This window comes from Heptranchias perlo, unplaced genomic scaffold (genome assembly GCF_035084215.1).
Source record: "Heptranchias perlo isolate sHepPer1 unplaced genomic scaffold, sHepPer1.hap1 HAP1_SCAFFOLD_50, whole genome shotgun sequence".
In the NCBI taxonomy this organism is placed as follows: Eukaryota; Metazoa; Chordata; class Chondrichthyes; order Hexanchiformes; family Hexanchidae; genus Heptranchias; species Heptranchias perlo.
This window is the reverse complement of record NW_027139516.1, coordinates 2,818,286-2,890,216: the sequence shown is the minus strand read 5'-3', so window position 1 is coordinate 2,890,216 and position 71,931 is coordinate 2,818,286. Positions and strand designations below refer to the sequence as shown.

General features: G+C 45.0%; 9 non-coding genes across 9 annotated transcripts; 5 read left to right on the top strand and 4 right to left on the bottom strand.

Moving 5' to 3' along the window:
- Positions 1-24,965: 24,965 nt before the first annotated feature.
- On the top strand, positions 24,966-25,037 carry trnag-ucc (transfer RNA glycine (anticodon UCC)). Its single transcript has one exon. It is a non-coding gene; the product is annotated as a tRNA-Gly (tRNA).
- An 11,072-nt stretch (positions 25,038-36,109) lies between these two features.
- Positions 36,110-36,182, top strand: trnaa-agc (transfer RNA alanine (anticodon AGC)). Its single transcript has one exon. It is a non-coding gene; the product is annotated as a tRNA-Ala (tRNA).
- A 4,440-nt stretch (positions 36,183-40,622) lies between these two features.
- On the top strand, positions 40,623-40,695 carry trnak-cuu (transfer RNA lysine (anticodon CUU)). The gene has a single exon. It is a non-coding gene; the product is annotated as a tRNA-Lys (tRNA).
- A 78-nt stretch (positions 40,696-40,773) lies between these two features.
- trnal-cag (transfer RNA leucine (anticodon CAG)) lies at positions 40,774-40,856 on the top strand. The gene has a single exon. It is a non-coding gene; the product is annotated as a tRNA-Leu (tRNA).
- A 10,575-nt stretch (positions 40,857-51,431) lies between these two features.
- Positions 51,432-51,514, bottom strand: trnal-cag (transfer RNA leucine (anticodon CAG)). Its single transcript has one exon. It is a non-coding gene; the product is annotated as a tRNA-Leu (tRNA).
- A 78-nt stretch (positions 51,515-51,592) lies between these two features.
- trnan-auu (transfer RNA asparagine (anticodon AUU)) lies at positions 51,593-51,665 on the bottom strand. Its single transcript has one exon. It is a non-coding gene; the product is annotated as a tRNA-Asn (tRNA).
- Positions 51,666-52,799: 1,134 nt separating this feature from the next.
- trnav-uac (transfer RNA valine (anticodon UAC)) lies at positions 52,800-52,872 on the top strand. Its single transcript has one exon. It is a non-coding gene; the product is annotated as a tRNA-Val (tRNA).
- An 8,831-nt stretch (positions 52,873-61,703) lies between these two features.
- On the bottom strand, positions 61,704-61,786 carry trnal-cag (transfer RNA leucine (anticodon CAG)). Its single transcript has one exon. It is a non-coding gene; the product is annotated as a tRNA-Leu (tRNA).
- A 7,698-nt stretch (positions 61,787-69,484) lies between these two features.
- trnag-ucc (transfer RNA glycine (anticodon UCC)) lies at positions 69,485-69,556 on the bottom strand. Its single transcript has one exon. It is a non-coding gene; the product is annotated as a tRNA-Gly (tRNA).
- Between the last annotated feature and the right edge of the window lie 2,375 nt (positions 69,557-71,931).

Genomic DNA, 71,931 nt, shown 5'->3' with positions numbered 1-71,931 from the left:
AACCTTTTATATTCATAGGAATACAAGTCTAGTCCATGCAACCTGTCCTCATAATTTAACTCATCTTGCCCAAATATAATTCTGCTGAATCTGAGCTGCAACCCCGACAAGGCCAATCTATCCTTCCTGAGGTGCAGTGCCCAGAACTGAATGCAGTCCTCCAGATGGGCTCTAACCAGAGCTCTGTACAGCTGGAACATAACTTCCACCCCTTTATATTCCAGCCCTCTTGAAATAAAGGCCGAATTCTTCGCTTTTTAAATTATTTTTGTAACTGTCCACTAGCTTTTAATGATTCCTTTACTTGGACCCCTAAATCTCTCTGCTCCTCCACAGTTCCGAGCTCCTCACCATTTAGAAAACTCTCTGATCTATCTTTCTTAGATCCGAAGTGGATGACCTCACATTTCCCCACATTGAACTCCATTTGCCACAGTTTTGCCCACTCACATAATCTCTCAATGTCCTGGGAATGCTTGGTGCTTTTGTTTGGTTGGAAAATGCTTTATGTCAGATCGTTATTTTAAAAAGATTACAATTGATTTTTATTTTGTACAGTTTGAACAAGATCATTATTCCCCGATCAGTAAAATGTCTGTGTTTTTCAGATAGTGGCGACAGTTCAGAGATAGTTGTCTTTATGCCGACTTCAATGAAGTGAAATTTTGCTGATTTAAAATCAGATATATTTCTAAGCTTGATTAAGCAGCTCCTCTGTCAGGTGAGGCTTCACTCCCAATGTCTCAGTGTTTCCGCTTGTCCTGATATCAATGTAACATTTGAAGGGCTCCAGATAATGAACAGTGAAACCCCTTCAGATTATCTCAGCCCACTCGTTCTATCCAGTGCCTAATAGTGCCTGCTCTTCAGAGGGTGACAGATTCACACTACACTAGGCCTTGTTTTAGACTTTAACTGCCAAACAAATTGATGAAACAGTAAGAGAGCAAACACATAGTAGCAGTAAGACAATAGTTTTACTGTAAAGCTCAACCAGATCCTTACTGGAAAAGAAAATAATAAATAATTTACAAATACTATACGAAAATGTGACTGAACTTTCGAAAATCCTCGTTCTTTGTTGTCTTTTTCTCACAAACAATGGAAGCTGTCGACTTGATTAACATTCTCAGAGATTCCAAACAGACTCACCAGTTTGAAAAAGACAGGCTGATAAATGGCTTCAAAACAGTGACTGGGAGCCAGTCATTTTAAGCAATGGTCTGTTTAATTCAAAAGAAACTTCCAATCAGAACTGTACGAGAAGAAATTACCCCGGAGGTTTGTATCTGAATCAAATGTTTGACTTTAAGAGGTGCAGCCTGCCTTTCAGAGGTGCGAAGCACTGACGCAATATCTGGGCCACCCTGCTGGTGAGAAGCGGTTCAACAGCGCAGCCAGGCCTGACTGCTCGCAGGAATCAGGCAAATCACCAGGCAGCACCAATCTCACGGACTGTCTGCATCTCAATGACCGGGTGCAGCTTCATGATGTGGGGGGTTAATCGACCCCCGCGCACGGATTCGGGGGTTATCGAATTTAACCCCGTACATATCTTTATATATATATTACATACAATACAGCACGGGACAGAAACAGGCCATTCAGCCCCTCTGGGTAAAGAAGTTCCCCTGAATTTCTTATTTGACAACAACTTCTGCAGTAGAAAATATAATACAATGTATAATCAAATATTATATGTATATGTATTTAACATCGAATGTACAGTACAGCACAGTACAGAGGCCATTCGGCCCGACAACTATTTCTGTTTTACAACAGCTACTTCCTAATATAAAATACAATACAATATATCTTTATATAAATATTACATAGAATTCAGCACGTCACCGAAACAGGCCATTCGGCCCATCTGGGTATCTAAATATCCCACAGTGTTCCCACAGTGACCAAGTGATCCACAGTGCACCCAGTGATAGTGCCCCATTGATCCACAGTTTCCCAGTGATCTAAAGTGCACCCAGTGATCCCACAGTGATTGCAAAGTGACCCATTGATACCACAGTGCATTCGTGATATTGACTCAGTCATGCACAGTGTCCCAATGATCCACAGTGCAACCAGTGATCCCACAATGAACGCAGCGTGACCCAGTGATCCTACATTGCACCCAGTGATATTGCCGCAGTGATCCAAAGTGTCTCAGTGATCCCAAAGTGCCCCAGTTCTCTCAAAGTGATCCCAGTGATCCCACAGTGCCCCCAGTGATTGCACGGTGCACCCAGAGGTACCAGTATCAAATTGCATTTGTGTAAACGTTTGAGAGACTTTCTTTATTTACAACAACTTGTGCATATAAAATAACGTGTTTTATATATGTATTACATATTACATAGAATGGGTAATGAAATTCCTCCTGAATTGCAATGAAGCTGAAACGAAATGGCGGCCATTAAGGCGGGCATCTTAAACAAGGTGGTCGCCAGTGTCCCAGTGCTCCCACATTAACCCAATGATTCCACAGTGTCCCACTGATCTCACAGTGTCCCAGTGATCCCATAATAACCCAGTTAACCTGCAGTGTCCCAGTGATCCAACAGCAACCTGTGACCCCACAGCGCACCCATTGATCCTCCGGTTACCCAGACAAAACTCATGTAACTCTCATTGGGTGCAGCCTGTGTTAAAGGCCTCGGTCAGTGCCCTGTGGAGAGAAACCCTGCAGTTTGTGGTCAACTTAGGGTTTGTGGCTTTTTCCAATCAGCCAAAGAGTTCAAACAAATTCATGACATTCAAAAGAGTCAAAGCAAAAAGTTTTTAAAAAACCGAACGCACGGCAAGATCCCTCATCCGTTACAGGAACAATCTCTCAGCAACATTCAATTACACAGAAACAAAGCCCAGTTTATAAAGGAGAAGAATCTAAATGGTAAATGATTGAGAGACAATCTTAATCGACAACAACTTGTATTTATATCTCACAGCAACTACTACAACATCAATATGCATTGTTACATATATATGTATTTGCATAATACAACTACTATTGCAAAGCCTCCATAAAGGATGTGGGGAAAGAGCAAAGGGGGAAATGGGACGAATTCGACAGCCCTTTCAAAGAGCTGGCACAGGCACAGTGGGGCGAAAGGCCTCCTCTTGTGCCATAGTTACCATGAAATCTTAAATCTATGAACAACTTCAATGGCACCGTGGCTGGCTCTGCTGCACAGGAGGGCAGGAAAAAGAGTGGCAGAACTCTAGTGATAGGGGACTCGATTGTAAGGGGAATAGACAGGCGTTTCTGCGGACGCAACCGAGACTCCAGGATGGTATGTTGCCTTCCTGGTGCAAGGGTCAGGGATGTCTCGGAGCGGCTGCAGAACATTCTGGAGGGGGAGGGTGAACAGCCAGTTGTCGTGGTGCATATAGGTACCAACGATACAGGTAAAAAACGGGATGAGGTCCTACAAGCTGAATTTAGGGAGTTAGGAGTTAAACTAAAAAGTAGGACGTCAAAGGTAGTAATCTCAGGATTGCTACCAGTGCCACGGGCTAGTCAGAGTAGGAATGACAGGATAGCTAGGATGAATATGTGGTTGAGAGATGGTGCAAGAGGGAGGGATTCAAATTGAAACAAAAGGCAGTAAGGGAGAGTGACAGAAACATAAGGCAGTAAGGGAAAGTGTACAGAACATGACCGGACAAATGGCCTGAGAAAGCACGGCAAAGACCAAGGGAAGTCTAGATTAAACTGCATTTATTTCAATGCAAGAAGTCTGATGGGCAAGGCAGATGAACTCAGGGCATGGATGGGTACATGGGACTGGGATGTTATAGCTATTACTGAAACATGGCTAAGGGAGGGGCAGGACTGGCCGCTAAATATTCCAGGGTACAGATGCTATAGGAAAGATAGAGCAGGAGGGAAGAGAGGAGGGGGAGTTGCGTTCTTGATTAGGGAGAACATCACGGCAGTAGTGAGAGAGGATATATCCGAGGGTTCGCCCACTGAGTCGATATGGCTAGAACTGAAAAATAAGAAGGGAGAGATCACGTTGATAGGATTGTACTACAGACCCCCAAATAGTCAACGGGAAATTGAGGAGCAAATATGTAAGGAGATTACAGACAGCTGCAAGAAAAATAGGGTGGTAATAGTAGGGGACTTTAACTTTCCCAACATTGACTGGGACAGCCATAGCATTAGGGGCTTGGATGGAGAGAAATTTGTTGAGTGTATTCAGGAGGAATTTCTCATTCAGTATGTGGATGGCCCGACTAGAGAGGGGGCAAAACTTGACCTCCTTTTGGGAAATAAGGAAGGGCAGGTGACCGAAGTGTTAGTGAGGGATCACTTTGGGACCATTGATTATAATTCCATTAGTTTTAAGATAGCTATGGAGAAGGATAGGTCTGGCCCAAGAGTTAAAATTCTAAATTATGGAAAGGCCAATTTTGATGGTATCAGACAGGAACTTTCAGAAGTTGATTGGGAGAGTCTGTTGGCAGGCAAAGGGACGTCTGGTAAGTGAAAGTCCTTCAAAAATGTGTTAACCAGGGTTCAGGGTAAGCACATTCCTTACAAAGTAAAGGGCAAGGCTGGTAGAAGTACGGAACCTTGGATGACTCGGGAGATTGAGGCCCTAGTCAGAAAGAAGAAGGAGGCAGATGACATGCATAGGCAGCTGGGATCAAGTGGATCCCTTGAAGAGTATAGAGATTGCCGGAGTAGAGTTAAGAGAGAAATCAGGAGGGCAAAAAGGGGACATGAGATTGCTTTGGGTGATAAGGCAAAGGTGAATCCAAAGAGCTTCTACAAATACAAAAAGGGCAAAAGAGTAACTAGGGAGAAAGTAGGGCCTCTGAAGGATCAACAAGGTCATCTATGTGCGGAACCACAAGAGATGGGTGAGATCCTAAATGAATATTTCGCATCGGTATTTACGGTTGAGAAAGGCATTGATGTTAGGGAACTTGGGGAAATAAATAGTGACGTCTTGAGGAGTGTACATATTACAGAGCGGGAGGTGCTGGAAGTCTTAACGCGCATCAAGGTAGATAAATCTCCGGGACCTGATGAAATTTATCCCAGGATGTTATGGGAGGTTAGGGAGGAAATTGCGGGTCCCCTAGCAGAGATATTTGAATCATCCACCGCAACAGGTGAGGTGCCTGAAGATTGGAGGGGAGCAAATGTTGTGCCTTTGTTTAAGAAGGGCGGCAGGGAAAAGCCTGGGAACTACAGACCGGTGAGCCTGACATCTGTAGTGGGTAAGTTCTTCGAGGGTATTCTGATCTACGGGCATTTGGAGAGGCAGGGACTGATTTGGAACAGTCAGCATGGTTTTGTGAGAGGAAAATCATGTCTCACGAATTTGATTGAGTTTTTTCAAGGGGTAACCAAGAAGATAGATGAGGGCCGTGAAGTCGACGTGGTCTACATGGACTTTAGCAAAGCCTTTGACAAGGTACCGCATGGTAGGTTGTTACATAAGGTTAAATCTCAAGGGATCCAAGGTGAGGTACCCAATTGGATACAACATTGGCTTGACGACAGAAGACAGAGGGTGGGTGTCGAGGGTTGTTTTTCAAATTGTAGGCCTGTGAACAGCGGTGTGCCTCAGGGATCGGTGCTGGGTCCGCTGTTATTTGTTATTTATATTAATGATTTGGATGAGAATTTAGGAGGCATGGTTAGTAAGTTTGCAGATGACACCAAGATTGGTGGCATCGTGGACAGTGAAGAAGGTTATCTGGGATTGCAACGGGACCTTGATAAATTGGGCCAGTGGGCCGATGAATGGCAGATGGAGTTTAATTTAGATAAATGTGAGGTGATGCATTTTGGGAGATCGAATCGGGCCAGGACCTACTCCGTTAATGGTAGGGCGTTGGGGAGAGTTATAGAACAAAGAGATCTAGGAGTACAGGTTCATAGCTCCTTGAAAGTGGAGTCACAGGTGGATAGGGTGGTGAACAAGGCATTCAGCTTGCTTGGTTTCATTGGTCAGAACATTGAATACAGGAGTTGGGATGTCTTCTTGAAGTTGTACAAGACATTAGTTCGGCCACACTTGGAATACTGTGTACAGTTCTGGTCACCCTATTATAGAAAGGATATTATTAAACTAGAAAGAGTGCAGAAAAGATTTACTAGGATGCTGCCGGGACTTGATGGTTTGACTTACAGGGAGAGGTTAGATAGACTGGGACTTTTTTCCCTGGAGAGTAGGAGGTTAAGGGGTGATCTTATACAAGTCTATAAAATAATGAGGGGCATAGATAAGGTAGTCAAAATATTTTCCCAAAGGTAGGGGAGTCTATAACGAGGGGACGTAGATTTAAGGTGAGAGGGGAGAGATACAAAAGGGTCCAGAGGGGCAATTTTTCACTCAAAGGGTGGTGAATGTCTGGAACGAGCTGCCAGAGGCAGTAGTAGAGGCGGGTACAATTTTGTCTTTTAAAAAGCATTTGGACAGTTACATGGGTAAGATGGGTATAGAGGGATATGGGCTAAGTGCAGGCAATTGGGACTAGCTTAGTGGTATAAACTGGGCGACTTGGACATGTTGGGCCGAAGGGCCTGTTTCCATGTTGTAAACTTCTATAATGTCATGAACCTGAAACAAAATGGACACCAGTAAGGCAGTCATCTTACTGAGGGGCAAGCTGGACATCTTACTGAGGGGCAAGGCTGCCATTTAACTGAGGGGCAAGGCGGCCATTTAACTGAGGGGCAAGGCTGCCATTTAACTGAGGGGCAAGGCGGCCAAATTACTGGGGGACAAGATGGTCATATTGAACAAATTGGCCGCCATGAAGCTTAAACAAATTGGACGCTTTGATCCTGAAACCTAATGGCCGCCAATAAGGCAGCCATCTTACTGAGGGGCAAGATGAAGCTAGCTGTGTTATGAGACCCTGAGAGGGTTCATTTGCTGTTCATTTTAAATCACTGTTGAACGATAGTTAAAAATACAAACGGAGTGAGACTGGCACCAGCTGGTGTTTAACACAAAGACAGCGGAGCGGTGAGGAAATCAAGGACCAAAATGTGAACCTCTGCAAAAAAATGGATCTACATTTGATTATTTGGACGTAATGCTTATGGAGAAGGAGAGACCGGACATTCGGAGGAAAAGTCAAATGAGCCATTTTATGTTGAGTTTGCAATTCTAGCTTCTATCAAATAAATCTAGGATTTGGTTCATTTCTCTATCATTCATGTTTCTTTAATCTGAAACAATAACAGTATTTGTAACAGTAACAGATCAGGAGAGTGCTGTGGGACCCTGTCCAGTTTAGTAAGACAGCAGAAGGGTTAAGAGTACATTGTGATTTATTACAGAATCCAGCAGCTCACTGGGAAAGTTACACATGGTACAGATGGAGGAATAAAAAGGTGCAAAGTTATTTTACACTGTAATTTGGGGCAGTGCCTTTTTATTTCCAAAAGGTTATAATTTATGTTTAAATAATGGGCTCTTTATCCTAAAGAAACTTCAGGCACAAACCATGGCTTTATGAACAAAACAATCATTTATTATTCTGAATACACTAGAAAAATTTACATTAGAATTCAATCAACATCTGGGGATTATACCCGATTTAGAATTGGTTTAACACCAATAAAACAACATAGTCTGAATTCCAAAAATGCATAACCGTTTGGAAATCCAATGTCTGTCTTCGACTAAGCTGATAACGAAATTTATATCCTTATGGTTGACTCAAGCTTGCCTGGAAGATTCCAGGCGTTTTGATGGATACCGTTGTCGTGTTGCCTGTCTTACTCTGGCATCCAGGTCATCTGCTTCACAGGCAATCTGTAAACCAGCATCGAGACATCAAGCTGGCAGATAGCGAGCAGTCAGGAAGATTCCAGGTGAGGTGGTGCTGCGAGGAAGCGAAAGGTGAGTTTGGAGCGGCAGTGGTGGATCTGCGTCTCTCCCCACTCAACTTCTGCCAAGCTTCTTTGTAACATAGAACCACACCTCTGAGACGTTAGCTTATTAAAAATAGGTTCCTACAAATACAACCCATGATTGATTGACACTTCACTTGTTTTCTCTCAGTGTCCACAACGTAACCAAGTCAAGCCGGCAGGAGTTCAAACCATCTCCAGCCCTCCTGGAATCGTTATTATTGCTATGGTGATCTATCCTCTGCTGTGTGGTCTTTCACAACGTGTCATTAACAGTCCTTCTAACAGCCCTTCCTCCTTTTAATCGTCCTTTTCCTTCAGACATGCTGAAGCGGATTTAGTCTCAGGCTTTCGTTTATCAGATGATTTTTTACTGCACAGAGCAGCTGGGAAACTCCTGCTGTCAGTAATGGTCAGGGTCAGGCACACAAGGCTGAGTGACTTTATTGTGCAGCCTCCAGGCATCACCTCTAACTTTGTTTCTCTCTGTGGATCTACTTTTCCCTTTTCCTTCTTTCTATCTGTCTCTTCCTCCTTCCCTTTCCATCTGTCTTCATTTCATTTTGTTTGCTTCTCACTCTCTCCAGCTCTACTTCTGTTTACTTCTTTCTCTCTGTTTCTATTTGACTTCTCGAACACTTCTTTGCATCTGTTTCAGTATTTCATTCCATCTCTCTGAGTCTCTGTTTAAATATTTGTATTTCTCCTCCTCTCTCCACTTTTCTATTTTCTCCCTGCTTTCTGTATCTCTTTTTCTCTTTCTCTTTGTCGTTTTATATCTGACACTCTCCTGCTCTGACTCTCTCTCAGTCTCTAGTGACTTTGAATTGATTTAATCTGTCTATTTACGTCTCCGCTCCTATCACTTTGTAATTATTTGGCAGTGTCTCTCTCAATATAAATAGATAGATATGCTTTCTTTCTCTCTTTATTTATCTCTCTTGACTTAATAATTTACTCTTTTTTTCTCTCCGTCTCTGAGTCACTCTCTCTGCCCTTCTTTATTTCTGCACTTTTCTAATTGTTACATATATTTTGTCCTTATGTTCTCTCTCTGTCTGTCCCTCTCTCTGGCTCTCGTCTCACTCGCACTCCCTCTCTATCTATCTCTTTCTCTCCCTCTCTCTGCCCTCTCTGTCTCTCACTCTCTCTGTGTCTCTCTCTCCCTGCCTCTCTCTTTGTCTTTCTCCTGGTCTCTCTCTCTGTCTCTCTCTCGGTCTCTCTCTGTGCCACTCTCTCTGTCTCTCTCTCTCTGTATCTCTCTTTCCCTCGCTTCTCTCTCTCTATATCTCCCTCTCTGTCTCTCCTTCTTCCTCTCCCACTCTCTCTCCCTCTCTCTTCCCCTTTGTGTCTCTTTCTCTGTCTCTCTCTCCCTGTTTCTCTCCAACTCTCTCTTTGTCTCTGACTCTACCTCTCTCATTCTCTCTGTCTCCATCTCTCTGTCTCTGTCTCTCTCTAATTGACTCTCCCTTTCTCTCGATCTTTCTCGCTCCCTCACTCCCTCTTTCTCAATCTCTCTCTGTCTCCCGTTCTCCCCCTCCCTCTCTCTCTCTGTCCCCCTCTCTCTCTCCCTCTCTCTCTCTCCCTCTCTCTCTCTCCCTCTCTCTCTCTCTCTCCCTCTCTCTCTCTCCCACTCTCCCTCTCGCTCGCCATTTATGTGACGTACATACATCCTGATCAGGTCCACAGAAGTTACTTTAATTTCCAGCTTTGCCCATTTTGTCTTGCAGTCAGTTAATTAAAGTCCAGCTGAGCTCTTTAGTGCCGCCATTTTGACAACAATTCATGTGTTGTCTGAAAAGCAAATGCTGCCTCAATCGGTGAGATTATCAATAAAATATAATCTCAGAATTAGATGTAAGATCATTTCATGGGTCTGTGCTGCTAATATAAAATGTACTTTCCATCCCCTGGGAAGTGTAGGGGATGGAGAATGAAATGGGATTTAGTTCTACTGCTTGAAACCCTTCAGCTCTTTCTGTGATTTCACAAATTTAACAATTGGATTGAGTGCGTATTTCACCGCGTTCTTCAGCTCCTCTCTGAATTTAGTCTGGGTCAGGACATAAATACACGTGTTTGTGCAGGAACTGAGAAGCTGCAGCATCTTTGATGTGTGATCTGTGAGAAAAACAGGGTCAGAGGAGGAGTAATAATACTGAATGTCTGCAATTCGCACATAAATGTAAAATAAAACATATGTCAGCCACAACAGTATAAAACTGCCCGATATACTGAAGAGTAAAATGATGGATTTCTTTCGGTTCTCCATCTCTGGATCACTCTGATTCTCTCCATTGCTGCGGCCCCGGAGTCCCCTGCGGACTCGACTGGATATTAAAATACGCCTGACAGTCAGAACATTGAGCAGCAAAATCAGACAGAACGGGACACAAGGGGTTAAAATGATGTCAAACATCTCAAATGCGGCCCATGCGGGGGAAGAACGAAAGCTCAGTATAATCTCACAAAACCAGGGCACATTATCAATTATATATCCAGGTTCAAATGCAAAGTACCAGGGGACATTCACCAAACAGCCCAACACACTCACTGTTCCCAGGACCACAGCCGCCGTTCTCTCGGTGCAATATTTAGTTTTCAGCTTCTCACAACAAATGGCCACAAATCGATCAAAGGTGAAAGCGACTGTGAACCAGACAGAAACATCCGTGGCTGCATTACTCAAGGTGGCAATAAAACTACACACGGGAGTAATGAGCAGGAATGAATCTCTGAAATAAATCATACCAATCCAATTCAGTATCACACGAATGATAACGACCATGAGATCGCCCACTGCCATTCCCACCAGGTAGCGACTGATACATTTAGAGAGACCGCACTTTCCTCGGGACAGGATCACAATCGCCACCAAGTTGACTGTAAGAGAGAGAAAAGGAAGCAGATAAATTGCTGCTCAAAGCTGGCGCCAATGCAACAGATTGAGAGGATCTGAGGTGAATTTTCAAGCTTTGTTGCTGCATGGAAGGGTGGAAAGTGATTCATTGATCTGGGCAGCGCTTTCGGATAGAGAGGTATTTTTAAACACATTGATCAATAATAAATTGGGAGATGGATACAGAAAGTGAATAAAGTGAGCACTGGATCCACTGGAAGGGCTGAGTGAGGGTGCAGTGCCGGTGGGGAAGGGAGAAGGGGTTTTACACACCGCGAATCTAGCGGATTAAAGCCGGATTTGGGCTCCAGACCGACGTGAAAGAGAGGGAAGGGTCAGGAATGTGAGGGGACAAAGAGAGGTAAATCTAGTTTGTTGCTCTGGTTTAAGAGAGCTGACAGGGGGTGGCACTAAACGGGAAAGGCGGCTGAGGACCGTCCCAGTGAGTGAGATTGGGAGGTAGACAAGGAAAAGGACATGTAGGAGCTGCAGGGGAGTCAGGAGCAGATAATTTGGGAACTTGCACGAACTGAAGTAAGGGATGAGGAGACAGAGGATTCACTGCAGTGAGAGGAGAGGCTGGGATTCACAGGGAGAGACTGCAGCAGAGTGTTAGAGGAAATCTAATCTATAGGTCCCAATAATACAATCCAACTAATGCATTCAACAGCTAATTTCTGTGGTTATTGGTGTCAGGTAAACTTTGTTGGGTTATTGAATTCAGCCGAGCTTTGAAAAGACAGCATCTTCATAATTCATCACGATAAATAAATTACTGATTCTACTCTTGAAGTAAATTTCAATTATATTTAGTGCTAATTTGGAAAACAAGGAACATTCACAAAAAGAGACTGCGGACCTGACAGGGATATAAACATGAGGAGCGAGTCCAACAATAAAAACTCACCCAATCTCACCACATCATAATAACACTTTCAAATCACATTTTCTATGTTTAATTGTATTGGAAGTTTCAGCAGTTCATTCTGATGAATTATTCACACCACAGCCTCTCGCTTTCCCTCTCAGTCGCCCTCTCTATCACTCACTCTACTCTCTTTCTCAAGTAGATTTTCATATCCAATTAAATCCTATCATCCTGTGCCTGCATTCTGTTCACCAGCCCCGTGTTCCACCGATCCTATTCTCAGTGTTAGTTTGTTAAATAGTGAAGCCTCTGTGGAATAGTTTAATATTTCTACAGATCATTCAATTCTCCACTTGTTCACCTACACTGTTCACTTCATCTACAAATCATGGAATAAACAGAATCGAATGCCTATCCCAGGGAGACCTCACAATAATTGAGATTCCTTTTCCTATAATTGTGAAGTAAAGGGATAGATGGCGGGATTGTTCCATTAACAAAACGCCAAAATCACACTTATATTCTACAGATACATAGAAGGGCTCCTAATTCCAACAAATTGAGACAACATAAGAACCAAACATTTCATTTTACAATGAAGTCCAGTGACAGTCAATGAATTCATCCACAGTGAAGCAGAGAAGGAGCTGTGAAAGAGTCAGCAGCAAACTCAGTTCAGTAACCAGACATCTGAAGCGGCGTCAGATACACACATAATGAAATAATATTTCATAACAGTGATCACCAATAAATACATTGAAGTCCCAGTTAAACTGAAGCATATTATTGGGGAGGGAGGACACTGCACTGCCTCCTTGTAACACTGAGACCGTGACCTGTCTCAGTATCAATTACTGAAAACACATTGATGAAAACACATTCCAGGACAGGTTAGTTCCACAACATGAAACTGTTCAGAGCGCCTGATGGTCTGATACCAGCTCTTAGCCCAGACACGTGATTCCAATACATTCAGTACAGAGAATAATCCAGTTACAATGTCAGCTTTGTATATATAAAGTCATTACAGATATAGTGTAACTCCTACAATATCGAACATTTGGAAGCTAAGGACATACCATTATTGAACACAACATTCAGGACAGAGTATAATCCAGTAACAATGCCAGGGTTGGATATAAAAGGGTAATAATGGATATAATGCAGCTCCTACAAGACCGAAAGAGCAGAGGCTTAACATATTCCATCATTCAACCGATAGAACAGAACAGGTGACTGTGTTAAACATGGTAGGAGAAAAAAAATCATATGCCAAGTACAGCAGCAGAGTCAACACTGATTTACGTCATTAACAGCTGGCATAACGGCTTACCTGGAACTCCAACCGCTGCAAGAACAGGAAAATAAAGGTCTTGTACCAGAAATATTCGTGGATATCCCATTTCTGTGAGAAGCACTGACTTCAGTTGACCAGGAAAACAAAGCTTCGGCAGATACTCTGAGCTGATCCATTCCAACAAGCCCTGATTTATACAGGGGATAAGTCTCCACTGACACGGTTATACTCCTGATCATTGCTATCAGTTACAGTCAGTTTAACAAACACATTATATCAGCAGCTTTGACTCCGCTGTAAATAATGTGATGAATAAAACACAAACATCTCAAAGTCCACGATATTACTTAATCAGACCTCTCTCAGGAATAAAGTTTAAATCTGTTCTCATACAGGACTGATCCGACAATAATAAACGGCTTCATTTACAGCTTTTATATAACTATATTGACCATGTTCACTCCTGGTGATTCATTTATAATTTAGACAGATTTCTCCGCACTGTAATCTGAACCCAGGGACACAAGCAGACCCGTTTCACTCTGTTCCTGCAGTTTCCCAGTTAAAATATGAATTGTGAGTCTCTGACACGAGAACAGTTAAAGGGCAGGTTGAGGATTGCAGCCGAGAAATGACTGTGGGTGATATTAGGGGACGGACACTGAACGTGTCCCATTGACATTCCTCTCTCCGCTATATTACTGCAGATGTTTACCCGTTCATTCTGCATTGGTTAACGGCTCCAGTAAAATTGGTCCCGTGTAAAACCGAGCTGAGCTCATGACCCTTTTTGACCTCCATCACAAAGGCCCCGTAATTCCCTCACCCGCCTCCATTCCTTCCTCAGCCCATTGCCATTGAAACCCTCATCAATGCCTCTGTCCCCTCCAGACTCCATTCCTCCAATGCACTCCTGACCGGCCACCCAACCTCCACCTTCCATAAACGTGAGCTCGTCCAAAAGTCTTGTCCGTGTCCAACCAGCACCAGGCACTGCTCGGACTCACTGACCCTCACTAGCTCCCAGTTACATATTCAATAAATTTAAAATTCTCATCCTTGGGTTTAAAACCCTCCCCATTTCCATACCTACAGACAACCCACCCGTCACCTCCTCATTCATCGGACACTGGCCTCTTTTGCTGGGACTCCCCTCACTTGGTTCCACTCACCTATCTGATCAGAGCCAGGAGAAGCTTCTCTTCCCACCCTATCACCGTTATCTCTGATGTTTCTAAAGGTTCAATCCTTGGCTCCCTCCTCTTCCTCATCTATAAGCTGCCCTTTGTTGAAATAGTCCACAGACACGGACCAGCTTTCAGATGGACGCTGACAAAACCACCGCCTCTCTTGACCCTTCCAATATCTTTGTGTTGTCAGGTCCACATTCTGTTTTAGATGAGCCACCAGTTCCTCCAGTTAAAAATTGGGAAGTCATGATCTTTGGCCCCAAAATCTCCACATCCTCGCCAGGGATTCCATCCTCAGCCCTGGTTTTTTGATTGGTGAGTCACTCACCAATCACTCAAGCCCTTACTGACTTGCTTTGGATTCCAATCTCCTCAGCCTTTAGTTTATTTTTATTCTTTCTCACACTTGAATCCATCAGTGTCTCACCCCTCACTATCTCTATAAACTACCAGTTCCGACAGCCCCTCCCAAACATTTTGCTCCTCCCCCTCTGGCCGCTTGTGCATCTGGAGTCCATTTGTCCCACTTCTGACAGCCGTGCCTTCAGCCATATCCACGCTCCTGATTGCCCTCCCTAAGCCCCTCCATCTCCATTCCTCCTTTCACGTGTCAGACGTGGCTCAGTGGTTGCAGTCTCACGTGTGAGATAGAAGTCTGTGCATTGAAGTCTAATTCCAGAGACTTGAACATATAATCCCGGCTGACACTGCAGTGCAGTCCTGAGGGAGCACTCGACTATCGGAGGGTCACTACTGAGGGAGCACATTACTCTCTGAGTGTCAGTACTGAGGGACTGGCGCACTGCTGGATGGTCAGTGCTAAAAGAGCGCAGTACTGTCGGACGGGCAGTACTCTGGGAGCGCTGTACTGTTGAAGGTGCCGACGGTAGGATACTTTAAGCCGAGGGCCCATCTGCCCTCTCAGGTCGATGTAAAAGATCCCACAGCAATATTCGAAAAAGAGCAGGGGAGTTCCTTCCAGTGTCCTGGCCAATATTTACCCTTCAACCAATGTTTACAAAACCGACTTTCTGGCCATTGATCTCATTGCAGTGTGTGGGAGCTTGATGTGCGCAAATTGGCTGCCACGTTTCCTACATTAACACAGCGACTACACTTAACAATGCACTTCATTGACTGTTTCGGGACGTCCCGATGTCAAGAACGGCACTATTTCAAAGCAAGTTCTTTCCTTCTTTCAGACCTTCCAAGAAACCCATCTCTCGCTCCAAGCTTTTGCCGTCCTTCCTACTATTTCCTTCCTTGGTCAGGGGTCGTCGAAATTCTACTCTTGAAAACCAATCATATCCCCTCCAACTCTCCATTTACTTCTCCTCCTTTTACATCCTCCCTAAACCCACTCTTTGACCAAGGTTTTCGCCAGTCCTCCTGATATCTTCTTATTCCTTTTACTTCTCCGTGAATCCGCTTGGGAATGTTTATTCCATTAAAGGCAGTCTGGGAATGCAAGTTGTTGTTAACTTTCATTGGAATGTGTTCATTAGTTGTCCACTGTCTGAGCAAAAGTAGTTTCTGGGATCATATTCTTGTACCAGAAAGAGATTTATATCAGACACAGACTTGCTCACATAAATAAACATTGGAAACTGCTCGTGGACACCGTTTTGTTCGAACAACATAACTTGGTTTATGTTCAGGCATCGCATTGAAATCGGTTTGTACAACCGTGAGGGATCCTTTAGGGGATCCTTGATCTAATAGGAGACAAGCAACACTGACTAGGATGAAGATTTATTAGTTATTTGTCTTTTTACTCTTTGATTATAACCCGTTTTACTGCTCCCTGGGACTGATGATTATGATGAAGATTTATTAGTTATTCTATTCGGTTAAACCACATAGTTCCAGAGCAGTTTCGGTGTCCCATTATAGAAACAACATTAAAGCCATAGGGAGAGCACAATGTGGATTCACTCGAATGTGGCCATGGAAGGGAAACTTTTTTGGAAAGACTTGAAAAAAAAGGATTATTTCCATGGGAATAGAAAAGACGAGACTTAAATCTTAAACAAAAACAGGCCATTCGGCCCAACTGTTCCATTCCTGTGTGTATGCTCCACACGAGCCTCCTCCTAACTTCAGAATATCCTTCTGTTCCTCTCTCCCTCGTGTACTTACCCAGCTTACCCTTAAATACATCTCTACTATTCGCCTCAACTACTCCAGGTAGGAGCAAGTTTCAAAATTCCATCCACTCTCATGGTTAAAAAAGTTTCTCCTGAATTCCTTATTGGGTTTATTCGTGACTATTTTATCTTAATGACTGCAAGTTTTGGACTCCCCACAAGTGGAAACATCTTCCCGACCTCGAACATATCAAACCACTTCCTAATTGTAAAGACCTCTATTAGGGCCCTCCTCAGCCTTCTCTTCTCTCGAATAAAAATACACAGCCTGTTCAGTCTTTCCTGATATTTATAACCTCTCAGTTCTGGTATCATTCTAGTGATTCATTTTTTGCACCTTCTCCAGTGACCGTGTATCGTTTTTATAATATGGAGAACAGAACTGTTCACAGACCTGAAATCTTAACACTGTTTCTCTCTCCACAGATGCTGCCTGACCTGTTGTGTGTGTCCAGCATTATCTGATTAATTACATTTCACATAGACTGGTCTAACCAAGCTCCTGTACAAGTTCAACATAATATCTCTGCTTTTCAATTCTATTCCTCGAGAAATGTTTGCATTTTTATGGCCTTCGCACCTCAGCAGGATAGCCAGCTTGCCCCACAGTAAGATGGCCGCCATGCCCCACATTATGATGGCCGCCTTGCCCCTCAGTAAGCTTTGCCGCACAGTAAGATAGCCAGCTTGCCCCACAGTAAGATGGCCGCCTTGCCCCACAGTAAGATGGCCGCCTTGCCCCACAGTATGATGGCCGCCATGCCCCTCAGTAATCCTTGCCCCACAGTAAGATAGCCAGCTTGCCCCACAGTAAGATGGCCGCCTTGCCCCTCAGTAAGCCTTGCCCCACAGTAAGATAGCCAGCTTGCCCCACAGTAAGATGGCCGCCTTGCCCCTCAGTAAGCCTTGCCCCTCAGGAAGATCGCCAGCTTGCCCCACAGTAAGATGGCCGCCTTGCCCCTCAGTAAGCCTTGCCCCTCAGTAAAATCGCCAGCTGGTCCCACAGTATGATGGCCGCCTTGCCCCTCAGTAAGATGGCCGCCTTGCCCCTCAGTAAGCCTTGCCCCTCAGTAAAATAGCCAGCTCGTCCCACAGTATGATGGCCGCCTTGCCCCTCAGTAAGATGGCCGCCTTGCCCCTCAGTAAGCCTTGCTGGCAGACATTATGTTTTCAGTTCAGGGCGGGAGTGAATGGTTCCCTGTTACCCACTGTGTACTGTACATGTCCAGGAGCTGTCACTGTTCCATACAAGGGCCGTAAAGTACAGAGAAGGAGAGACACACTGAGAGAGGTATGTTGTTTAAATGTAAAGGCACTGATTTTTTTTACAGGTATATGTCTCAATTTTGTGTTTATTCAGGGCCACCATTTTCTGTCAACACACTGGGACATTTATTACAGAGTACCACTCCTCACTGGGAAAGAAACACACTGTACAGAGGGCAGGAAATATAAAGTGAAACATAGATACAGGTCTGAATGGAGATCAGAAATTGCACAGATAAAACTAGGTGCAGATCTCGTTGTTATGTTTAATAACTGTTTTTTTATTCCTTCATAGGATGTGGGTATCGCTGGCAAGGCCAGCATTTATTGCCCATCCCTAATTGCCCTTTAGAAGTTGGTGCTGACCTGGCTTCTTGAACCGCTGCAGTCCGTGTGGTGACAGTTCTCCCACAGTGCTGTTAGGAATGGAGTTCCAGGATTTTGACCCAGCGACGATGAAGTAACGGCGATATATTTCCAAGTCTCGGTGGTGTGTGACTTGGAGGGGAACGTGCAGGTGGTGTTGTTCCCATGTGCCTGCTGCTCTTGTCCTTCTAGGTGGTAGAGGTCGTGGGTTTGGGAGGTGCTGTCGAAGAAGCCTTAGCGGGTTACTTCAGTGCATCCTGTGGATGGTGCACACTGCAGCCACTGTGCGCCAATGGTGAAGGGATTCAATGTTTAGGGTGGTGGATGGGGTGCCAATCAAGCGGGCTGCTTTATCTTGGATGGTGTCGAGCTTCTTGAGTGTTTTGGAGCTGTACTCATCCAAGCAAGTTCAGAGTATTCCATCACACTCCTGACTTGTGCCTTGGAGATGGTGGAAAGGCTTTGGGGAGTCAGGAGGTGAGTCACTCGCCGCAGAATACCCAGCCTCTGACTTGCTCTCGTAGCCACAGTATTTATATGGCTGGTCCAGTTAAGATTCTGTTCAATGGTGACCCCCAGGATGTTGATGGTGGGGGATTCGGCGATGGTAATGCCGTTGAATGTCAAGGGGTTAGATTCACTCTTGTTGGAGATGGTCATTGCCTGGCACTTATCTGGCGCGAATGTTACTTGCCACTTATGAGCCCAAGCCTGGATGTTGTCCAGGTCTTGCTGCATGCGGGATCGGACTGCTACATTATTTGAGGGGTTGCGAATGGAACTGAACACTGTGCAATCATCAGCGAATATCCCCTTTTCTGACCTTATGATGGAGGGAAGGTCATTGATGAAGCAGCTGAAGATGGTTGGGCCTTGGACACTGCCCTGAGGAACTCCTGTCGCAATACCTTGGGGCTGAGATGATTGGCCTCCAACAACCACTACAATCTTCCTTTGTGCCAGGTAAGACTCCAGCCACTGGAGAGCTTTCCCCCTGACTCCTATTGACTTCAATTTTACTGGGGCTCCTTGGTGCCACACTCGGTCAAATGCTGCCTTGATGTCAAGGGCAGTCACTCTCACCTCACCTCTGGAATTTAGCTCTTTTGTCCATGTTTGGACCAAGGCTGTAATGAGGTCTGGAGCCGAGTGGTCCTGGCGGAACCCAAACTGAGCATCGGTGAGCAGGTTATTGGTGAGTAAGTGCCACTTGTTAGCACTGTCGACGACACCTTCCATCACTTTGCTGATGATTGAGAGTCGACTGATGGGGCGGTAATTGGCCGGATTGGATTTGTCCTGCTCTATGTGTATGAGATTTTTGGACTGGTATGTAATGTGTATCTCAGTCTGCACTAATGGAATTGATACTCTATCTTTAAATCTCATTCTCCGAGTACATTCTGAACAGGTATCTAATTTGTTTCTCAGGTTTACTATCTTTCAATATTTCTCAATCTGATACTCTACCTGAGTTTTGGACTTGTATGCAATTTGTATCATATGATACACTTTTCGAATGGATATTCCATGTATTAAAGTCATGTGTGTGAGAGTTCTGGGCTAGTATTCAATTTGAATCTCGGGGAACATTATTGGGATTCATTCTGTACCTTTGAATCGGGTACCATGTGTGATTTCTATCTGGTATTTAATTTGTAGCTAATGATGCTCTCCTGTGAGATTATAACAGTGCCTTTCACTCTGAGAGTGTGATTTTGGACTGGGATTTTGGTATCTACCTGTCAGCGGGACTGAGTTAGGGGGAAATGGAACATTGTCAGCCTCACCTACTCTGCTTGACTGTTGGATTGAAAATGTGTCTCTGGAAATTGTGATCAGTGTGGGACTGACTACTTCTGCTGTCTGAGACTGTGGAACTGATGACATGTCTGTGTCTCTGTGCTCTGTGAGTGATAATATACTTACTGTGTGTAAGAAGGAGCTGGCTGCATTGTTCCTTCTGCCTCGGGTGGAGGAAGCATCACATTTATTCTGGATCGTTCAAGGGTTTGCCTGTGGAAAGAAAATTATCTCTTGTTACTCAGGAACATGTGAGGGAGAAAATTCAGAAGTGATCAGTTTAATATCTCTGTTAATGATCATTTTGAATATCCACAAAATGAAATCCAGTGATACAAACAGTGTCAGTGTCTGACTCCACTGCAGTACTGCAGCACTCAGCTTCTGCATACCAGGTGTGTTGGGCTGTTTTACAACAATTCAATGACATCCAGACACGGCCCAACCCCTGCACTGATCCATGAATGGGACTACCCGATGGGGCAGGGACCTTTGTACAGGTCAGGTTTCTAATCCCCTCTCCCATGGGACTAACCGTTCAAACGAAACCAAACAGCCGCTGTTTAAAATGTGTCCTTCACACTTCTCACCTGATGCCTGCAATAGATGCTCTTTGTATAACTCCCCACATCTTCACTGTCCGGCTCTGTTTCCACTCTTCACTGTCCAATAACAATAAACAGGGTGAGGCTGGAACTAAACCAGGACCATTCACTCCTGGTTTGGGGAGAGAAAGCAGCAATGATTTTAATAGCAGGTTCCTCCCATTCTCTCTCCCTTCCCCTGGACACACCCTGTACACACACAGCCCGAGAATGACCTCTCCTTTCCCCCCTCTCACTCCATGTTCCGTGACCAGTTCCTAATCCACTCCGCCTCTTACAAACAGCCCCCGGACTCCCCCAGAACTTCCCCCGGACTCAATGCCGATGTCTGAGCCCATCTGCGGACACGGTCCCGAAGCGATGATCTGCTGTAACGAGGCTGCTCTTTGCTCCCTTCCCCCGGGGGCCGTGATCTCTCCATTCCCGGCTGTTTTAAACCATCTTCTTCCGCTCACTGAGGGAATGGCGCCCACAATTCCCAATCCAAAAATCGATGGAAACTTTCCCCAATTGGAATTTTTCCGAGTCTGAGCAAAGTAAGTGGGTCTGGGGGAGAGGTCAGAGGGAATGGGGTCCACAGGCAGTGCAGGAACAGGAACCAGAATGGGAAACAGATGGGATTCCACCAGTGCCTAACGCTGGAATCCAGACTGACTTTACAATCTCCAACTATTAAACTAGATGTTTCCATCCCTGCTGTTTCTCTAGGGGTCTTTTGATGGTAAAGAGCCTTTCAGAGATAAAGTGAGCGGCTGTGAAATCAGCCAATGGATTCTCTTCATTAATGGCCCCTATAATGTGTGACTGGGAGAGGATTTCCCAAACCAATCCTGGAGAAACATGGGAGGAAAGTGGGAGTCGGTGTATTTGCTGGGACCGTGTATGGTTAATATCAGGCAGCAACAGTCGCAGATTAATTTAACCGGAGTGAAACTGTAGGTCACTGAGAGTAATATCGAACAGCCCTGAGCTGTAAAACTGCAGATAGTACAACAGGCATTAGAGGGTTAAATGTGACCCATTGTTTCTGTCCCTCTCTGTACTGTCCCCGAGTGTGGGATTAATAGTGTTTCTGACCCTTGTACAATATCAGTGAGAGATGAGATTGCATCTTCTGTCTCTCCAACGCGATCTTTCTGGATAAAACCGCACTTTACCGGTCAGTCTGGAACTAATACTGTTAACGTCTGTCTGTCATTGTGTCTCACCGCTCTCTCTGTCTCTCTCACCGTGTCTGCCTCCCTCTCTCTCTCTGCTGCTGTATATGAAGGCGGATACTGCTATTGAGCGTGATTTGGACACAGATCGGAAGTGTAAGACTGATACTGTCTCTCTCTCTCTCTATTGCTGGACATGAAAGTGGGATACTGTCTGATATAAAATAGAGAGAATGAGATGTCCGGGCCGGGCCTCACTGTAACTGGGGATGTGTTCGGCTCCAGTCCCAGTTCATGGTCATAATCTTTTCACAGATTCAGGTCGAGAGTCTCTGTGAGACGGTAACACTGGCGGAGAAACTCCGCGTCATAACTCAAACCCCAACACATGAGATTCTCCAAATAAGCTGGAATAAGGTGTTTGTAAAAAGCTGAACCCGTCTGGGAGGGGATGTGTGGGGAGATCGAACAGGGAAACAGACTGAAATGGAGGAGCCGAGTTGACTTGTTATTGAATGGACTGTATTGAGGCAGGAATATTAACGATTTCTCATTGTAACGGGGCTTATTTGAAAGCTTCGGGTTTTGGGAATCCTTGAATATGAAGCCCGGGTCTGTCAGGGTTTGTGCGGAGCGCTGAGGTTCGGTTCTATTATCGATAAACGGTTTGAAACTGTCGGATGGAGAGAACTGGAGGTGGAGCTGGAAGATCAGAGGCCGCTCTCCACTCTGTCACTCTGACTGTCTCCTCCCCTCCCGATTTCTCTGTTTAATCCCCCATATGGAACCAAAGCGGGTCGTTGGACTCTAAACACGGTTTACTCGTTAACAGGACGAAAGGCGAGTAATGTTCCTGATCTCCTGGGCACCAGGCAATTCACTGTTATTTGTTTCTGTACAGAGTTACATTTCAGTGATTCCCCAGTGAGTTTGTAAATAATCCAACAAAATAGAACAGAAACGGAGCGAAGCGCTGAATTCCACAGATGCAGAAAGGTTAGTCGAGCAGTTCTGGTGATTCTTTACGAGCCCAGCATGGCAAGTAGTTTAAATAAATACAAGAAATCTGGTGATGTGTGGGCTGGGTTCTATAAGTCACCGTTTAAAGTACCGGACTGTGGTCACTGCCGCGACTCCAGTCCCATTAATACCTCATCTCGTCCACAACGAGACAAAAGCAGCTCAAAGCCACACTGGGAGCATGATATCAGGGTCTCCTTTCAGACAGCAACCAGCCCTTTCACAGATACAGAGGGTGGCTCTGAAAAGAGCCTTTACATCGAGTTACATTGAAACGACAGCACAGAAACAGGCCATTCGGCCCAACTAGTCTATGCCGGCGTTTATGCTGCTCATGAGCCTCCTCCTTCCTTACTTCATCTAACCCTATCGGCATATCCTTCTATTCCTTTCTCCCTCATGTGCTGATCTATCTTCCCCTTAAATGTCCCTCTGTTATTTGCCTCAGTCACTCCTCGTATTTGCAAGTTCCACATTCTAACCACTCTCTGGGTAAAGCAATTTCTCCTGAATTCCCTATTTGGTTTATGAGCGACTATTTTATATTTATTACCTGAAGTTTTGGACTCCCCACAAGTGGAAAAATTTTCTCTACATCTGTCCTAACAAACCCTATCATTATCTTAAAAACCTCGATCAGATCAACCCTCAGTCTTCTCTTTTCCAGTGAAACGAGACCCAGTCTGTTCAGTCTTTCCTGATAAGAATATCCTCTCATTTCTGGTATCATCCTTGTGAATCTTGTCTGCACCTTCTCCAGTGTCCCTATGTCTATAATATGGAGACAAGACCTGTTCGCAGTATTCCAAGTCTGGTCTAAACAAGGTTCTATACAAGTTTAACATAACTTCTTTGCTTTTCAACTGTATCGCTCCAGAAATTAATCCCAGTGTTTGATTTGTCTTTTTGTGACCTGACTAACCTGGGTCGCTGCTTTTAGTAATTTGTGTATCTGTACCACTAGATCCCTTTGCTCCTCTATCCCGTTTAGACTCTTATTATCCAAGCAGTGTGTGACCTCCTGATTCTTCATTCTGCAAGTTTATTAATGCCCTCTTGCATTTTGATGCATTCTTCCTTTGTATTAATTAAATCCCCCAATTTGGTGTCGTCCACAAATTTTGGAATTGTCCTTCCGATTCCCGAATCCAAATCGTTAATGTAAATTGTGAAGAGCAGTGGTCCCAGCAACTGGAACTCCACTTCCCACCTTTTGCCAGTCTGAGTAGCGACCCTTAACCTCTATTCTCGGCTTTCAGTTTTGAAGCCAACTTACTATCCATTCTGCCACCTGACCCGACTCCACGTGCTCTGAACTTAGCCATGAGTCTACAATGTGGTACATTATAGAAGGCCTTCGGAAAATCCAAATATATCACATCTACTGCATTAAACTTGTCTACACTTTCTGTTCCTTCTTCAAAGATTTCAATAAGGTTGGTCCTGTCCTTTGGGTTATCAGATTAAGCCTTGGCCGGTTTATTTGCTCTTGGAGCTCACAATGCTGGATTTCTTCGGCAGCAGCACGGCCTGGATATCAGACAACACCCTGAGTGATGGTCACCCGTCCCAGCAGCTTGTTGAGCTCCTCGTCGTTGCGGATGGCCAGCTGCAGGTGTCTGGGGATGATGCGGGTCTTCTTGTTTGTCCAGGGCCGCGTTGCCGGTCACCTCGAGGATTTCAGCCGTCAGATACTCGATGCACAGCAGCCAGATAGACGGGGGCTCCGGCACCCACACGTTCAGCATGGTTCCCCTTTCGCAGGAGCCTGTGAACACGGCTCATGGGCAACTGCAGTCCGCCCCGGGATGAGCGAGACTTGGCCTTGGACCGAGCTTTACCGCCGGTTTTTCCTCTTCCAGACATTTCCACAATCTCACAAACACTTTCACAAAGAATGAAGAAATCCTCCCGCACTCGCCCTTCTTCGACCTTCTGGAGGAGTATAGTGGGGGCACTTGTGATGGGTCTCTCTCAGAGTGTTTACACTGCCCGCTCACCCTCACTGATATTCTATCTTTGAACTGCTGTAATATTGTCCTTTAGTAATATTGCTGCTCCTCCTCCTTTCCCTATTTCCCTGTCCTTTCTAAAGATCTTATAGACTTGAATATTAGCTGCCATTCCTGCCCAGTTGGTAGTCAGGTCTCTGTAATGATTTAATGTAATTATTTAACTTTACTCAATGACTGATGTGAGCTGTGGTAAAATGTATTTCCAGCTGGTCAAGTATTGCAGGTATCGACTGTCTCTTCAGTCCGATATCAGGTGAAGAATTACTGGCTGGTGTGGAATTTCCATTGATTGGGGGTTGGCGACATCTACTGGGCGGAAACAGGAACTGCAACAGAGCGAGAAAGGATCCGTCAGAAACCAGTGAAAATGAAGAACAAAATCCAACAGCCTGCAGTGTCTGTTCAGGATCTGATGTTTGGGAACTATTTTATTGTGGATTATTTTCAGCGATGGTGGTATAGTGGTGAGCATAGCTGCCTTCCAAGCAGTTGACCCGGGTTCGATTCCCGGCCATCGCAATTAAGTGTTCTTATTAGTTTATTTCCATCAGAACCTCTTAAGTTTGCAATCGAATTTGATGCAGTTCGGTTGGATTATGTTTCCAAAACATTATCGGGTGTAATTATAGTAAAATGTTTGCAACCTTCATTTATTTTCCCAAAGAAGGAAAAGAGGAAAAACATGCTGGAAATACTGAGTTGTCAAGGGTCCAATGAGAGTGAGGAAGGGAAATGATATGTTCGCCTTTATTGTCAGGGTGTTGGAATATAAGAGTGAGGAGGTCTTGCTGCAATTGTAGTATGAGGAGATATTGTGTAAAATTGGACAATATTCGGTGGAGTTTAGAAGAATGAGAGGTGATCGCATTGAAATGTATAAAATTCTTAGACGGCTTGAAAGGGTAGATGCTGAGAGTCTGATTCCCCTGGCTGGAGAGTCACGAACTGGAGCTCATAGTCTCAAGATAAGGGGTCGGCCATTTAGGACCGACATGAGGAAACATTTCTTCACTCAAATGATTGTGAATCTTTGGAATTCTCTACACCCCAGAGGGCTGTGGATGCTCAGTCGTTGAGTTATATTGAAAGCTGAGATCGATAGATTTTTGGACTCTTGGGGAATCAAGGGAAATGGGGATCGGGCGGGAAAGTGGCGTTGAGATCGAAGATCAGCCATGATCTTATTGAATGGCGGAGCAGGCTCGATGGGACATATGGCCTATTCTGCTGCTTTTCTTATGTTCTTATGTAAAGAGCTTTATTTCCAAGTGTGCTGACGACAATAATTTCGGTAGCACAGTAAACATTGTAGATGGGAGCAGACATTTGCAAAGGGACATTGATAGATTAAGTGAGTGGGTGAAACTGTGGCAGATGGAGTTCAACGTGGGGAAGTGTGAGGTTATCCCTTTGGACCATAAAACGATAGATCAGTGTATTTTCTAAATGGCAAGAAGCTAGGAACTGTGGGGGAGGATAGAGATTTAGGGGGTCCAATACAGAAATCACTAAAAGTGATCACGAATTCACGAAAACAATGTTAAAATGGAGATTAAATTTTGATCTTTATCTCAAGGGAATTGGAAAAAAAGCAGTGGAAGTTATGTCACCGTTATACAGAGCTCTGGTTAGGCATCATTTAGAGTTCCGTGCTCAGTTCTGGGCACCGCACTCTCTCTAATGGCTTGGAATGAGAAGGGGTTTTTCATTAAAGGAAGCTCACTGAAGTACAGGGTTTTTGAAGAGTTATGATCAGAAATGGGAGCGGAGCTCATTTCCTGCTTCACACTGTTACAACGCATTGAGGAGAACAGCATCAATGAAGATAAAGGGAATGAAATGAAATGTGTCACACAGTTACATCTCGCTGCTCTGTCTGACCATTTTAGTCGCTACTTCCCTGCAGAGGGATTTGAAAATTTTAAGGAAAAGCGTTGGGTGAAAGATCCTTTTGCTTTGGGAAATCCTGAATCAATAATGAGGCTAAACTTGATGCCTGAGCAAGAAAACGAGCCGGTGCGACTCACCTGTGAACACATTGAAAACACGCCACAAGTCATTCAGATTGTCATCTTTTTGGATCAGTGCTTTCAAAGAATATCCTCTGTTATGATTCGTGTTCTGTTGTTTCTGCCGTTCACAACAACCTACCTGTGCGAAATGGGATTTTCGACTTTGACAAGGTTAAAAACAAGAGAAAGAAACTCAACAGCGCACCTGATATGCGTGAAGCACTTTCATCCTGTGATCCAGATTGGAACGAGATCATGACCAACTGACAGACCCACCCCTCACATTAAGGAAGTGAAACTCAACCTGATCTTCTTTTACTGTATTTATACTGTATTTAAAATGTTTTTCAAGCAACGGCGATGTCTAATTTTAATTATTACTTGAAGTGAATTGAAGAGCGAGCATGGACTGACCTTTATTGGGATTTGACGAAAACTCCAGTCTGAAGTTATTATTGTTTGGGGTCTTGGGGGAAGTGTTTTTCTTCCACTGGGTCACGAGAAAAATAGTTTGATAAACTCTGTTCTACATTGTACGGTCAGTGTCTGTTCAGCAAACCCGCTCTGAATTCCTCAGTCTGTATTTCCAGAAACGGTCTGTGGGTGACGCGGGCAATAGAACATTGACCCACAACCTGCGACTAATGGCGTCCGGAGAGCCCACAATCCAACGCGCCGCAGAAACACCTCTATCTCTCCAAGGCGCTGATTTATCCGGCCGGCTGCCCTTGCCGCGCCTGCGCGCTGCGCCCCTTCGAATGGAGATAGACCGTATTCTACCGCGCGCGACATTCTGGGTAAGGTCATCCGCCATTGTAAACCCATCTCGCTGATAATTCTGTGATGGGGTTTAGAAGGACGAGGTTCATCCAATCAAAAGCAAAATAATGCGGATGCTGGAAATGTGAAATATAAAGAGAAAATGCTGGAAATCCTCAGCAAGTGGAGAAAATCATCCTCAGGTTTCTGGTTGGAACTAGCAAACGTGCTTTTGGACGAAGCAGAAATTAGCTCAAGGCCGTTCTCCTAACTTTACAGACAGCCTACAGCTTAACATGTTGGTGCTGAGGCACAGGAAACCTCTTTTCCTTTCTCAAACCTAAAAGCTTTCTGTGTCTGCCCGAACACGGCTGTTTTGCTCGAGCACTTGCCTCTGCTCACCAGCAGGGAGTGCCTTTGAGTAACAACACGACAAACCGCTTTCAGGACAAAAAGTCTTCCATCAGTCAACCAGACAGACAGGGCTCTCGCTGCTCCCTCAAGCTGGAGGCGGCTGTTCCTTCCCGGTGACCTCGTCTGCCTTCCGCAGGCTCGGGCTCTTCTCAGCATCATTCACGATTACTGGGGCTTCCCGTTCACCGATTGGAGCAAAGTATTGATTGTATTCAGGGAGGGGCTAACCCAAGGCAAGATTTCTCTGCTGGTCATGGAGCTGCTTGGAGGCGAGTTCAAAGCAGCTACTGTGAAGGGCAGGTACCGAGTAAATCTCCGTCAGGCCCACGTGACTGCACGAGTCGGGGTGTTTAAAACGGTGAACAATCAAGAAACATAAGGATCTTTGCTGCTTCCCTTCGATCGCTCAGCTGGTAGAACAGAGGACTATAGTGGAAAACAATGGAGAATCACCCTTAGGTTGCAGGTTGAATTCCGTCTCCAAGTAGCGAATGTGATTTTGGAATAAGCAGCATTTTGATCAAGGCCGCTTCCTGTGGCTTCCCGTTCTGCTGTTGCTCAATACCGTGGATTGGAGCAAAGTATTGAATATATTCAGGGAGGGGGCAATTCGTGGCGCTGCCTGGAGGCGAGTGTGAAGTGATTATTGTGAAGCGTAATTTAGCGCCCGGAGTTAGCTGAAATGGAAGAACGCTCACTTAGCATGTGAGAAGCAATGGAATCGATCCTCGTATTCTCCACTCAATTATTTACCTCAGGTAATTGTCCCGAAACAAAAATGGTGCCAGTTTTCAGCAAATCCAGAACCCACATGAATCCTCAGCTTCGATAAAGAGAGGTCAATAGGCAGGAAACCTTTCGGTGTGCTGCAGTGAGCAAAAGTTTTTGATTTTGTTGTTTCGCAAAGATGGAAAGATGAAGTGAGACATGGAAAAAAGCTTCACAGGTCCTGATATCTTTTCTGTGGATTGAACTCAGGATTTACAAAGTTAATAAAACTAATGCACTCCCTGCTGTGTGAAGTGCGCACGAATGGTGGAGACTGCCAGGCAGCACTGCCAATTAGTTCAGTTTGCAAGCTATCTTAAGTCATAAAGTAATGGACAGTTTGCAAAAACAATCCAGTCAGGGAGGAGTTGACCAGACAATCTTCTGGTTTGTCAATAGACACGATATCCACTGCTCCACTGGTCGAGGGTGTGCAGAGAAAGTAAGAGCTCACACTCCCACAGCGCTGCGGTATGAGCAGGAAACGAGTCAGTCTCGGTCATGCACATGTGACTCCACGAGTCCGGGAGTGTCAAAAGGCGCACAGTGAACATTTACCAAAGAGAGCAATCTTGGCTGCTTCCCTTCGATCGTTCAGCTCGTACAGCGGAGGACTGCAATACAATTAACAGAGAAAAGTCATCCTTAGGTTTCTGGTTGGAACTAGCGAACGTGCTTTTGGAGTAAGCAGAAATTAGCTCAAGGCCGTTTTCTTTACTTTACAGACAGCCTACAGCTTAACATGTTGGCGCTGAGGCACAGGAGACCTCCTTTCCTTTCTTCAACCTGAAAGCTTTTTGTGTCTGCCCGAAAACGGCTGTTTTGCTCTAGCATTTGCCTCTGCTCACCAGCAGGGAGTGCCTTTGAGTAACAACACGTCAAACCGCACTCACTTTCAGGCAAATCAGCCTTCGATCGGTCAGTCAGACAGACAGACAGACAGAGGTCTCGCTGTTTCCTCAAGCTCGGGCTGCTGTTCTTTTCCGATGACCTCGTCTGCCTTCCGCAGCCTCGGGCTCTTCTCGGCATCATTCACGATTACTGTGCTTTCCCGTTCTGCGGTTGCTCACTTGCGATTACTCGATACCGCGGATTGGAACAAAGTATTGAAAAAATTCAGGGAGGTGGCAATTCGTGGCGCTGTTTGGAGGCGAGTGTGAAGCGACTATCGTGAAGGGCAATTGGTCTCTCTAAGCAGCGGAATTAGCTCTAATGGTAAAGCGTTCGATTAGCATGCGAGAAGTAGCGGGATCGAGGCCCGCATTCTCCTTTCACTTTTTTACCTTGGGGAATTGTCCCGAAACAAAAATGGTGTCAGTTTTCAGCAAATCCAGAACCCACGTCAATCCTCAGCTTCGATGAATAGAGGTCAAGTAGCAGTAAATCTTTTGGTGTGCTGCAGCAAGCAAAAGTTTTTGATTTTAGTGTTTAGCAAAGATGGAAAGATGAAGTGAGACATGGAAAAAAGCTTCATAGGCCCTGATATCTTTTCTGTGGATTGAACTCAGGATTTACAAAGTTAATAAAACTAATATATTCCCTGCTGTGTGAAAAGCGCAGCAACGGTGGAGAATGCCAGGCAGCACTGCCAATTAGGTTAGTTTGCAAGCTATCTAAAGTCATAAAGTGATGGACAGTTGGCAAAAAACAATCCAGTCAGCTCGGAGTTGTCCAGACAATCTTCTGATTTGTCATTAGACACGATATCCACTGCTCCACGGTGTGCAGAGAAAGTAGCAGCTCCCACTGCCACAGCGCTGCGGTCTGAGCATGAAATGAGTCAGTCTCGGTCATGCACACGTGACTCCACGAGTCCGGGAGTGTCAAAAGGCGCACAGTGAATATTTACCAAAGAGAGCAATCCTGGCTGCTTCCCTTCGTAAAGCGGAGGACTGGAATACAATTATCAGATAAAAGTCATCCTTAGGTTTTTGGTTGGAACTAGCGAACGTGCTTTTGGAGTAAGCAGAAATTAGCTCAAGGCCGTTTTCTTTACTTACAGACAGCCTACAGTTTAACATGTTGGCGCTGAGGCACAGGAGACCTCCTTTCCTTTCGAAAACCTGAAAGCTTTTTGTGTCTGCCCGAAAACGGCTGTTTTGCTCGAGCACTTGCCTCTGCTCACCAGCAGGGAGTGCCTTTGAGTAACAACACGTCAAACCGCACTCACTTTCAGGCAAATCAGCCTTCGATCGGTCAGTCAGACAGACAGACAGACAGAGCTCTCGCTGTTTCCTCAAGCTCGGGCTGCTGTTCTTTTCCGATGACCTCGTCTGCCTTCCGCAGGCTCGGACTCTTCTCGGCATCATTCACGATTACTGTGCCTTCCCGTTCTGCGGTTGCTCACTTGCTAATACTCGACACCGCGGATTGGAACAAAGAATTGAAAAAATTCAGGGAGGTGGCAATTCGTGGCGCTGTTTGGAGGCGAGTGTTAAGCGACTATTGTGAAGGGCAAGTGGACTCGCTAAGTAGGGGAATTAGCTGAAATGGTAGAGCGCTCGCTTTGCATGCGAGAAGTAGCGGGATCGATGCCCGCATTCTCCACTCACTTTTTTACCTTGAGGAATTGTCCCGAAACAATAACGGTGTCAGTTTTCAGCAAATCCAGAACCCACGTCAATCCTCAGCTTCGATAAATCGAGATCAATGAGCAGCAAATCTTTAGGTGTGCTGCAGTCAGCAAAAGTTTTTTATTTTGGTGTTTAGCAAAGATGGAAAGATGAAGTGAGACATGGAAAAAAGCTTCACAGGTCCTGATATCTTTTCTGTGGATTGAACTCAGGATTTACAAAGTTAATAAAACTAATGCACTCCCTGCTGTGTGAAAAGCGCACGAACGGTGGAGACTGCCAGGCAGCACTGCCAATTAGGTTAGTTTGCAAGCTATCTAAAGTCATAAAGTGATGGACAGTTGGCAAAAAACAATCCAGTCAGCTAGGAGTTGTCCGGACAATCTTCTGACTTGTCATGAGACACGATATCCACTGCTCCACTGGTCTCGGGTGTGCAGAGAGAGTAGCAGCTCACACTTCCACAGCGGTGCGATATGAGCAGAAACCGAGTCAGTCTCGGTCATGCACATGTGACTCCACTCCATGTGAGTCCGGGAGTTTCAAAAGGCGCACAGTGAACATTTACCAAAGAGAGCAATCTTTGCTGCTTCCCTTCGATCGTTCAGCTGGTGCAGCGGAGGACTGCAATACAATTAACAGATCAAAGTCATCCTTAGATTTCTGGTTGGAACGAGCGAACGTGCTTTTGGAGTGAGCAGAAATTAGCCCAAGGCCGTTTTCTTTACTTTACAGACAGCCGACAGCTTAACATGTTGGCGCTGAGGCACAGGAGACCTCCTTTGGTTTCTTGAACCAGAAAACTTTTTGTGTCTGCCCGAAAACGGCTGTTTTGCTCGAGCACTTGCCTCTGCTCACCAGCAGGGCGTACCTTTGAATAACAACACGTCAAACCGCACTCACTTTCAGGCAAATAAGCCTTCCATCAGTCAGTCAGACCGACAGGCAGACAGAGCTCTCGCTGTTCCCTCAAGCTCGGGCGGCTGTTCTTTTCAGATGACCTCGTCTGCGTTCCGCAGGCTCGGGCTCTTCTCGACATCATTCACGATTACTGTGCCTTCCCGTTCAGCGGTTGCTCACTTGCGAATACTCGATACCGCGGATTGGAGCACAGTCGTGAAAAAATTCAGGGAGGTGGCAATCCGTGGCGCTGCTTGCAGGCGAGTGTCAAGCGACTATTGTGATCGGAAATTAAGACCACCAAGCAGGGGAATTAGCTCAAATGGTAGAGCGCTCGCTTAGCATGCGAGAAGTAGCGGGATCGATGCCCGCATTCTCCACCCAATTTTTACCTTGGGGAATTGTCCCGAAACTAAAATGGTGTCAGTTTTCAGCAAATCCAGAACCCACGTCAATCCTCAGCTTCGACAAATAGAGATCAAGGAGCAGCAAATCTTTCGGTGTGCTGCAGTCAGCAAAAGTTTTTGATTTTGGTGTTTAGCAAAGATGGAAAGATGAAGTGAGACATGGAAAAAAGCTTCACAAGTTCTGATATCTTTTCTGTGGATTGAACTCAGGATTTACAAAGTTAATAAAACTAATGCACTCCCTGCTGTGTGAAAAGCGCACGAACGGTGGAGACTGCCAGGCAGCATTACCAATAAGGTAAGTTTGCAAGCTATCTATAGTCATAAAGTAATGGACAGTTGGCAAAAACAATCCAGTCAGGTAGGAGTTGTCCAGACAATCTTCTGATTTGTCATTAGACACGAAATCCACTGCTCCACTGGTCTCGGGTGTGCAGAGAAAGTAGCAGCTCACACTGCCACAGCGCTGCGGTCTGAGCAGGAAATGAGTCAGTCTCGGTCATGCACACGTGACTCCACGAGTCCGGGAGTGTCAAAAGGCGCACAGTGAATATTGACCAAAGAGAGCAATCTTGGCTGCTTCCCTTCGATCCTTCAGCTAGAACAGCGGAGGACTGCAATACAATTATCAGATAAAAGTCATCCTTAGGTTTTTAGTTGGAACTAGCGAACGTGCTTTTGGAGTAAGCAGAAATTAGCTCAAGGCCGTTTTCTTTACTTTACAGACAGCCGACAGCTTAACATGTTGGCGCTGAGGCACAGGAGACCTCCTTTCCTTTCTTCAACCTGAAAGCTTTTTGTGTCTGCCCGAAAACGGCTGTTTTGCTCTAGCATTTGCCTCTGCTCACCAGCAAGGAGTGCCTTTGAGCAACAACACGTCAAACCGCACTCACTTTCAGGCAAATCAGCCTTCCATCGGTCAGTCAGACAGACAGAGCTCTCGCTGTTCCCTCAAGCTCGGGCGGCTGTTCTTTTCAGATGACCTCGTCTGCGTTCCGCAGGCTCGGGCTCTTCTCGACATCATTCACGATTACTGTGCCTTCCCGTTCAGCGGTTTCTCACTTGCGAATACTCGATACCGCGGATTGGAACAAAGTATTGAAAAAATTCAGGGAGGTGTCAATTCGTGGCGCTGTTTGGAGGCGAGTGTGAAGCGACTATTGTGAAGGGCAAGTGGACTCGCTAAGCAGGGGAATTAGCTCAAATGGTAGAGCGCTCGCTTTGCATGCGAGCAGTAGCGGGATCGATGCCCGCATTTTCCACTCACTTTTTTACCTTGGGGAATTGTCCCGAAACAAAAATGGTGTCAGTTTTCAGCAAATCCAGAACCCGCGTCAATCCTCAGCTTCGATGAATAGAGGTCAAGGAGCAGTAAATCTTTTGGTGTGCTGCTGTAAGCAAAAGTTTTTGATTTTAGTGTTTAGCAAAGATGGAAAGATGAAGTGAGACATGGAAAAAAGCTTCTCAGGCCCTGATATATTTTCTGTGGATTGAACTCAGGATTTACAAAGTTAATAAAACTAATATACTCCCTGCTGTGTGAAAAGCGCACGAACGGTGGAAACTGCCAGGCAGCACTGCCAATTAGGTTAGTTTGCAAGCTATCTAAAGTCATAAAGTGATGGACAGTTGGCAAAAAACAATCCAGTCAGCTAGGAGTTGTCCAGACAATCTTCTGATTTGTCATTAGACACGATATCCACTGCTGCACGGTGTGCAGAGAAAGTAGCAGCTCACACTGCCACAGCGCTGCGGTCTGAGCAGGAAATGAGTCAATCTCGGTCATGCACACGTGACTCCACGAGTCCGGGAGTGTCAAAAGGCGCACAGTGAATATTGACCAAAGAGAGCAATCTTGGCTGCTTCCCTTCGGACAGCGGAGGACTGCAATACAATTATCAGATAAAAGTCATCCTTAGGTTTTTGGTTGGAACTAGCGAACGTGCTTTTGGAGTAAGCAGAAATTAGCTCAAGGCCGTTTTCTTTACTTTACAGACAGCCTACAGCTTAACATGTTGGCGCTGAGGCACAGGAGACCTCCTTTCCTTTCTTCAAGCTGAAAGCTTTTTGTGTCTGCCCGAAAACGGCTGTTTTGCTCGAGCACTTGCCTCTGCTCACCAGCAGGGCGTACCTTTGAATAACAACACGTCAAACCGCACTCACTTTCAGGCAAATCAGCCTTCCATCAGTCAGACAGACCGACAGACAGACAGAGCTCTCGCTGTTTCCTCAAGCTCGGGCTGCTGTTCTTTTCCGATGACCTCGTCTGCGTTCCGCAGGCTCGGGCTCTTCTCGGCATCATTTACGATTACTGTGCCTTCCCGTTCTGCGGTTGCTCACTTGCGAATACTCGATACCGCAGATTGGAACAAAGTATTGAAAAAATTCAGGGAGGTGGCAATTCGTGGCGCTGTTTGGAGGCGAGTGTGAAGCGACTATTGTGAAGGGCAAGTGGACTCGCTAAGTAGGGGAATTAGCTCAAATAGTAGAGCGCTCGCTTAGCAATGCTAGAAGTGGCGGGATCGATGCCCGCATTCTCCACTCACTTTTTTTACCTTGGGGAATTGTCCCGAAACAAAAATGGTGTCAGTTTTCAGCAAATCCAGAACCCACGTCAATCCTCATCTTCGATAAAGAGAGGTCAAGGGGTAATAAATCTTTTGGTGTGCTGCAGTCAGCAAAAGTTTTTGATTTTGGTGTTTAACAAAGATGGAAAGATGAAGTGAGACATGGAAAAAAGCTTCAAAGGTCCTGATATCTTTTCTGTGGACTGAAATCAGGATTTACAAAGCTAACAAAACGAATGCACTCACTGCTTTGTGAAAAGAGCACGAACGGTGGAGACTGCCAGGCAGAACTGCCAATTAGGTCATTTCCAAGCTGTCTGAAGTCATAAAGTAATGGACGGTTTGCAAAAACAATCCAGTCAGGTCGGATTAGACCAGACAATCTTCTGATTTGTCATTAGACACTATATCCACTGCTCCTCGGTGTGCAGAGAAAGTAGCAGCTCACACTGCCACAGCGCTGCGGTCTGAGCAGGAAATGAGTCAGTCTCGGTCATGCACACGTGACTCCACGAGTCCGGGAGTTTCAAAAGGCACACAGTGAACATTTACCAAAGAGAGCAATCTTGGCTGCTTCCCTTCGATCGTTCAGCTAGCACAGCGGAGGACTGCAATACAATTAACAGATAAAAGTCATCCTTAGATTTCTGGTTGGAACTAGCGAACGTGCTTTTGGAGTGAGCAGAAATTAGCTCAAGGCCGTTTTCTTTACTTTACAGACAGCCGACAGCTTAACATGTTGGCGCTGAGGCACAGGAGACCTCCTTTCGTTTCTTGAACCAGAAAGCTTTTTGTGTCTGCCCGAAAACGGCTGTTTTGCTCGAGCACTTGCCTCTGCTCACCAGCAGGGCGTACCTTTGAGTAACAACACGTCAAACCGCACTCACTTTCAGGCAAATAAGCCTTCCATCAGTCAGTCAGACCGACAGGCAGACAGAGCTCTCGCTGTTCCCTCAAGCTCGGGCGGCTGTTCTTTTCAGATGACCTCGTCTGCGTTCCGCAGGCACGGGCTCTTCTCGACATCATTCACGATTACTGTGCCTTCCCGTTCAGCGGTTGCTCACTTGCGAATACTCGATACCGCGGATTGGAGCACAGTCGTGAAAAAATTCAGGGAGGTGGCAATCCGTGGCGCTGCTTGCAGGCGAGTGTAAAGCGACTATTGTGATGGGAAATTGAGCCCACCAAGCAGGGGAATTAGCTCAAATGGTAGAGCGCTCGCTTAGCATGCGAGACGTAGCGGGATCGATGCCCGCATTCTCCACCCATTTTTTACCTTGGGGAATTGTCCCGAAACAAAAATGGTGTCAGTTTTCAGCAAATCCAGAACCCACGTCAATCCTCAGCTTCGACAAAGAGAGATCAAGGAGCAACAAATCTTTTGGTGTGCTGCAGTAAGCAAAAGTTTTTTATTTTGGTGTTTAGCAAAGATGGAAAGATGAAGTGAGACATGGAAAAAAGCTTCATGGGTCCTGATCTCTTTTTTGTGGATTGAACTCAGGATTTACAAAGTGAATAAACCTTATGCATTTCCTGTTGTGTTAAAAGCGCACGAACGGTGGAGACTGCCAGGCAGCACTTCCAATTAGGTCAGTTTGCAAGCTATCAAAAGTCATCAGGTCATGGACAGTTCGCAAAAACAATGCAGTCAGGTTGGAGTTGACCAGACAATGTTCTGATTTGTCATTAGACACGGTATCCACTGCTGCATTCGCCTCGGGTGTGCAGAGAAAGTAACAGCTCACACTGCCACAACGATGCGCTGTGAGCAGGAACCGAGTCAGTCTCGGTCATGCACACGTGACTCCACGAGTCCTGGAGTGTCAAAAGGCACACAGTGAACATTCACCAAACAGAGCAATCTTGGCTGCTTCCCTTCGATCGTTCAGCTGGTGCAGCGTAGGACTGTAATAGTATTAACAGATAAAAGTCATCCTTAGTTTTCTGGTTGGAACGAGCGAACGTGCTTTTGGAGTAAGCAGAAATTAGCTCAAGGCCGTTTTCTTTATTTTACAGACAGCCAAAAGCTTAACATGTTGGCGCTGAGGCACAGGAGACCTCCTTTCCTTTCTGAAACCAAAAGCTTTTTGTGCCTGCCCGAAAACGGCTGTTTTGCTCGAGCACTTGCCTCTGCTCATCAGCAGGGCGTACCTTTGAATAACAACACGTCAAACCGCACTCACTTGCAGGCAAATTAGCCTTCCATCAGTCAGTCAGACCGACAGACAGACAGAGCTCTCGCTGTTTCCTCAAGCTCGGGCTGCTGTTCTTGTCCGATGACCTCGTCTGCGTTCCGCAGGCTCGGGCTCTTCTCGGCATCATTCACGATTACTGTGCCTTCCCGTTCTGCTGTTGCTCACTTGCTAATACTCGATACCGCGGATTGGAGCAAAGTGTTGAAAAAATTCAGGGAGGTGGCAATTCGTGGCGCTGTCTGGAGGCGAGTGTGAAGCGACTATTGTGAAGGGCAATTGGACTCGTCAAGCAGTGGAATTAGCTCGAATGGTAGAGCGCTCGCTTAGCATGCGAGAAGTAGCGGGATCGATGCCCGCATTCTCCATTCACTTTTTTACCTTGGGGAATTGACCCGAAACAAAAATGGTGTCAGTTTTCAGCAAATCCAGAACTCACGTCAATCCTCAGCTTCGATAAAGAGAGGTCAAGGAGCAGCAAATATTTTGGCGTGCTGCAGTCAGCAAAAGTTTTTGATTTTCGTGTTTCGCAAAGATGGAAAGATGAAGTGAGACATGGAAAAACGCTTCACAGGTCCTCGTCTCTTTTTTGTGGATTGAACTCAGGATTTACAAAGTTAATAAAAATAAAGCACTCCCTGCTGTGTGAAAAGCGCACGAACGGTGGAGACTGCCAGGCAACACTGCCAATTAGGTTAGTTTGCAAGCTATCTAAAGTCATAAAGTAATGGACAGTTGGCAAAAACAATCCAGTCCGGTAGGAGTTGTCCAGACAATCTTCTGATTTGTCATTAGACACGATATCCACTGCTCCACTGGCCGAGGGTGTGCAGAGAAAGTAGCAGCTCATACTGCCACAGCGCTGCGGTCTGAGCAGGAAATGAGTCACGTGAATCCTGAGCTTCGATGAACAGAGGTCAAGGGGCAGTAAATCTTTTGGTGTGCTGCAGTCAGCAAAAGTTTTTGATTTTGGTGTTTCGCAAAGATGGAAAGATAAAGTGAGACATGGAAAAAAGCTTCACGGGTCCTGGTATCTTTTCTTTGGATTGAACTCAGGATTTACAAAGTGAATAAAACTAATGCATTTCCTGCTCTGTTAAGAGTGCACGAACGGTGGAGACTTCCAGGCAGCACTTCCAATTAGGGCAATTTGCAAGCTATTAAAAGTCATAAAGTAATGGACAGTTTGCAAAAACAATCCAGTCAGGTTGGAGTTGACCAGACAATCTTCTGATTTGTCATAAGACACGGTATCCACTGCTACATTCGCCTCTCGGGTGTGCAGAGAAAGTAACAGCTCACACTCCCACAACGATGCGCGATGAGCAGGAACCGAGTCAGTCTCGGTCATGCACACGTGACTCCACGAGTCCGGGAGTGTCAAAAGGCGCACAGTGAACATTTACCAAAGAGAGCAATCTTTGCTGCTTCCCTTCGATCGTTCAGCTGGTACAGCGGAGGACTGTAATACAATTAACAGATAAAAGTCATCCTTAGGATTCTGGTTGGAACGAGCGAACGTGCTTTTGGAGTGAGCAGATATTAGCTCAAAGCCGTTTTCTTTACTTTACAGACAGCCTACAGCTTAACATGTTGGCGCTGAGGCAGGAGACCTCCGTTCCTTTCTTCAACCTGAAAGCTTTGTGCTTCTGCCCGAAAACGTCTGTTTTGCTGGAGCACTTGCCTCTGCTCACCAGCAGGGCAAGTGCACCTTTGAGTCACAACACGTCAAACCGCACTGACTTTATTACGAACAGAAGACAAACACACGTCTTCGTTCAAAAACCACCCTGCAGGTGGACACATAGTGAGATAAACACAGGGCAGAGATGCAGACAGTTTCCGGAAACATCGGGAAGTAGACAAGAGAAATAGATTGAGCGCTTTGTTATCAGAAAATTGTCTGAACCTCCACGGTCAATAAAAGGGTTTTTGTTGGTCGGTTTCCCATTGAACCTGATAATTCGGGAGAACTTGGTGGATGTTTGGTTTGGTTCCCTTGACCCCACCAGCGGAAAAGGCTTGTCGATCCCACCCGACAACTCGTTTCTAAAGCCACTCTGTCCAAAGCAAATGTATCCTTCCAGATTAAAAGGGAATAAAACTTGAAAAGAGCGTCACTGTGGATCAGTTTTCTCTCACTCAAAGTAAACTGTTTAATGAAGTAAAAGATGCAGCTTCCAAAGAATCAGGGAACAGCCACTGTCTCCCTTTTTGGCAGGAGAAGAAAATCGATGTGGATGTTGCTGGAGACCAAGTTCCAACATAATGTTCCTGACCGGAATCGAACTGGGGACTTTTTGCGTGTAAAGCAGACGTGATAACCGCTACACTACGGAAATGGATAATATTTCACTAAACAATGGGCAACTGAATGGTGTTCTCTCTCTGCTCGCAGTTGGAATGTGTTGTTTCAAGTGCAGCAAGAGATACAGACAGTGGCTGTTCCCCCTTTGCTTTAAAAACTCTCAGGGTAGTGGGTTTGAGCCCACGTTGGGCGAGTACGGTTTTAAACTTTTATGCTGCTTCCACCGGTGAGCCCCAGCTCTGACACTTCCCCCACCCCGCTCTGTCTCACCGCGCACGATGGGGCCGCGCCCGGGCTGAATCTCTCCATTTAGGTTTCCGCCCTTGTCGCAGCATGAAATGGTCCTTATCAAAGTCACAAATGATACCCTATGTGACGACCACCATGATAAACTATCCCTCCTCATCCTTCTCAAATACAATATCTCACCGTGCTGTTATGCTGTTAGACTGGTTTCCTCTCTCTGCTCTTATTTGGAATGTGTTGCTTTTCCGACTGATAAAACTTTGTATCATCGTATTATGTTAGTCCACAAGAGGAGATCATTCGGCCCGTCGTGCCTGTGCTGGGTCAAACGCACATTTTCGTTCAAAATTCGTTCAGGAATAGATTGAGTGCTTTGTTATCAGAAAATTGACTCAACCCCCACAGTCCACAGATTTCCACCTCGCTATCAACCACACGGCCTATTTTTGTGTCACCCGCAAATTTCTTCATCATGCCCCCTCCGTTTAACTCCAAATCGTTAATGTATACCACAAAAAGCAAAGGACCAAGTACCGAGCCCTGCGGCACCCCACTGGCAACAGCCTTCCAGCCGCAAAAACACCCATCGACCATTACCCTTTGCTTCCTGCCACTGAGCTAATTTTGGATCCAACAAGCCACATTCCCTTGGATCCCATGGGCCTTTAAATTTTCGACCAATCTGCCATTTGGGAATTTTTCAAAAGCCTTGCTAAAATCCATGTAGACGACATCAATTGCGCGATCCTCATCGATCCTCCTTGTCACCTCCTCGAAAAATTCAATCAGGTGAGTCAGACACGACCTCCCCTGAACAAATCCATGCTGACTGTCCTTGATGAGCCCGTGCCTTTCGAAGTGACAGTTTATCCGAGCCCTCAGAAATTATTCCAATAATTTGAAATGGAGTCTTTCTCCTGGTTGCTGCAATAACAGACAAGGCGATTAAAGTAACCATGCCCGGCTAGCTCAGTCGGTAGAGCATGAGATTCTTAATCTCAGGGTCGTGGGTTCGAGTCCCACGTTGGGCGAGTGCGATTTTCAACTTTTATGCTCAATTCACTGACCAACAGTGCAAAAATAATGCAGAATGGAACATGCATTCGGTCGTCAGGATGGCCGAGCGGTCTAAGGCGCTGCGTTCAGGTCGTAGTCTCTTCTGGAGGCGTGGGTTCGAATCCCACTTCTGACATTGCTTACTTTTACAAAGACGTGAAAATATTTTATTGGTGGATTGGGCTGCAGCTGATTTTTCGACCAAGTTGAGTTGCTCCTCCCACAAAAGCAACTGGCTTTGTGATGGAAATGTGACTTGAGAAGTTTCAAACGGTGAAATGTTTGACATATTAATGACCTGGACAAAGAAATAGAACAGCAGTTGGAAACATTTAAAACGGTGATCAATAGAGTCCAGGAGAAATATATCCCACTGAAAAGCAAGAACAAACTAGCCAGAAATGACACACCAGGGATGAATGAAGAAATCAGGGTAAAATTGAAACTAAAGAAAAAGGCCCACACTGGACAATAAAGGAGAGAGGGGAATGTGAAAAGACGGGGAAAGAAGTCTAAAGAATTATTGGAAAGGCAAAAAGGAATATAAAAAACAGCAAATTATTCGAGACACAACAACAGCCAAAGAAAGTTTCGGATAGGAATCGGGTCACTTAGCGATACACACGGCAAACTCACAGGCAATGACAGCGAAATGGCAGAAATATTAAATAATCACTTTGCTTCAGTATTTACCAGGGAGACTGGTATTGTAGGCATGGCAGTAGAAGAAGAGATCAAAAAATATGTAAAGACATTTAAGATGGAAAGCGGGGAGATAATTGATAAACTAATCAAACCCAGAGAGGAAATTTCCTGTTCGGAGCATAACCAGTTTCAAACCGCTCAGCCACGCTAATTTCCGTATTACTGTTCAGGAGCTCATTTCACAGGGACACGATTACTGCGCTCCATTTAGGGAGGCTCAGTGAAAGGCGGAAATTGATCTATTAATCGAATCATAGAATAAGACAGCGCTATTCGGATACCATTCGCCCCATCGTGCCTGTGCCAGCTCTCTGAAAGAGCTGTCCAGTTAGTCCCACTCGCCTGCTGTTTCTCCATTGCCCTGAAAATGTTTCCATCCAAGCGTTTATCCAATTCCCTTTTGAAAACTGTGAGTTAAGAAAAACAATATTGAAAGGGGTGCTGGGGTCTCTGCAGCGTCGATGTAGAGTGTGTGATGATTGAAGTTATCAAGATGGTTGCTTTACACATGGTATGTTGTGCAATCATCCTGAAATATTATCAATATCCAATACAAATTGAATTGCAAACCTGACGGACAAACACTGGAAAACAAGTCACGAGTGAACGCAAATCATCTGGGACCCGTTTTCAGCCTCACCGCACTTTAAGTAAAGTGAAATAACTTTGCATTGAAAAGATTTGGAACTTGCATCTGTGCCTTTATCTGTTCCATTTCTTAAAGTTGCTGGCGTCTGAAGATGTGCACGCCTCTGCTCCCTCTATTGAACAAGAAAGGAGATGTTTGACGATGACGGGACCTGTTGGTTATGAGCTCATCCTTTCCATTGAGTGGGTTCGCGTTTTTTAAACGGCGTCAGCTTTCGCCCAGCGGTGAACTTCACAACAAACAAGTTCATCGCCGTCTCACCGCGGGCACTGACTGACATGTTTATTGTTACTTCTTTCAGACCAAAATGAATAGTGACCGTGATTTTAAATTTGCACTAAGTGATTTTTAGATAGTCGCCTTTCAATGTTTCAAAGGTGACTCCTAATTTATGATTGTCCGGCCATTTCACCAGCCGTGTTGAAAACAAAACATGTCTCTGCTTTTCGCGTCTTTTTTCGAAAGGCAAAAGATATATTTCCCGTGGCCTCAAAAGGATGGACAAGTACATTACAGAAAGCTGAAACAAATTCACCGAGCTTAAATCGTCTGACCACGTTAAAGGCAATGTTTTCAGATATATATGCAAGTCGTTGCTGTCTGTTTCTGTGGTTCTCTTTCTTCTGTGCGTCCATCTGCAGGTCGATTTTGAATCAATACCAGTGTTCGTGTCAGTTTGTTGCATGAAATAAATGAGGGTATCAGGCGCTCCCCTCCCTGGCACTGGGTCGGTACTGAGTCAGGTTTTAGGCCAAACACCTGTTTCTTTTCTGTGAAAAAGCAATTAAAACCTTCATTCGGGAATTATCCAGTCTCATGTGAGCGGTGAAAGAAACAGTGACCCCGATGTGATGTGAACACCCAGACTTTTGATCTGGAGTCAGACCTTTGCACCACGCACTCTGAAGACAGGATCCAGGATGTTATTATATACATGAATGTTTCTCAAACACCGTTTCATTTATCCCACCTTGGTTGAACAGATAGGGCTTATCAAATTTCCGCCAGGTCCCACCGGGTGTGGAACACTGTTGGAAGCAGCCTTCACCCCCAATATCACGGGTCTTTCATCGCCTGCTCTCAGCGGGCTGCAAGTTATGGACTTTGTTCACATTTAATCAGCAGTGTGAATCGTTAAATATTTACTCATTTTTAATGGGAACAAGGTTTCCGCCCGGTTTCGAACTGGGGACCTTTCGCGTGTTCGGCGAACGTGATAACCACGACAGGACGGAAACCTGAAGCTTGCAGTCCCGTGTTCGGGACAGAACGCCTCAGCCAAGCTGATTTCACAGGGATACATTCACTGCGCTGTATTTCGGAAGGCTGCAGAGAAGGATCGGTGGCGATGGTCAGGCAGGGAATCCCAGAGCATCGCGCCCACACAAACATTTCACTGTTTTTCATGTGCCTGATATCCGACCGCAGTTTGAACTGTAGCGAATCAGGCATGCTCAGATGACATTGTTCACAGAGTGTTTTCTTGTCGCCAAATCACACATTCGAAAACTTGAAACGAGATTACGAGATCGGAGCCATTTAAAGTGCTCCCAGTTACTGCAGATCAGGAATTAAAACCTGGCACCGGCTTCAGGACTATCAGAATGAGGCAATGAATCCGAAAGTGGGAAGAAAAAGGTGCAATTTTCGTTCCTGGCTGGGCTCAAACCACCAAAGCTTTTGATTAACAACCGAACGCGCTAACCGATTGCGCCACAGAGACCACCCAATGCACGTGTTTGCAAGATGCACTAAAGCAGCGTGTCACCTAGCCAAAGTTACAAGTTGCAGCCACAGAAATGCAATTGACAACTATCAGTGTTACTTTTCCAGAAACAAAGGATGGGACATTGTTTGTGGAAACATGGAAACGATCTGGTCTCACTCACAGCATCGATATCACCGACAACCAGCTCTCCTGCAACCGGCGCTCCCACCGGTGTTTTGTCTGTCACTCAGCAGCACTGTGGGAGAACCTTCGCCACACTGACTGCAGCGGTTCAAGGAGGCGGCTCACCACCACCTTCTCAAGGGCAATAAGGGATGGGCAATAAATGCCGGCCTCGCCAGCGACACCCACATCCCATGAACAAATAAAGAAAAAGTATTCTAAGCGTCCTGACGCTGATGTCAGGTTTTGATCACTGATCTGCAGTAACTGGGAGCGCTTGAAATGGCTCCGACCTCTTAATTTCATCCACAACATCAGAGTAACTGTTCCAGGAGGACATGCCGACTCATCTGCGTCTTGGCCGCCTGTCTGGTCAGTCTTTTATTCGCCTCCAATTCCGTTTCCCAAAGCGTATCTATAGATTCACAAAGCTGTTTGTCATTTCGGTTCCTTTCGATTTGTCCAGCTCCCGACTGGCAATAATTTGCAAACCTGGTTGCAACCCTCCGCCTTCCATCGTGTCCAGGGATGGGTTATGTGGAGAGACTGGAGAAGCTGGGATTGTTCTCCTTCGAGCAAAATAAGGTTAAGGGGAGATTTAAGAGAGGTATTCAAAATTATGAGGGGATTTTGATGGAATGGATGGGGAGAAGCTGTTTCCATTGGCAGGAGGGTCGATAACCAGAGGACACAGCCTGCATTTGTCGAGCGCCTTTAACGTAGTAAAACGTCACAAGGTGCTTCACGGGAGCGTTATTGAACAAAATTTGACACTAAGCCACATAAGGAGATATTGGGACAGGTGACCAAAGCTTAGTCGAAGAGGTAGGTTTTAAGGTATGTGTTGAAGGAGAGAGATGCGGAGAGGTTTAAGGAGGCATTTCCAGAGCTTAGGTCCAAGGTAGCTGATGGCACAGCCGCCAATGGTGGAGCGATTTAAATCGGGGATGCGCAAGAGGCCAGAATTGGAGGAGCACAGATTTTTTTTATTCGTTCATGGGGTGTGGGTGTCGCTGGCAAGGCCAGAATTTATTGCCCAAACCTAATTGCCCTTGAGAAGGTGGTGGTGAGCCGTCTTCTTGAACCGCTGCAGTCCGTGTGGTGAAGGTTCTCCCTCAGTGTTGTTAGGTAGGGAGTTCCAGGATCCAACGGCGATGAAGGAACGGCCGATATATTTCCAAGTCGGGATGGTGTGTGACTTGGAGGGGAACGTGCAGGTGGTGTTATTCCCATGTACTTGCTGCCTTTGTCCTTCTAGGTGGTTGAGGTCACGGGTTTGTGAGGTGCTGTACAAGAAGGCAATCGAGTAACAAGTCGAGCAATGTATTCCGCTCAATCATTGATCATTCCATTCAGATCTTCTGCTTTTCAGCTGCACTTCCCCCCAAACATTGCAAATAATTTTGCTCAGTATTTGTTTCGCTTGTTTAATATTTTGTTCTCCGGCTTAGCTAGATTAATATTTCATTTCAATTATCAATGACAGGGAGCAATGAACAATGAACTAGTGAGCAAAGTTTCGTTTATTATTAAAAAGCAGTGATTCCGAAATTATCCAGGCTGATATGAATGGTATAAGAAGTAGTGATTTCGACATGATTTAAATACGCAGCCTTCAGAATCCAGAGTCAGACGCGCTACCGTTTCACCACGAGGTCTACTGATGGCATAGATTATATATATATATATATTATATATACTTATTATATACTTAAATATATATGTTTGATGCAGTGTTCCCTTGTGGTTGGGAATAGTTCATTGCACAATAATAATTCAAGTCTGTGAGACATTTAATGTTTTTTTTAATCGCCATTAATACGTTCTGTTGCACACTGAAGGAAATGCTAACTTGTTTGCCAAGTGACAATTAAAACGTCAATAAATCTTTGTGTTTTGTATGTCATGAACTTTTATCCCTTCCCGTTTTACATACTGTATTTTAGGAGTCTGCTTAAAAGTGTTTTGTGCTTATTGTACCAGGAATCTGGTGTAGCCGTTGTTAAATTTAAAAAGGTTTGTCGCCCCTTTCATGCATGAACAAACTCGACCCTGGAGGTTTATGGGGAGCAAGTCCCAACAACATGCTTCCCTCCGAGGTTAAATCGGGGACTTTCTGCGTGTAACTGGTGAACATGATAACCGCTGCACTATGGAAATGAGAAACTTTTCGTTCTTAGCTCTGAAGGAAGTGTCTCGGGAAAACATGAACTGTTGACTCTCTTTGCACTGACTCTTTTCACGAATATTTCATCGATCGAAACTGTCCAAGTCACAGGGAAAAAATGTCAAAGTCATTAAACTCCCGAATTACCCCCAAAATCTATCAATCTCAGTTTTGAAATTTCCAATTGACCCCCAGCCTCAACTGCTTTTTGAGGGAGAGAGTTCCAGAATTCCACTCCCCTTTGTGTGAAGAAGTGCTTCCTGACATCAACCCTGAACGGCCCAGCTCTAATTTTAAGGTTATGCCCCCTTGTTCTGGACTCTCCCCACCAGAGGAAATAGTCTCTATCTGCCCTGTCAAATCCTTCAATGATCCAAACACCTCAATTAGATCACCCCTTAATATTCTGCACTCAAGGGAATGCAAGTCTGGTCTTTGCAACCTGTCCTCATAATTGCTTATCAAGGATAGCCAACAAAAAGGGTTTTACGACGGCTGGCTCTTGAATGCATTGGTTTTTGTCAACGGGCTCGTTGGTCCAGGTGTATGATTCTCGCTTCGGGGTTGTCTATCCAAATATGTGAGAGGTCCCGGGTTCAAATCCCGGACGAGCCCTTATTTTACTCTTCAACTTCCAAAGACAGAAAAGTACCCAAATCACCCCACATGAGTGAAACAATTCCAATGTTTCATACTATTACAAAACACAACTGCCCAACGTGGTTCTGATGAAAGTTCATTGACCTGAAACATTAACTCTGTTTCTCTCTCCACAGATTCTGCCTGACCTGCTGAGGGTTTCCAGAATTTTCTATGTCATCAGAGTATCACTTCCCTCATGACCTGACGACACTCCTTCACCAGATGCAGCCTTGTGGTGCAAACAGGCTCCTTCCGCACAGCCAGGTGTTCTGCTTTAGGCATTAATTATAACTATAACTTTTGAACTTGTTTGTTAAAACATATGGCCTTGCCCATTGACCAGAGAGCAGAATGGTGTTTATCTCTCCCCAGTGCAGCCCTTTCCCGCTTCGTCAGCTTGGAATGATACGTAGCTATCATACATATCTCACACCTCTCCTGCTTCCCTGTGAAGCTGGTAAGACGAATAGCACACAATGCTGTCTGACACACATACACAACAGCTCTGAATGATTTAAAGGCCTTGTTATGATTGTCAGAGAATTGTTTATATCAAAAGGATAATTAAACTTATGAGTATTATGATATCAGCTCCGATCCAAGAGTTTCTGGACTTCAGAATCTACTCGTCTCTATATTAAACATATGCATGCATATAAAATAAGCAAATCTGTCTTATGATTGTAGTTTTATTCTCCCAACAGAGATTTATACTTCCTTACTTAAGAGGCAAAAGGTAAAGGTTAATATTAATTCAATATAAAGACTAACTCTTTCCTTACAATACAGATACCCCAAACTAATATAACACCTCAAACTGATAGAGCTTCTCAAATTAAAACAGTACCTCAAACGAATACGGTACCTCAAGCTAATACAATACCTGAAACGGATAGAGAATCTGAAACTAATATAATACCTCAAGCTAATACATCATCTCAATCTAATAAAGTACCTCAAACTAATACAGTACCTCAATCAAATACAACACCTTAAACTAATACAGTACCTCAAACGGATACAGAACCTGAAACATAAATTAATACCTCAAACTAATACAGCATCTCAATCCAATACAGTATCTCAAAGCAATAAAGTACCTCAAACAAATACAACAGCTTAATCCAATACAGCACCTCAAACTGATGCAGAATCTGAAATTAATATTTTTTTTTATTCGTTAATGGGATGTGGTTGTCGCTGGCGAGGCCGGTATTTATTGCCCATCCCTAATTACCCTTGAGAAGGTGGTGGTGAGCCGCCTTGTTGAACCGCTGCAATCCGTGTGACGAATGCTCTCCCGCAGTGCTAATAAGTAACAGACAAAGCAGCGATTAGCGCGCCGGTTGCAGGAGAGCTGGTTGGCGGTGATATCGATGCTGTGAGCGAGATCAGAGCGTTTCCATGTTTCCACAAACAATGTTCCTTCCTTTATTTCTGGAAAAGTAACACTGATAATGGACAACGACATTTCTGTGGCTGCAACATGAAACTTTGGCCAGGTGACACGCTGCTTTCGTGTATCTTGCAAGAAACCACACCGGTTGGTCTCTGTGGCGCAATCGGTTAGCGCGTTCGGCTGTTAACCGTAAAGGCTGATGGTTCGAGCAAGAAAACATTCAATGAACAATATCATCTGAGCATGCCATTCGCAATAGTTTAAACTGCGGTCGGATAACAGGTACATGAAAAACAGTGAAATGTTTGTGTCGGCGCGATGCTCTGGGATTCCCTGCCTGACCATCGCCACCGATCCTTCTCTGCAGCCTTCCGAAATACAGCGCAGGAAATGTATCTCTGTGAAATCAGCTCCTGGACAGTAATACGGAAATTAGTTTGGCTGAGGGGTTATATCCATATCACAGAGCTTGGAGAATCAGTTTTCCGTAGTATCGTGGTTATCACGTTTGCCGAGCAGGCGAAAGGTTCCCGGTTCGAAACCGGGCGGGAGCATTTTGAAACCTTGTCCCCATTAAAAATGATTAAATATTTAACGATTCACATTGCTGAATGATGTGAACAAAGTCCATATCTCCCAGCCCTGTTCATGCAGTCCGCTGGGAGCAGGCGATGAATGCCAGCGTGATATTGGGGGTGAAGGCTGCTTCCAATACTGTCTCACACCCGGTGGGATCTGGCGGAGATTTGATAAGCCCAATCTATTTAACCAATAGATGAAACGGTGTTTGAGAAACATTCAAAAAATATAATAACATCCAGGATCCTGTCTTCAGAGTGCGTGGCGCAAAGGTCTGACTCCAGATCAAAAGGCTGCGTGTTCACATCACATCGGGGTCACTGTTTCTTTCACCACTCACATGAGACTGGATAATTCCCGAATGAAGATTTCAATTGCTTTTTCACACAAAACAAAACAGAAGTTTGGTCTAAACCCTGACTCAGTATACCTACCCAGTGGGAGGGAGGGGAGCGCCTGATACCCTCATTTATTTCATGCAACAAACTGACACGAATACTGGTATTGATTCAAAATCGACCTGCAGATGGACACACACAGAAAAAAGACAACCACAGAAACAGACAGCAACTACTTGTAGATATATATATATATATATATATATATATATATATATATATATATATATATCTGTATATAGCGCCTTTAACGTGGTCAGACGATTTAAGCTCGGTGAACTTCCTTCTGCTTTCTGAACTGTACTTGTCCATCCTTCAGAGGTCACGGGAAATATATTTTTTGCCTTTCGAAAAAAGACGCGAAAAGCAGAGATATGTTTTGTTTTCAACACCGCTGGTGAAATGGCCGGACTATCATAAATTAGGGGTCGCCTTTGAAACACTGAAAGGAGACTACCTAAAAATCACTGAGTGCAAATTTAAAATCACGGTCACTATTTATTTAGGGCTGAAAGAAATAACAATAAACATGGCATGATGTGGAGATACCGGTGATGGACTGGGGTTGACAATTGTAAACAATTTTACAACACCAAGTTATAGTCCAGCAATTTTATTTTAAATTCACAAGCTTTCGGAGGCTTCCTCCTTCCTCAGGTGAACGTTTGTTGGAAACGTTTGTCATTTCCAACAAACGTTCACCTGAGGAAGGAGGAAGCCTCCGAAAGCTTGTGAATTTAAAATAAATTTGCTGGACTATAACTTGGTGTTGTAAAATTGTTTACAATAAACATGGCAGTCAGCGTCCGCGGTGAGACGGTGTCGAACTTGTTTGCTGCGAAGTTCACCGCTGGGCTAAAGTTGAAGGACGCGAACCCACTCAATGTAAAGAATGAGCTCAGAACCAACAGGTCCCGTCAACGTCAAACACCTCCTTTCTTGATCAATGGAGGGAGCAGAGGCGTGTTCATCATCAGACGCCAGCAACTTTAAGAAATGGAACAGATAAAGGCACAGATGCAAGTTCCAAATCTTTTCAATGCAAAGTTATTTCACTTTATTTAAAGTGCGGTGAGGCTGAAAACGGGTCCCAGATGATTTGCGTTCACTCGTGACTTGTTTTCCAGTGTTTGTCCGCCAGGTTTGCAATTCAATTTGTGTTGGATATTGAAGATATTTCAGGATGATTGCACAACATACCATGTGTAAAGCAACCATCTTGATAACTTCAATCATCACACACTCTACATCGACGCTGCAGAGGCCCCAGCACCCCTTTCAATATTGTTTTTCTTAACTCACAGTTTTCAAAAGGGAATTGGATAAACGCTTGGATGGAAACATTTTCTGGGCTATGGGGAAACAGCAGGCGAGTGGGACTAACTGGAAAGCTCTTTCAGAGAGCTGGCACAGGCACGATGGGCCGAATGGCATCCGAATGGCGCTGTCCTATTCTATGATTCTGTTAATAGGTCAATTTCCACCTGTCACTAAGCCTCCCTAAATGGAGCGCAGTAATCGTGTCCCTGTGAACTGTGCTCCTGAACAGTAATACGGAAATTAGCGTGGCTGAGCGGTTTGAAACTCTGGTTCGGCTCCTAACAGGAAATTTCCTATCTAGCTTTGATTAGTTTATGAATTATCTCCCCCCTTTCGATCTTAAATGTCTTTATATATTTTTTTATCTCTTCTTCTCCTGTCATGCCCACAATATTAGTCTCCCTGTTAAATACTGAAGCAAAGTGATTATTTAATATTTCTGCCATTTCGCTGTCATTGCCTGTGAGTTTGTCGTGTGTATCCCTTAGTGGCCCTATTCCAATCCTAAATTTTCTTTGGCTGTTGATGTGTCCAGAATACTTCGCTTTTTTGACATTCCTTTTTGCCTTTCCAATAGTTCTTTAGACTTCTTTCCCAGTATTTTCACATTCCCCTCTCTCCTTTATTGTCTCGTGTGTGCCTTTTTCTTCAGTTTCAATTTTGTCCTTATTTCTTTATTCATCCCTGTTGTATCATTTCTGGCTAGTTTTTTCTTGCTTTTTCGTGGGATATATTTCTCCTGGACTCTATCGATCATCGTTTTAAATGTTTCCCACTGCTGTTCTATTTCTTTGTCCCGGTCATTAATATGTCAAACATTTCACCATTCAAAACTTCTCAAATCACATATGCATGACAAAGCCAGTTGCTTTTGTGGGTGGAGCAAATCAAATTGGCAGAAAAATCAGCTGCAGCCCAATCCACAAATAAAATATTTCCAGGTCTTGGTAAAAATCAGCAATGTCAGAAGTGGAATTCGAACCCACGCCTCCAGAAAAGACTGCAACCTGAACGCAGCGCCTTAGACCGCTCGGCCATTCTGACTACCGATACCATGCTTTATTCTCCATTATTTCTGCACTGTTGGCCAGTGATAGCAGCATGAAACTTAAAAATGGTCCTCGCCTAATGTGGGGCTTGAACCCACGATCCTGAGATTAATAGTCTCATGTTCTACCAACTGAGCTAGCCAGGCCTGAGTACTAATAACCGCCTTATCTGTTATTGCAGCAAGCAGGAGAAATTATTGGAATCAATTCTGAGGGACAGGATAAACTGTCACTTCGAAAGGCACGGACCAATCAAGGGCAGTCAGCATGGATTTGTTGAGGGGAGGTCGTGTCCAACTCACCTGATTGAATTTTTCGAGGAGATGACAAGGAGGATCGATGAGGGTAGCGCAATTGATGTAGTCTACATGGATTGTAGCAAGGCTTTTGAAAAATTCCCACATGGCAGATTGGTCGAAAAAGTAAAGGCCCATGGGATCCAAGGGAATGTGGCTTATTGGATCCAAAATTAGCTGAGTGGTAGAAAGCAAAGGGTAATGGTCAACGGGTGTTTTTGCGGCTGGAAGGCTGTTTCCAGTGGGGTGTCGCAGGGCTCGGTACTTGGTCCTTTGCTTTTTGTGGTGTACATTAACGATTTGGAGTTAAGCGGAGGGGGCATGATTGAGAAATTTGCGGTTGACATAAAAATAGGCCGTGTGGTTGATAGCGAGGAGGAAAGCTGTGGACTGTGGGGGTTCAGGCAATTTTCTGATAAAAAAAACACTCAATCTGTCTCTGAACTTATTTTGAACGAATACGTGTGTTTGACCCGGCACAGGCACGATGGGCCGAATGATCTCCTCTTGTGGACTAACATAATACCATGATACTAAGTGTTGTCAGATGGAAAAGCAACACATTCCAAATAAGAGCAGAGAGAGGAAACTAGTCTAACAGCATAACAGCACGGTGAGATATTGTATTTGAGAAGGATGAGGAGGGATAGTTTATCATGGTTGGAGTCACATAGGGTATCATTTGTGACTTTGATAAGGACCATTTCATGCTGCGACAGGGGCGGAAACCGAAATGGAGAGATTCAGCCCGGGCGCGGCCCCATCGTGTGCGGTGAGACGGAGGAGGGCGGGTGGAAGCAGCATAAAAGTTTAAAACGGTACTCGCCCAACGTGGGGCTCAAACCCACTACCCTGAGAGTTTTTAAAGTTAAGGGGGAGCAGCCACTGTCTGTGTCTCCAGCTGCAATGGAAAGAACACATTCCAAGTCCGAGCAGAGAGAGCACACCATTCAGCTACCCATTGTGTTACATACTATGCCATCGGTTTCCGTAGTGTAGCGGTTATCACGTTCGCTTTACACGCGAAAGGTCCCCAGTTCGATCCCGGGCGGAAACATTACGTTTGAACTTGGTCTCCACAAACAGACAGATCGATTTTCTTCTCCTGCCAAAAAGGGAGACAGTGGCTGTTGCCGTATTCTTTGTCACCTGCATATTTTACTTCATTAAACAGATAATTTTGAGTGAGAGAAAACTGATCCACAGTGACGCTCTTTTCAAGTTTTATTCCCTTCTCATCTGGAAGGATATATTGGCTTTGGACAGAGTGGCTTTTGAAAGGAGTTCGTCCGGTGGGATGGACAAACCTTTTCCAATGGTGGGGGACAAGGGAATACGAACCAACCATCCACCAAGTTCTCCCGAATTCTCCGGTTCAATGGGAAACCGGCCAACAAAAGCCCTTTCATTGACCGTGGAGGTTCAGACAATTTTCTGATAACAAAGCGCTCAATCCATTTCTCTTGTCTATTTCCCTATGTTTCCGGATACTGTCTGCATCTCTGCCCTGTGTTTATCTCACTATGTGTCCACCTGCAGGGTGGTTTTTGAACGAAGATGTGTGTTTGTCTTCTGTTATTTGCATTAAATAAATGAGGTCATCAGGTGCTTCCCTCCCGGCTCGAGGCAGACTTTCGAGCAGGGTTCTGTTAATTGTGAAGATGCAAAGAAAACTTGAATTGCAGAATTGTTCAAACCGGTTCTCAGGGAAAAAACTGCGACCCCGACATGATTTGAACCCGCAACTTTCTGATCTGGAGTCAGACGCGCTACCGTTGCGCCACGATGCCTGGTTATTTCAAGGGGTGTTTGTTTCTATCAATATTTGTCAAGCACCGCTTTAGAGCTCCCAGATTGGTGGAATGGGTTGGCTTTCAAATCCCCGCCCACTCCCACCGGATGTCAGGCAGCATCAGAAGGATCCTTCACCTGTCAGGGCAGCATGGCGCTCGCTTCCATCGCCTGCTGTCAGCGGACTGCAGCAAATCCAATTACATTCATCCTGCACCCAGAATTATCACATCACAGGAAAAGGATGTGGGAAACTGCTCAAGTTACAGAACAGGAGGGGAAACTTCTAAAAAACTCTTAGACTTTCGCTGTTTAGACTTCGATTAGAACTGCAAAAAAGAACGTGTGAAAATATAAACTGTGGGTGTGATGTTTCTGTCTGTCGGAAACTGCTCAAAATACATAACAGGACGGGAAACTTCTGAAAAACACGTGGACTTTCGATGTTTGGACTTTGGTTAGAACTGCAAAAGAGAACGTGTGAAAATATAAACTATGGGTGTGATGTTTATATATAAAGTGAATGTTAGCGGATTTCTCCCGTTACTGTCGCAACTATGGGTTGTTAATTCATCAACAATAACTTCCGCCAGATTTTAGCCCGAGTGGTTACAAAATAGCAAGTTTAGTAGATTGACTTACAACAGAGTTGTACCACAGCTGTCTTCAACATTACATTAAACAGGATTATTATTATAATATAACTGTCTACAGATTACATTAATGTCAAGCAATCAACACAACTTGACCTGTCTGTGAATCCAGATATATCAGACCTGACCTTTGCGGACTGCCTGCGACAATGGACTTCTGACTGACCCCTATTGAGAGGTCTATCATTTGAGAAGGGAGCATGCCCTATCTTTATACGATTCGGTTACATTGTTCTGTACGTAAACACCACTGATCTTAACTCATGATCGTAAACCATCCGACTTTGCTGACTTTCAGAAACCACCAAGGATTGCTTCATGTCTTCGTGTTTATTTAGCCTTTCTCCGTCATCACGTTTTATATGCTTATACTAGGTTAGTACAGCCTGGAGAACAGGTCTCCAGGACACCCAAGTTTCTGTGGACATCAACATTTAATAGTTTCTCACCATTTCAAAAATATACTGATTTTCTGTTCTTCCTAGCAAAGTGAATAACCTCACATTTCCCCACATTATGCTCCATCTGCCACCTTCTTGCCCACATACTAAAACTGTCTATATCCCTTTGCAGACTCTTTGTGTCCTCCTCACAGCTTACTTTCCCACCTAGCTTTGTATCATCAGCAAACTTGGATACGTTGAACTCGATCCCTTCATCAAGTCATTAAAATTCATCTATAGGTATGTAAATAGTAAACGGGTAGTAAGAGGAGGGGTAAGACCGATTAGGGACCAAAAAGGAGATCTACACATGAAGGCAAAGGGCATTGCTTAGGTACTAAATGAGTATTCTGCATCCGTCTTTACCGAGGAAGAAAATGCTGCCTAAATGACAGTAAAAGGGGAGGTAGTTGGGATACTGGATAGGGTGAAAATTGATAAAGAGGAGATACTAGAAAGGCTGGCTGTACTTAAAGTAGATAAGTCACATGGTCCGAATAGAATGCATCCTCGGTTGCTGAGGGAAGTAAGGGTGTAAATTATAGAGGTCCTGGCCATAACCTTTCAATCCTCCTTAGATACAGGGTTTGGTGCCAGAGAACTGGAGAATTGCAGATTTTACACCCTTGCTCAAAAAAGAGTGAAAGGATAAACGCAGCAATTACAGGCCAGTCAGTTTAATCAGGGTAGTGGGAAGCTTTTAGAAATGATAATCCGGGACAAAATCAATTGTCATTTGGACAAGAAAGCCACTGTGGATTTGTTAAAGGCAAATCGTGATTGAGTTTTCTGATTAGTTAACAGAGAGGGCTGATGAGGGCAATGTGGTTGATGTTTTGTATATGGCCTTTCAAAAGGCGTTTGATAAAGTGCCACAAAATAGTCTTGTCAAAAGGGGCGATAGTGGCTGCTTGCTTATTTTTTAAAAGCGCTTTATTTTATTTCACTCAACAGATAACTTTGAGTGAGCGAAAACTGATCCACAGTGACGCTTATTTCAAGTTTATACCCTTTGAATCTGAAAGGATATATTGGCCTTGGAAGGAGTGCAGCACAGATTCACCAGATTGTTACCAGGGTGCGATGCCTTAAATTATGAGAAGATGTTATATGAACTAGGCTTAAAATCACACAAGTCACACTGCAAGAAGTTTTCATTTTTCTTACATACATTAATGACCTGCACTTGGGTGTACAGGGTATAATTTCAAAGTTTGCAATGGCACGAAACTCGGGAATCGATCAAACAATGTGATGGATACTATCAGACTTCAGGAGGACATAGACAGCCTTGTGAAATGGACTTTATTAATAGGGGCATAGAGTAAAAAAGCAACAAAGTTATGACAAACGATTACAAAACACTGATTAAGCTGCAGCTGGAGTATTGTGTTCAATTCTGGGCACCGCACTTTAGGAAAGATGTCAAGGCCTTGGAGAGGGTGCAGAGGAGATTTACTAGAATGGTAACAGGGATGAGGGACTTCAGTTATATGGCGAGAATGGAGAATCTGGGATTATCCCCTTGGAGCAGAGAAGGTTAAGGGGAGATTTGACAGAAGTGTTCAAAATTATGAAAGGTTTTGATGGAGCAAATAAGGAGAAACTGTTTTCAGTGGCAGAAGGGTCGGTAACCAGAGGACACAGATTTCAGGTAATTGGCAAAAGAGCCAGAGGCGACATGAGGGAACATAATTTACACAGCGAGTTTTTATGATCTGGAATGCGCTGCCTGAAAGGCCGGTGGAAGCAGATTCAATAGTAACTTTCAAAACGGGATTGGATAAATACTTGAAAAGGAAAATAAATTGCAGGGCTTATGAGCAAAGAGCTTATGGGTGGTGAGACCATTGGATAGCACTTTCAAAGAGCTAGCACAGGCACGATGGGCCGAATGATCTCCTTCTGTTTTGTAACATGTTAAGTGTTGCTGGACGGAGAAGCAACACATTCCAAATCAGAACAGAGACAGGAGAGTAAGTCAGTTCACCATTGTTGTTAATTAAATAGTAGCAGTTTCCGTCGTGTAGCGGTGATCGGGTTTGCTCTAACACACGAAAGGTTCCAGAGCATAAATATTATGTTGAAACTTGCTCTCCATAAAAATCCAGGGAGGAGTTATTTTCTCCTGCCAAAAAAGGCGACAGTGGCTGCTCCCTTATTATTGAAAAGCTGTATCTTTTACTTCACGAAACTTTGAGTGAGAGAAAACTGATCCTCAGTGATGCTCATTTCAAGTTTTATTCCCTTTTATTCCAAAAGGGTATATTGGTCTTGAAAGGAGCGCAGCCCAGATTTACCAGAACGTTAGCAGGGCTCGAAGGGTTAAATTATGAGCAGCGGTTACACACTTGTATTCCCTGGAATATCGAAGGCTTTTTTGGATTTTGAGAGGTAGATAGACAAACCCTTTCCGCTGGTGAGGGAGTCTAAGACAATATCACAATGTCACAATCTCTGTTTAACGAGTGAAAACGGCCCTGCGCATCACTGTGAGTGTAAGCGACGAGTCTCAAGGTGCCGCGTCCTGTACAGTGAATGTCAAAACTTTTAAAAGTTGCAGAAAGTGTCAGGGGTTCAGATACACAAACCTCTAATGGGAATGAGATTTTGTCAGAGGTTGCAGCCTTCCCAACTTCTCTTGCCCTTTGTGAGGCACCTGTTCCGGTTTAAATTTACAAACTGGGTGAGTTGGTGATCACGGTACAGCAGACTCAGCGGTCCCGGGTGAGACAGTGAGAAAAATCAGCCCGGGCGCGGCCACAATGTGCGCGGTGACACTGCACTGGAGGTCAGGGGGGAGTCAGAGCTGGGGTTTGCCCCTGAAAGCAACAGAAACAGTTTAAAAGAGCACTCGCCCAGCGTTGGGCTCGAACCCACGACCCTGAGTTTAAGAGGCTCATGTGCTACCGAATGAGTTGGCCGGGCCTGGAAGTTGCAACCACTCTTGTCTGTCGTTTCAGTGAACTCGACCCTGGCTGTCCATATCATTGGCTGTGATTATCTCTGTGTCTCTGTCGACCTGCAGGTTGATATCGAACGAATCCGAGTGTTTGTCTTCTGTTTGTAACATTAAATAAAAGAGGGCATCACCCACTTCCCTCCCTGACACTGGAGAACAAGTGAGACAGACTTGTTATTGTGAAAACGCAAATAAATCATTAATTGCGGAATTTTACAGACTGTTATCAGCGCCAAAAGTAGCTTTACAATATATACACCCCAATAAATAAATAAATGATACAAATAATTCAATAATACATTTGTAAATAACAGAGTCACGAAACCAGAAATGTTATTTGTACCTAATGTAAACACTCCCAGATGTATTTGAAAATCTGCCATGGCTTCCCTGGTGGTCTTGCAGTTAGAATTCGGGACTTTCACAGCTGTGGCCTGGGTTCGATTCTTGGTTCGGGAATGTTGCTTTTCCAAAAAACAAACGCAAATTTTGTCGAATCATGGCAAATTTACCGCACAGAAGGAGGCCATTCTGCCCATCGCGTCCGCGCCGGCCGAAAATAAGCCACCCAGTCTAATCCCACTTTCCAGCACTCGGTCCGTAGCATTTTACGTTCCGCCACTTCAGGTGCATATCCAAGTATTATTTAAATGTAACGAGGGATTCCGCCTCTCCCACCCTTTCAGGCAGTGCGTTCCAGACACCCACCACCCTCTGGGTGAAAATAATTCTCCTCAGCTCCCCTCTAATCCTTCCACCAATCACTTTAAATCTATGCTCCCTGGTTATTGACCTCCCTGCAAAGGTAAATAGGTCCTTCCAATCGCCTCTATCAAGGCCCTTCATAATTTTGTACACCTCAATTAAATCACCCCTCAGACTCCTCCGTTGCAAAGAAAACAACCCCAGCCTATCCAATCTTTCCTCACAGCCAAAATTCTCCAGCCCTGGCAACCTCCTCGTAAATCTCCTCTGTCCACTCTCTAGTGCAATTACATCTTTTTTGACCAGTCTGCCAATTGGGACCTTGTCAAAAGCCTTGCTAAAATCTATGCGGACTACATCAAAGTACTCCAGGTGTGTTCTCAACAAAGCCCTATTTAATTGCAGCAAGACTTCCTTAGACTCCAACCTCCTTGCAAAAAGGCCAACATCCCATTTTTCTTCCTAATTGCTTGCTGTACCTGCATGTTAAATTTCTGTGATTTATTTACAAGTAAACCCAACTCCCTCTGAATACCAACATTTATTGGACTCTCACCTTTTGAAAAATATTCTGCTTTTCTATTCTTCCTACCAAAGTGGACAATTTCACATTTTCCCACCTTATACTCCAACTGCCACTTTCTTACCTAATCACTTAACCTGTCCACCTCCCTTTGCGTCCTCCTCACGGCTTCCTTTCCCATCTATCTCTTCATCATTAGCAAACTTGGATCCATTAAACTCGGTCCCCTCATCTAAGTCATTAATATAGAATGTGAACAGAAACTGCAATATAAATTGTCCGCCCAGGATCGAAAGCAGGGCCGTTCACGTGTAAAGCGAACTGGTAACCACTACACCACAAAAAAACCGCTGGTGACTGATACCGGACAGAGGGGAACTGACCAGTCACCTCTGTCTGCTCTGATTGGGACAATTTTACTTCTCTTTAAACAACATCTCTCCTGTCCCACACTAAAATCATGGAATAGAATCATAGAATATTACAGCACAGAAGGAGGCCATTCGGCCGTGTTGCCCTGCCTACTCTTTGAAAGAGCTGTCCAATGTAGTGCAAAAAACCCAGCCTTTTCCCCGTCACCTTGCAAATCAGTCCTCTTCAAGTACCTGTCCAATTGCCTTTTGAAAGTTCCTATGAAAGCTGCTTCCACCGCCCTTTCAGGGAGTGGCCACCAGATCGGAACAACCCTCTGTGTGAAAAAAAATCTCCTCATTTCCCCTCTAGTCCTAAAAGCTCTCAATCCTTCTCCACGAATGCCTTTTTACAAACATTTCATTCATCAAAACCACACAAGTTACATAGGAAAAAGTCTTCATTTTCAAGTAATTAACGTTCTGAAGGAGCTCCCTAATTTCCCTCCCCTAACCTTATGAATCAGATCATTCTCGTCTGGATCCTTTTCCACTTGAACCGGCCAACCCCCACCTCAGGAAGTAGCCATTCTGATTCTGTGACTGTGGCCAGCTTTGTTCTGGCAGTTGGTTTGACAGGGACCTCACACCGCACCCTCCTCCCGTGTTTTCTTCCACATCCGCAGATTGCGGCCGGGCCTGGACTGATTTTCTTTTCTCTGTCTCACCCGGGGCCGCTGAGTCTCCTACTCAGATCACAAACCAGCTCTCCTGCACCCGATCACCAACTCACCCAGTTTGTAAATTGAAACCGGAGCAAGTGCCTCGTCAGAGGGCAAGAGATGTAGGGGAGGAAGAAACCTCTGACAAAATCTCAGGCTCATCAGAGAGGTTTGTGTATCTGAACCCCGAATAACCTTCTGCTCTTTTAAAGTTTTGACCATTGCACATGACGCGGCACTTACAGACTCGTCTCTTGCACTGACAGTCAAGGAAGCGGAGGGTTCACTCGCGAAAGCAGCGCAAAAGTTTAAAACAGAATTTGCCCACAGTGGGGCGCTAACCCAGGACCGCTGAGATTAAGAGTCTCATGCTCGACCGACTGAGCTGGCCGAGCCTGCTGATACTTCTCCATTTGATCTATTATTGCAGCGAAGCGGCTGCTAGCTCCGCCCCAGGGGCTGAGCTTAGAATCGGAGAAGGATTCAACTCAGAAGCAGGCCACTCGGGCCATCGTGCCCGTGCCTTGTCCTACAAACCATGAACCTGAATTCCAAGGTGTGGAACGAAAGAGAACAACAAAATCCTTTACATTCGACCGTGGAGGTACTGGCAATTCTCTGAGAAACCGGTTTGTCTATTTCCCGGTGCTTGCCTGTCTCCCTGGCTGTGTTTAACTTTGTGCGTGTGGAGCTGCACGCTGATTTTGAATTAATAAGTGTGTTTGTGTATGTATCTTGCAATAAATAAATGAGGGAATCAGACGCTTCTCTCTCTGACACTGGGGAACTGGTGAGGCAGAATTCAGAATAGGGTTCTGTTTATTGTGAAAAAGTGAATGCAATATGAATTCCGGAATTATTCAGACTCCTACCAACGTTAAGAACAAGCGTGACCCCGATGTGATTTGAACACGCAACCTTGAATCAGACGCGCCGCTATTGCGCCTGGAGGTCGAATGGCAGGGACCATGATGTTGACCTTCATGAAAGATTCTCATGCACAGTTGAATTTATTTCAGATTACCAAATCCCCGCCCACTCCCACCGGGTGTCAGGCAGCCTCAGAAGCAGCCTTCACCTGTCCGCGGCAGCATGACTGCAGCAAATCCAATTACACACACCCGGCACGCAGAATCATCACAACACAGGAAAGGAACTGCTCAAAATGCACAACAGGACGGGCAGCATCTGAAGAAACGCTGAGACTTTCGGTGTGTGGACTTTGTTCAGGACTGCTAACAGGACGGTGTGCAAATTTAAACTATGGATGTCATGCTTCTTTATTAAGTGAGTGTTTATGTTATGTGTGCCATTCATAAATTTATTTTAATTATGTTTACAATATGATATATCTTGTTATAAATATATATGATTGCATCTGTGACACTTATAAATGCATTTGGGTGTAACTGTTTGGTGGTTATCATTATATCTCTGTGTATCTGTGTTATGTATTTGTGTGTAATAAAAAATAAGACATAGAGAAATAAATATCCCGAAAATACATTGACATTATATACACCCCAATAAATGAATAAATAATACAGATACATGTAAATACATTTGTAAGCAGCAGTCATGAAAGGCATTTACTTCTAATGGCTTAGGGATGAGCCGGTGGGCGTCAAAACCTGCCGTGGACGGAGACCGGGTTGGTTATTGCGGGAAGAGCAAATCAACTGGGCCCAAAAATCAACTGCAGCTCAAGCAACAAATAAAATTGGTTTAAAAATAACCGATGTTAGAAGTGGGGCTCGAACCCACGCCTCCAAAGAAGACTGCGACCTGAACGCAGCACCTTAGTCCGCTCGGCCATCCTGACTGATAATAAACTATCTGGAATCGTTGACTTTATTAATAGAGGCATAGAGTACTAATGCAAGGAACTTATGCTGAACCTTCATAAATCACTGGTTCGGCCCCAGCTGGACATCACACAATTCTGCCCACCACACTTTAGGAATGATGTCAAGGCCTTGGAGAGGGTGCAGAGGTGATTTACTAGAATGGTGCCAGGGATGAGGGACTTCAGTGAGGTGGAGAGACTGGAGAAGCTGGGGTTGTTCTCCTTGGAGCAGAGACGGTTGAGGGGAGATTTAACAGAGGTGTTCAAAATCATGAACGGTTTTGATAGAATAAATCAGGAGAAACTATTTCCAGTGCCAGAAAGGATGCTAACCAGAGGACACAGATTTAAGGTAATTGGCAACAGAGGTGAGATGAGGAGAATGTTTTTACACAGCGAGTTGTCATGATCTGGAATGCACTGCCTGAAAGGTTGGTGGAAACAGATTCAATAATAACATTCAAAGGGGAGCTGGATAAACAATTGAAGGGGAAGGTATTGCAGGGCGATGGGGACAGGGAAGGGGAGCGGGTCCAATTGAATCGCTCTTTCAAATATTTGGCACAGGCACGATGGGCCGAATGACCTCCTTCTATGATGTTGCCATGCTGTGATTCTATGTTATGGAGGATTTTCTGATGCAGTGGATATTCGGGGCAGAGGACCAAGTGGGGATTGAGCTCGACGGCAAGTGTATACAGTTCGTTCAAAGGACTGAAGCCGATGGTTTCATTCTTCCCGTCGTTCAGCCGCAGGAAATTACTCGGCCATGCAGGCGACTTCTTTTGTCTTCATTCATGGGATGTGGGTGTCAATGGCAAGGTCAGCATTTATTGCCCATCCGTAATTGCTCTTGAGAAGGTGCTGTTGAGCCGCCTTCGTGAACTGCACCTTTCATTGACTGTGTCATTGACATTTTCTGGATAGAGAGAAACTATTTCCGCTGGTTGGGGATTCTAGGACTCGGGGGCACAGTCCAAAAATTAGAGCCAGACCTTTCAGGAGTGAGATTAGAAAACACTTCTACACACAAAAGATGGAAGAAGTTTGGAACTCTCTTCCCCTAACGGCAATTACTCCCTGGAGAGTAGGAGGTTTAGGGATGATCTGAAAGAAGTCTATAAAATAATGAGGGGCATAGATAAGGTAGATAGTCAAAATATTTTCCCAAAGGTAGGGGAGTCTATAACGAGGGGGCATAGATTTAAGGTGAGAGGGGAGAGATACAAAAGCGTCCAGAGGAGCATTTTTTTCACTCAAAGGGTGGTGAGTGTCTGGAACGAGCTGCCAGAGGCAGTAATAGAGGCGGGTACAATTTTGTCTTTTAAAAAGCATTTGGACAGTTACATGGGTAAGATGTGTATAGAGGGATATTGGCCAAGTGCAGGCAATTGGGACGAGCTTAGTGGTATAAGCTGGGCGACATGGACATGTTGGGCCGAAGGGCCTGTTTCCATGTTGTAAACTTCTATGATTCTATGAATTGATATTTGCTTAATTGCTAATTTTAAATCTGAGACAGATAGCTTTTTGCCAACTGAAGGTATTAAGGGATATGGGCTAAAGGCAGGTATATGGAGTTAGATCACAGATCAGCCATGGTCATATCAAATGGCGGAGCAGGCTCGAGGGGCTGAATGGCCGACTCCTATGCCGATGGTGCATTTCCCCAAATTTCTGTTCTCTCCATAGTTGTTGAATGACCGCCTTGTGCTTCCAGCATATTTTCGTTCAAAGCTCGGTTTAGGGATGAGCCGGTGGGCGTCAAAACGTGCCGTGGACGGAGACCGGGTTGGTTATTGCGGGAAGAGTAAATAAACTGGGCCGAAAAATCAACCGCAGCTCAAGCATCAAATAAAATAGGAGTCAAAATAACCAATATCAGATTGACGTGTTGTTATTCAAAGGTACGCCCTGCTGGTGAGCAGAGGCAAGTGCTCGAGCAAAACAGCCGTTTTCGGGCAGACACAAAAAGCTTTCAGGTTTCAGAAAGGAAAGGAGGTCTCCTGTGCCTCAGCGCCAACATGTTAAGCTTTTGGCTGTCTGTAAAGTAAAGAAAACGGCCTTGAGCTAATTTCTGCTTACTCCAAAAGCACGTTCGCTAGTTCCAACCAGAAACCTAAGGATGACTTTTATCTGATAATTGTATTGCAGTCCTCCGCTGCACCAGCTGAACGATCGAAGGGAAGCAGCCAAGATTGCTCTCTTTGGTAAATGTTCACTGTGCGCCTTTTGACACTCCCGGACTCGTGGAGTCACGTGTGCATGACCGAGACTGACTCTTTTCCTGCTCAGACCGCAGCGCTGTGGCAGTGTGAGCTGCTACTTTCTCTGCACACCCTCGGCCAGTGGAGCAGTGGATATCGTGTCTAATGACAAATCAGAAGATTGTCTGGACAACTCCTACCGGACTGGATTGTTTTTGCCAACTGTCCATTACTTTATGACTATAGATAGCTTGCAAACTTACCTTATTGGTAATGCTGCCTGGCAGTCTCCACCTTTCATGCGCTTTTCACACAGCAGGGAGTGCATTAGTTTTATTCACTTTGTAAATCCTGAGTTCAATCCATAGAAAAGATATCAGGACCTGTCAAGCTTTTTTCCATGTCTCACTTCATCTTTCCATCTTTGCTAAACACCAAAATCAAAAACTTTTGCTCGCTGCAGCACACCAAAACATTTGCTGCTCCTTGACCTCTCTTTATCGAAGCTGAGGATTGACGTGGGTTCTGGATTTGCTGAGAACTGACACCATTTTCGTTTCGGGACAATTCCCCAAGGTAAAAAAGTGAGTGGAGAATGCGGGCATCGATCCCGCTACTTCTCGCATGCAAAGCGAGCGCTCTACCATTTGAGCTAATTACCCTGCTTGAAGAGTCCAATTGCCCTTCACAATAGTCGCTTCACACTCGCCTGCAAGCAGCGCCACGAATTGCCACCTCCCTGAATTTTTTCAATGCTTTGCTCCAATCCGCGGTATCGAGTATTCGCAAGTGAGCAACAGCAGAACGGGAAGGCACAGTAATCGTGAATGATGCCGAGAAGAGCCCGAGCCTGCGGAACGCAGACGAGGTAATCGGAAAAGAACAGCAGCCCGAGCTTGAGGAAACAGCGAGAGCTCTGTCTGTCTGTCGGTCTGACTGACTGATGGAAGGCTAATTTGCCTGCAAGTGAGTGCGGTTTGACGTGTTGTTATTCAAAGCTACGCCCTGCTGGTGAGCAGAGGCAAGTGCTCGAGCAAAACAGCCGTTTTCGTGCAGACACAAAAAGCTTTTGGTTTCAGAAAGGAAAGGAGGTCTCCTGTGCCTCAGCGCCAACATGTTAAGCTGTAGGCTGTCTGTAAAATAAAGAAAACGGCCTTGAGCTAATTTCTGCTTACTCCAAAAGCACGTTCGCTCGTTCCAACCAGAAAGCTAAGGATGACTTTTATCTGTTAATACTATTACAGTCCTCCGCTGTACCAGCTGAACGATCGAAGGGAAGCAGCAAAGATTGCTCTCTTTCGTAAATGTTCACTGTGCGCCTTTTGACACTCCAGGACTCGTGGAGTCACATGTGCATGACCGAGACTGACTCGGTTCCTGCTCATAGCGCATCGTTGTGGCAGTGTGAGCTACTACTTTCTCTGCACACCCGAGGCGAATGCAGCAGTGAATACCGTGTCTAATGACAAATCAGAAGATTGTCTGGTCAACTCCAACCTAACTGCATTGTTTTTGCGAACTGTCCATTACCTTATGACTTTTGATAGCTTGCAAACTGACCTAATTGGAAGTGCTGCCTGGCAGTCTCCACCGTTCGTGCGCTTTTAACACAGCAGGAAATGCATTAGGTTTATTCACTTTGTGAAACCTGAGTTCAATCCGCAAAAAAGATACCAGGACCCATGAAGCTTTTTTCCATGTCTCACTTCATCTTTCCATCTTTGCGAAACACGAAAATCAAAAACTTTTGCTTACTGCAGCACACCAAAAGATTTATTACCCCTTGACCTCTCTTTATCGAAGCTTAGGATTCACGTGGGTTATGGATTTGCTGAAAACTGACACCCTTTTTGTTTCGGGACAATTCCCCAAGGTAAAAAAGTGAGTGGAGAATGCGGGCATCGATCCCGCTATTTCTCGCATGCTCAGCGAGCACTCTACCATTTGAGCTAATTCCCCAGTTGCGGCCGTGAATTTGCCCTTCACAATAATCGCTTAACATTCGTCTCCAGGCAACGCCGCGAATTGCCCCTTCCCTGAATGCATTCAATACTTTGCTCCAATCCGCGGTATCGAGTGTTCGCAATTGAGCAACAGCAGAACGGGAAGGCACAGTCATCGTGAATGATGCTGAGAAGAGCCCGAGCCTGCGGAAGGCATACGAGGTCATCGGAAAAGAACAGCCGCCCGAGTTTGAGGAAACAGTGAGAGCTCTGTCTGACTGACGAATGGAAGGCTTATTTGCCTGAAAGTGAGCGCGGTTTGACGCGTTGTTACTCAAAGGCACTCCCTGCTGGTGAGCAGAAGCAAGTGCTCGAGCAAAACAGCCGTTTTCGGGGAGACACAAAAAGCTTTCAGGTTTCAGAAAGGAAAGGAGGTCTCCTGTGCCTCAGCGCCAACATGTTAATCTTTTGGCTGTCTGTAAAGTAATGAAAACGGCATTGAGCTAATTTCTGCTTACTCCAAAAGCACGTTCGCTAGTTCAAACCAGAAACCTAAGGATGACTTTTATCTGTTAATTGTATTGCTGTCCTCCGCTGTACAAGCTGAACGATCGAAGGGAAGCAGCAAAGATTGCTCTCTTTGGTCAATATTCACTGTGCGCCTTTTGACACTCCCGGACTCGTGGAGTCACGTGTGCATGACCGAGACTGACTCATTTCCTGCTCATGCCGCAGCGCTGTGGGAGTGTGAGCTGCTACTTTCTCTGCACACCGTGGAGCAGTGGATATCGTGTCTAATGACAAATCAGAAGATTGTCTGGACAACTCCTACCGGACTGGATTGTTTTTGCCAACTGTCCATTACTTTATGACTTTAGATAGCTTGCAAACTAACCTAATTGGCAGTGCTGCCTGGCAGTCTCCACCGTTCGTGCGCTTTTCACACAGCAGAGAGTGCATTAGTTTTATTAACTTTGTAAATCCTGAGTTCAATTCACAGAAAAGATACCAGGACCTGTGAAGCTTTTTTCCATGTCTCACTTCATCTTTCCATCTTTGCTAAATACCATAATCAAAAACTTTTGCTTACTGCAGCACACCAAAAGATTTGCTGCTCTTTGATCTCTATTTATCGAAGCTGAGGATTGACGTCGGTTCTGGATTTGCTGAAAACTGACACCATTTTTGTTTCGGGACAATTGCCCAAGGTAAAAAAGTGAGTGGACAATGCGGGCATCGATCTCGCTACTTTTCGCATGCTTAGCGAGCGCTCGAGCAAAACAGCCGTTTTCGGACAGACACAAAAAGCTTTTGGTTTCAGACAGGAAAGGAGGTTTCCTGTGCCTCAGCGCCAACATGTTAAGCTTTTGGCTGTCTGTAAAGTAAAGAAAACGGCCTTGAGCTAATTTCTGCTTACTCCAAAAGCACGTTCGCTAGTTCCAACCAGAAACCTAAGGATGACTTTTCTCTGTTAATTGTATTGCAGTCCTCCGCTGTACCAGCTGAACGATCGAAGGGAAGCAACAAAGATTGCTCTCTTTGGTCAATATTCACTGTGCGCCTTTTGACACTCCCGGACTCGTGGAGTCACGTGTGCATGACCGAGACTGACTCGGTTCCTGCAAATACCGCAGCGCTGTGGGAGTATGAGCTGCTACTTTCTCTGCACAACCTCGGCCAGTGGAGCAGTGGATATCGTGTCTCATGACAAATCAGAAGATTGTCTGGTCAACTCCAACCTGACTGGATTGTTTTTGCAAACTGTCCATGACTTTATGAATTTAGATAGCTTGTAAACTGACCAAATTGTCAGTGCTGCCTGGCAGTCTCCACCGTTCGTGCGCTCCTCACACAACAGCGAATTCATCAGTTTTATTATCTTTGGAAATGCTGAGTTCAAACCACAGAAAAAATATCAGGACCTGTGAAGCTTTTTCCATGTCTCACTTCATCTTTCCATCTTTGTTAAACACAAAAATCAAAAACTTTTGCTTACTGCAGCGCACCAAATGATTTATTGCCCCTTGAGTTCTCTTTGTCCAAGCTTCGGCTTTCCGTGGGTCATGGATTTGATGAAAACTGACACCATTTTTGTTTCGGGACAACACCCCAAGATGAAGAAGTGAGGGAAAATGCAGGCATCGATCCCGCTATTTCTGGCATGTTAAGCAAGCGCTCTGCTATTTGAGTTAATCCCCCAGTTGTTAATCGAACCTTGCCCTTCACAATGGTCACTTTACACTCGCCTCCAAGCAGCCTTCGAGACATGCAGCAACGCAAAATCGTCGAGCAGAAATTGATCGCCAAGTTCCGCACCCATGAGCACGGCCTCAGCCGGGATCTTGGGTTTATGTCACGCTGCACGTAACCCCACCAGCGAAAATAAGTTCTCTGTTATTAATACAAAGGGTCATTCTCTGTCTTTCTCTTCCTTTCGGAAGTTTCTCTCTCTCTCTCTCTCTGTCTTTTGTTCTGGCCGTTTGCATATTCGGTGGTCCTGGAGGTTACATCTATCTGTCTGAACACGTTGATTGCCTTGACAACGGGCAGTTGGAAAGATTATCTGTAATCACCAGGTATTGTTCTCTGACTATAAATGCGGTAACCTTCCATGGAATCCCACACTCACCTGACGAAGGAGAAGGCCTCCGAAAGCTTGTGATTTTCAAATAAAACAGTTGGACTATAACTTGGTGTTGTAAGATTCCTTACATTTGTCAACCCCAGTTCATCACCGGCATCTCCACATCATAAATTATTGTCGTCAGCAAACTTGGAAATAAAACTCTCAACATAAGAACATAAGAAATAGCAGCAGAATAGGCCATATGGCCCATCGAGCCTGCTCCGCCATTCAATAAGATCCTGGCTGATCTACGATCTCATCTCCACTTTCCCGCACGATCCCCATATCCCTTGATTCCCCGAGAGTCCAAAAATCTATCGATCTCAGCTTTGAATAAAACTCAACGACTGAGCACCCACAGCCCTCTGGGGTGTATAGAATTCCAAAGATTCACAATCCTTTGAGTGAAGAAATGTTTCCTCATGTCGGTCCGAATTGGCCGACCCCTTATCTTGAGACGATGAGCTTCAGTTCTTGACTCTCCAGCCAGGGGAATCAGACTCTTAACATCTACACTGTCAAGCCGTCTAAGAATTTTATACATTTCAATGCGATCACCTCTCATTCTTCTAAACTCCACCGAAAATTGGCCAATTTTACACAATATTTCCTCATACTACAATTGCAGCAAGACCTTCTTACTCTCATATTCCAACACCCTGACAATAAAGGCTAACATATCATTTCCCTTCCTCACTCTCATTCGACCCTTGGTAAATCAGTATTTCCAGCATGTTTTTCCTCTTTTGCTTCTTTCGGGAAAAGAAATGAAGGTTGAAAATATTTTACTATAATTGCACCCGAAGATGTTTTGGAAACAATATCCAACTGAACTGCATGAAATTCGATTGTAAACTTCACAGTTTCTGATGGAAATAAACTAATAAGAACACTCAATTGCGATGGCCGGGAATCGAACCCAGGTCAACTGCTTGGAAGGCAGCTATGCTCACCACTATACCACCATCGCTGAAAATAATCAACAATAAAAAAGTTCCCAAACATCAGATCCTGAACAGACACTGCAGGCTGTTGGATTTTGTTCTTCATTTGAACTGGTTTCTGACGGATCCTTTCTCGCTCTGTTGCAGTTCCTGTTTCCGCCCAGTAGATGTCGCCAACCCCCAATCAATGGAAATTCCACACCAGCCAGTAATTCTTCACCTGATATCGGACTGAAGAGACAGTCGATACCTGAAATACTTGACCAGCTGGAAATACATTTTACCACAGCTCACATCAGCCATTGAGTAAAGTTAAATAATTCCATTAAATCATTACAGAGACCTGACGACCAACTGGGCAGGAATGGCAGCTTAATATTCAAGTCTATAAGTTCTTTAGAAAGGACAGGGAAACAGGGAAAGGAGGAGGAGCAGCAATATTACTAAAGGACAATATTACAGCAGTTCAAAGATAGAATATCAGTGAGGGTGAGCGGGCAGTGTAAACACTCTGAGAGAGACCCATCACAAGTGCCCTCACTGCACTCCCCCAGAAGGTATTAGAAGGGCGAGTGCGGGAGGATTTCTTCATTCTTTGTGAAAGTGTTTGTGAGATTGTGGAAATGTCTGGAAGAGGAAAAACCGGCGGTAAAGCTCGGGCCAAGGCCAAGTCTAGCTCATCCCGGGGCGGACTGCAGTTCCCTGTGGGCCGTGTTCACAGGCTCCTGCGAAAGGGGAACTATGCTGAACGTGTGGGTGCCGGAGCCCCGGTCTATCTGGCTGCTGTGCTCGAGTATCTGACGGCTGGCCGCCAACGAGGCCCGGGACAACAAGAAGACCCTCCTCATCCACAGACACCTGCAGCTGGCCATCCGCAAGGATGAGGAGCTCAACAAGTTGCTGCGAGGGGTGACCATCGCCCAGGGCCGGGTGCTGCCTAATATTCAGGCCGAAGAAAAGCTCTGGGAGCACCAAACATAGAAACATAGAAAATAGGAGCAAGAGTTGGCCATTCAGCCCTTCGGGTCTGCTCCGCCATTCAAAATGATCATAGCTGATCGCCTAACTAAGTACACTGTTCCCGATTTTTCCTCATATCCCTTGATCCCTTTAGCATTGAGAAATATACCTATCTCCTTCTTGAATACATCTAATTACTTGGCCTCCACTGCATTGTGTGGTAGAGAATTCCACAGGTTCACCACCCTCTGAGAGAAGAAATTTATCCTCATCTCGGTTCTCAATGGCATACCCCGTATCCTGAGACTGTGACCCCTGGTTCTGGACTCCCCAGTCTTCGGGAACACCTTCCCTCATCCTGTCTGTCTAGTCCCGTTATAATTTTATATGTTTCGATGAGATCATCTCTCATTCTTCTAAACTCGAGTGAATATAGGCCGAGTCGACCGAATCTCTCCTCATACGTCAGTCCTGCATCCCACGAATCAGTCTGGTAAACCTTCTTTGCACTCCCTCCATGGCAAGGACATCCTTCCTCAGATAAGGAGACTAAAACTGCACAAAATACTCCAGATGTGGTCTCACCAAGGCCCTGTAAAACTGCAATAAGACATCCCTGCTCCTGTACTCAAATCCTCTTGCAATGAAGGCCAACATACCATTCGCCTTCCTAACTGCTTGCTGCACCTGAATGCTCGCTTTCAGCGACTGGTGTACAAGGACATCCGGGTCTCTTTACACCTCCCCTTTTCCCAATCTATCATCATTCAAATAATAATCTGCCTTTCTGTTTTTAGAACCAAAGTGGATAACCTCACATTTATCCACGTTATACTGCATCTGCCATGTTCTTGCCCACTCACCCAACTTATCTAAATCACATTGCAGCCTCTTTGCATCCTCCTCACAGCTTGCATTCCACCCCAGCTTTGTCTCGTCTGTATACTTGGAAATGTTACATTCAGTTCCCTCATCCAAATCATTGATATATATTGTGAATATCTGGGGCCTAAGCACTGATCCCTGCGGTACACCACTAGTCACTGCTGCCACCCGGAAAAAGACTCGCTTATTCCTACTCTCTGTTTCCTGCCTGTCAACCAATTCTCAATCCGTGCCAGTATATTCCCCCCAATCCCATGTGCTTTAATTTTGCACACTAACCTCTTGTGTAGGACCTTATCAAAAGCCTTCTGAAAATCCAAATACACCACATCAACTGGTTCTCCCCGATCTAGTCTATTAGTTACATCCTCAAAAAGCTCCAGATGATTTGTTAAACATGATTTCCCTTTCATAAACCCATGCTGACTTTGTCCAATCCCGTTAATGCCCTCCAAGTGTTTTGTTATCACATCCTTTATAATGGACTCTGCATTTTCCCCACTACTGATGTTAGGCTAACTGGTCTGTAATTCCCTGTTTTTTCTCTCCCTCCTTT